The following is a 72,089-nucleotide window of genomic DNA, read 5'->3' as shown; positions in this document are numbered from 1 at the left end:
CATACAGTACTTAGGAGTAGATTTAGTGAATATATTTTGGAAATTACTGTGGTGCAAGAACTTAAACCGGGACATAATTACTTAGGAGTAGATTTAGTGAATAGATTCTGGAAATTACTTTGGTGTAAGAACTTAAATCTCGTGATACAATACTTAGGAGTAGATTTAGTGAATAGATTTTGGAAATTACTGTGGTGCAAGAACTTAAACCGGGACATACAATACTTAGGAGTAGATTTAGTGAATAGATTTTGGAAATTACTGTGGTGCAAGAACTTAAACCGGGACATACAATTCTTAGGAGTAGATTTAGTGAATAGATTTTGGAAATTACTGTGGTGCAAGAACTTAAACCGGGACATACAGTACTTAGGAGTAGATTTAGTGAATATATTTTGGAAATTACTGTGGTGCAAGAACTTAAACCGGGACATACAGTACTTAGGAGTAGATTTAGTGAATATATTTTGGAAATTACTGTGGTGCAAGAACTTAAACCGGGACATACAATACTTAGGAGTAGATTTAGTGAATAGATTTTGGAAATTACTGTGGTGCAAGAACTTAAACCGGGACATACAGTACTTAGGAGTAGATTTAGTGAATATATTTTGGAAATTACTGTGGTGCAAGAACTTAAACCGGGACATACAGTACTTAGGAGTAGATTTAGTGAATAGATTTTGGAAATTACTGTGGTGCAAGAACTTAAACCGGGACATACAATACTTAGGAGTAGATTTAGTGAATAGATTTTGGAAATTACTGTGGTGCAAGAACTTAAACCGGGACATACAGTACTTAGGAGTAGATTTAGTGAATAGATTTTGGAAATTACTGTGGTGCAAGAACTTAAACCGGGACATACAATACTTAGGAGTAGATTTAGTGAATAGATTTTGGAAATTACTGTGGTGCAAGAACTTAAACCGGGACATACAGTACTTAGGAGTAGATTTAGTGAATAGATTTTGGAAATTACTGTGGTGCAAGAACTTAAACCGGGACATACAGTACTTAGGAGTAGATTTAGTGAATATATTTTGGAAATTACTGTGGTGCAAGAACTTAAACCGGGACATACAATACTTAGGAGTAGATTTAGTGAATATATTTTGGAAATTACTGTGGTGCAAGAAATTAAACCGGGACATAATTACTTAGGAGTAGATTTAGTGAATAGATTCTGGAAATTACTTTGGTGTAAGAACTTAAATCTCGTGATACATTACTTAGGAGTAGATTTAGTGCATGAATTTTGGAAATTACTGCAATGCAAAAACTTAAACCGTGTGATCCAGCACTTGGGAGTAGATTTTATGAATGTATTTTGAGTAAAGTACATGAAATAGAAATTGCACGCGCTACCCATATAGTCACTCGACGAACTGTATTATTATCTACTCTGTTGTTATCAATGCCCCAAGATAACTGAAGGCAATTAAAGATAAAATTAAAATGTGTGTATGTATTTATTCACACTGCAAATGGGTAAGTACCCGGTGGCAGTGGTAACTAATTACACTTAATATAGTATTTACAATAATAATAAAATACAGTCATAATATTAATAATAAAATAATAATAGCAATATATAATAATATTAACAAAGAGCATCCTGAATTAAATGAATCACTTAATATAACATAATTAATTAAAGTATATCTAATTTATATCTCAACCCTAAGTTAGAACTTAAAACCACGAGTATATATGATATATGTTCAAACTTGCATAAGTACCTTTCAGCACTACACTCATTTCGCTATCAATTCACTCACTGCACTGGAACTAAGACACATTTTACTGACACTATCCTGATTTCACTAACACTTCTAAAACATTTCACTGTTCAAGTACTTTGCACTACCACTATAATCTATAGAACTTCACTGTCACAAACACACTTCACTACCACAATACATTTCACAGACACAACACACTTCTTCACTGATACAACATTTTAAATGACAGAACATCAATTACATCCTTATTATTCCATAGAATTGTACTTACTATATTAACCTCAAATCGGTAGCCTAGACCCTATTACAAGCAATTTAGGACGTTCACTATAACTCACACCCGTTCACTATAAATCTGACTCATTTCTCTGCCACTATAACTCTCAGAATTTACTTATAAGCTCACTGCACTTTCACTACAACACATTGCACACCCAATATAAATCACTGGAGATTCACTATGTTTCTCTGCTTACTCACTATACTTGTAAAAACCACAAGATAGTCTGCATAATGTATTACCGTCTATTAGTAAAGTCCTAAAGCCTATTTTTAAATACATTTTTGATTATTGATAAAGCCTTTAGTAAGTCTGCAGGTAAAGTATTCCAGTCCCTGATAGTACGATTGAGAAAAGAAAACTTTCAGTGTCCGTCCTCTGTCTTCTTTCCCTCAATTTATATGAGTAGTCATTCCTTGAAGAGTAAGATGATTATGATTTCTTGAATGCTGGAATTATACCCTGCCATACGTTTGGTCTATGAACGTGTTGGTAGTTTTCTCACGTTTTCGATAACCAGATCAATCGTTCATTAAGTCCCTTGTTGTTACTCGAACCACAGTTTTGAAAAGTCTTTGCAATACACCCCCAGACACAGAATATACAATGTAGCGACGGATCATTGGATCAGTGGTTTTTGAAGTCAACAGGATCTGCGTTCCCCGACCATTCTTTGAGCGAAGACCGAGGGCTGGTGAACGGTGCCGGTCCGATGGTCTGTGAAATGAGTTCGCGAGTTCGATTATCAGAGCCACAACACTTGTCACTGCTGTTCCCTCCACCTTCATTCATCTTTATTAACTGTGACGTCAGAATCTAGTAAAAAACTTGCAGCTCTGATCTTGAGGTCAGAGGTTTGATACTTCATGCGCTGATGTGTGGGTACTATGTTTTAAGGGGTTAGGTAGCAGTAACATTTTTGGTAATATTCAACATTTTTTTTTCTTCATTACTGTATCTTGTACAATAATGAGAATTGTTATGTGTAAAACACTGTCCTTCTGCTATGTGAAAAAAATATTTTTACGAATTAACAAAAATTATTTGTATGTTTTTTTTTTTTTTTTTTTTCAAAATTCGAACCGGGCGCAGTCAAATTGAAGTTATAATTGTGATCGAATTTAGTAATTTAATTTAGTTATGTATGACTATCATTAATATTATAATCATTATTATTATTATTATTATTACATAATTATTTTATTGGTGTTGTGAAGATGAAAAGAATTGTCAATGTATTATATTAATTATGTATTATATTGCCTTGTATTGTAGTATTGTATTGCTTTGAATTGTATTGTGTTGTATTGTATTGTATTAATTATGTTATATTCATAGCACTGTAGTAATTTTCTATCACACTAGTTGAGTGGAAGAGAAGGCCGAATGGCCTTAACTCTGCCAGTTAAAATAAACCATTATTATTGTTATTATTATTATTATTATTATTATTATTATTATTATTATTATTATTATTATTATTATTATTATAAAATGTTGGCAGTTCACTGTGCAATGATGAAGCGTTTCCTTTATAACTCATAAACTTCTTAACTTTTTCATGTCTTCTTTCTTTTATTTTATTGCTGAAACTCATGTTTACAATATCATGCTCTTTCAACTACATTCCTTAATAAATAATATATATATTTTTTTTATTTTGTGTTAGAAGAAAGTACTCATATTTGGCCATTTTTTAAAATGAATTTATTTTTATCAGAAAATACGTCAATGGTAGAGAAATGATCTGGCATCGTATTGTAGGTATGACATGCATAAATACACACAGAAAATTTCATCACAGAATATAGGATAGTTTTGAGTTATATGGGAAACGCTTCATCACTGCACACTCAACTAAATTTTGAAAAAAAAAGTAAATATTTTTTTTAAATTGCAAAAATATTTTTAATATAGAAGAAGGACAGTGTTTTACACATACTAATTTTCATTATTGTACAAGATACAGTAATGGAGGAAAATAATGTTGAATATTTCCAAACTTTTACTGTTGTAAGCTGTGCCTAACCCCTTAAAATACTGCTGGGATACCGGCATAGCTCAGTCAGCCGAGGCGTTTGCCTGCTGATCATTGCGTTTGGGCGTGGCTTCGTTTCCCGCTTGGGCGGATTACCTCGTTGGGCTTTTCCGGAAGTTTTCCCCAACCGTAAAGCAAATATCAGGTAATCTACTGCGAATCCTCGGCATCATCTCGTCAAATACCATCTCGCTATCAACAATGCTATCGACACTAAGTAACCTAGTAGCTGATACAACGTCGTAAAATAACCAAATGAACAACAAATTCCACAATTTGGGACATCTGGCCGACATCTACGGCTGACCACTAGGATCCAGAATAGAAAGCAGAGGTTAAATGAAAAATACAATTTGATTTCGGAGAAACATGAGATGAAAGTATATTGAAGAGTAATGAAATGAAGTAAAAAAAAATATTACATAGTATTATACAAGTGATTGTGTAAAATGGATAATGAATCTCTCAATACCATTAAACAAATTTTGTTAATGTCCTCACTAGAAAATTTAAGAGAAAGGAGAATGGTTTTGGTTAACTTAAATGAAGTTCCCCTAGCGCCAAAAAGAAGTCCTTTCACTTCCCATGTATTAATATTCATTTTGTATCTCTCACTGAAGTGAGGAATACATGGGTTGTAAATAGACTTCTTTTCATCGTTAACGTCATTGGCCTGTTGATCAACCTTCTCAAAACGGACAGTGGGGTGAAGAATGAGGCTTCTTTGATTCCGGCGATCAATGGCTATAATGTCTGCTCTTCTCGTTGACCCATTCTCAGCCAAGCAGTCCACTTCTTCGTAAACCTCCCACTTTGCCTTCCGAAGAGTGGTTGCGATGGAGCTTCTCACTTTATGGTGACGATTGTTCCTCAGTAGTTCTCCTTTAGGGCAATAACCCAAAACATACCCAAGAGTTTCTACTTCGCTGCATCCTGGATGACGACAGTTTTGATCGTGGAAGGAACGACCTGGCACAGATCGTACAGCTGCGATGTTTGTGGACATCTTTATGGCACTGGTCCACTCTGAGGATGACATCCCTCTTCTATTACTAACCCAAGAGTTGTTTTTTTTGGATCTGTAATGGAGAACATACTTAGATTTCATTTTCTGTCGAAAGTTGTCTCTTTTAGTGAAAAATATATCATTATAATATACGAAAAAAAAAAAAAAGCTATAAGATTTCAAAATTCGCAAGAAATTGAAAGAAATCTCAATACACGAAACGTCTACAATACTCTAGTTTCTTTAATACTGCAGAATATTTTCTTTGATGTTCATGTATGCCCTATAAATTAGGTAAACCCATATTCCCAATATGGCCATAATATTGTCTGAAGAATTGAAAGTATACTCTACTTGTTTAATACATGCAAGTATTGGCCTGTGATAGCTGAAATAGGTAACATGGCTCATACAAGCAGAGCAATCAACACGTTTAGGAAATTGCAGGAATTACTTCTTGTAGAGCTAATTTTGCTTATAATGTGGCGTTGTTAGCAGAAAAGGAGAAGCTATTGAGGAATAAGTTAATGTAGCTAAATGATAACTGTGAGCAGTATGGAATGAAGATAAATGCTAACAGGACGAAGACTATGGTCATCGGAAGAAAAATACAGAAGGTAAACTTGCGAAATCGTAATGAGGCAGTAGAACAAGTGGACAGCTTCAAATACTTTGGGTGTACTATAAAAAGTAGCATGAGTTGCTGCTAGGAAGCCAAAAGGAGAATAGCTATGGCAAAGGAAGCATCTTCTGCGGACATCTGGAGGAAGAAGTAAGGAAGAGACTAGTGAAGTGCTTTGTGTGGAATGTGGCATTGCATGGAGTAGAAACATGAACATTACGACGAAGAGAAGAGACTAGAAGCATTTGAAATGTGGATAGGAGAAGGATAGAGAGTGTGAAATGAACAGAAAGAATAAGAAATAGAGCTATGTTGAAAAGAGTGAGTGAAGAAAGAATGATGTTGAAACTGATCAGGAAGAGGAAAAGAAATTGCTTGGGTCACTGGCTGAGAAGAAACTGTCTACTGAATGCTGCACTGGAAGGAATGGTGAACGGGAGAAGAGTTCGGGGCAGAAGAAGATATCAGATGATAGACGATATTAGAAAACTATGAATGAATATATGTACAATAGTCTTTGTGCGTAGGGTTCAAGTATGAAGTCTGTCTATAAAGGCGAAATCCAGCATATGTCTAGAAATCGTTTTTAAAAGATCTAAAATGTGTTTTAGAGAGATGGTCGACAGTGCCAATAGTTATTATGTGAGCCAATAAACGACATCTGTAATGTAGCTAACGTATAAGTCGCGAATTTTATTGTCGAAAGGTAAGAATCTGAAACACCGCTAAGCGGGCTACTATTGCCCTTGTCACTCTTCGAACGACGCCGTAATAAGGGAAATTTTCAGGCGAACATCCGTTATAATACTACTACTAATGCTGTTACTACATAGGCCTACTACTACTACTACTACTACTACTACTACTACTACTACTACTACTACTACTACTACTACTACTACTACTACTACTACTACTACTACCACCACCACTACTACTGACAAAATTCTGGAGGCAGTTAATAAAAAATTACAAGTTGGAGGGATTTTCTGTGATTTGTCCAAAGCCTTTGACTGTATAACCCATAAAATGCTGCTAGATAAATTAGATTATTACGGAATTAAAGGTGTTGTACACCACTGGTTTTACTCATATCTCATAGATAGGAAACAGAAAGTCGAAATCAATACAACTATGAAATCTGCCACGGCATGGGGAACTATTAATAATGGAATTCCTCAAGGATCAATATTAGGTCCCCTACTTTTTATAGTGTTCATAAATGATCTTGCCCCCCTAATAAAAGTTGTAGGTCATCCCATATTATTTGCAGATGACACAAGTATAGTAATTACAGCCAATAACTCCAACACATTCCAATCTTCAACAGAGGAAATTTTCTTCAAAATATGTGACTGGTTCTCAGTCAATAAATTAGTATTAAATTGTGACAAAACTAATATAATTCAATTTAAATCCTGTCCAAATTCAACCTCGCAAATTTCTAGCGCAATTATTAACAATAGATCCCTATTAGAAACAACAGCAAGAACCAAATTTCTTGGCTTAAAAATCGATAATGTGTTAAATTGAAAAAATCATACCGTATTAAACAAATTACCCCAAACTAAATTCAGCATGTTTTGCTATTAGATCTATGCAAAAGATAGTAAATATCAATACCTTAAAAACAATATACTTTGCATACTTTCAGTCGGTAATGAGTTTTGGAATAATATTCTGGGGAAATTCCACATATAGTAACAGTATATTCCTATTACAAAAAAGAGTAATTAGAGTAATAATAGGTGCCAAATCTAGGGAATCTTGTAGGACTATTTAAAAAAAAACTACAAATAATGCCCATGGTTTGTCAGTATATCTTTTCATTAATAATCTTCCTCTTATGTAATCGTGAAAACTTTGTAAATAATTCAACAGTTCATAGCATAAATACACGTCAAAAAATGACTTTCATACTCCATCGGCAAGTCTATCGTGCTATCAAAAAGGAGTGCGTTATGTGGCAGTAAAAAGTTTTAATAGCCTCCCTATCGATATAAAAAATGAAACTCAAAACGTAAGATTATTTAGGGCCAAATTAAATAAGTACGTAATTTCTCACGCCTTCTGTTCTGTAGGTGAATTCGTGACATTCAATAACGCTCCATGAAATTGACACTAAAACTATGTGTTGTACTAATAGACTATATTGTAAATCTCGTCTGTATATATTTCATCTAGACTGTGACTATAAATTAAGACTTATAGTAGTATTAAGTTTTTTTACTTGTTCCATATTCTAGCTGTGAAGCAATGTATGAATACCATGGAATGTTAATAAATACAATACAATTACTACCACTACCACTACCTGAATGATAGGAGGCAAAACAATAGTCTCTCGTTGAAACTTATCCCAATAGTAATAGGTCTCTTATCAAATTCCACTTTGGCTTACCGGGATTTGTGCCCGGACGTCCGGCATGGAAAGCTGAAGTTGTAGCCGTCTGTAAATGAACCAGCATCGCAACACGCGCGGACTTACTTGATGGACGGTAATGGCCGCTGATCGCGGAAGACTTCCCTCGCTGCATGCAATTCTGTAAATCACCTCTCCGAGTTTAGAGACCAGCAGACCACAGGACTGGTTGTCCGTAATTAAGACGGGAAAACTGCTTGATTGTCTGGGACTAGCTGTGGCTATGCACCTCACCATAAACGTCACTGTTTGTTCATATTCTACTTTATTTTAACCTTTGAATACTCGTTACATACTTTTCTCACTTACTCTTATATTCACTATCAAACAGTAACTTACATAATTTATTTTTTTGTATATGTAGAAAAGTATTCTCATTAATCCACTCGTTTAGGCGATTGAAGAATTTTCTACCCTTTTCCATGAAAAAAATGTTAGTGCAAACACTCGTGATGTCCCACTTCGATTACTGTGATATTCTGCTTACTGACCTAAGCGTTACTTCGGCGCAGAGACTACAACGTGTTCATAATATGTGCGTCCGTTTCGTCTGCAATATTCGCCGGGCTGATCACGTAACACCATCCCTCGAAATGTTGTCCTGGCTCAGTCTAGAAGATCGTAGGAAAATCCACTGTCTTTCCCTTCTCTTTCACATATTGCATTTCTCCACTCCTGTCTATCTTGCCTCTCGTTTTCAAAATTTATCCACCCATCATAACCTAGACACACGATCACAACACTCCTCAATATTATCCATTACCTCCCACCGAACATCATCTTCTCTCACTGTGGCTGTTCCTCGACTTTGGAATTCCCTACCGAGTAATGTCAGGGACTGTCAGACATCAAACCAATTTAAGAATAGGCTAACGAAATATTTTTCTAAGAATTCTTGTTAACAATAATAGCTGTTTCAGGTTTCTCAATGTTTAATGGTTATATATATCACAGATAAATATCTAAATTATCTCATTATTATTATTACTATTATTATTATTATTATTATTGCTGCTATTATTATTATTATTATTATTATTATTATTTCTTACCAATGTTTATTATTGTCACACTAACATTACTTATCCAACTTTCATTATTTACTTTCATGTTGTTTTATGGTCTAGATATTAATGTAATAACTATGTAAGCAATTGTATTCAATTAGAATTAGAGTCTGGCTGGGCGTGAGAGAAGGCCTACTGGCCTTAGCTCTACCAGATTAAATAAATAAATTATTATTATTATTATATAAATAATTAATATATGAGGGATTTCATTAAGATAAAAAAATGAACGAATCAATAGGAAGAAGCAAGAAACAAAATAGTGAAGTGGTGAAGTAAAGGTGATTGAATGAAGGAATGTATTAATTAATGACTTCATTCATTTTATTAATGATAGAATAAGTTGGTCAATGAATTGTTGGTTGATTTAGTGAATGATTTGTAGGCTGTACTAGTGAATGAAAGGTTGACTGAACTAGTAGTAAATTATTGGCTGACCTGATGAAAGAATTGAAGAGTCCACTGCAACAATGATGGATGTCATTTGGAATACATTTTGCAGGAGAAGCAATTGAAAGTTTGAAATGCTTAGCGCTTAAAGCTTAACTGTGATTTTCCGATCATTACTGGACTATGACTATAATGTTAATGCCATATAACTCTCTATGTACATTCTATATGTCTTAAGCTATGCATTGACAGTCATGGTTCATTTTCGACAAGAAAGTGACATCCATCATTCTTGCAGTGGACTCTTCAATTGTTAACTGAATTGGTGAATGAGTAATTGGCTGAATTTGTGAAATAATACTTGGCTGATTTGTGAAAGAGTGGTTGACTAGCGTTGTCAGTGAGTGATTGGTTGAATTTTTGAATGAATTGTTAGCTTAATTTGTGAGTCAGTGGTTGACTTAATTGGTTAATGAGTGGTTGGTTGAATTGGTGAATAAATGAGTGGCCAAATTTGTGAATGAGTGAAAGATTAATGAACACATGATTTATTGAATGAATAATTTAATGAAATATTGAAGACATTTCATGATATATTTTGTGAATCAATGGTTGCCTTAATTGGTTAATGAGTGGTTGGTTGAATTGGTGAATAAATGAGTGGCCAAATTTGCGAATGAATGAATGAATGATTAATGAATACATGATTTATTGAATGAATAATTTAATGAAATATTGAAGACGCATTTAATGATGTAATAAGACACTAAGTGATTAACGGAGTTTAGGGTTGAAATTTCCAACTTTTATATTTTTTAAGGAATCTTTTTCAGATTTCTATCATATTTTTTAAATTATCTATTTGAATTATTCCTGCGTTCTTATATCAATACCAATAATATCACATTTATTTATTTATTTATTTATTTATTTATTTATTTATTTATTTATTTATTTATTTATTTATTTATTTATTTATTTATTTATTTATTTATTTATTTATTTATTTATTTAACAGGGCAAAGCCACAATTACAATAAACAGTACAGATTTGTTAAAAAAAATACAGAATTGCATATAGCATGAAAAAAGAGATAAAACAGAAACAAATGCAAGATACAAGTGTAATTACAAATTAAAAATTAAAAATAAAAAAAAACAAATAGATACTACCTAAATAAAAGACACAGATCTAGATATAAATGAAAAATACCAAAAAATAAATAAATTAAAAAGATTTAAGTATAGGTATCATAGCCAAAAATGTAAAATGTAGGTATAATTGACAAATTACAGAGTGAATATAAGTTAATGAATTCAGTATACAGTATTATATAGTAGGACTAATAGGCTTAATTTATTTATTTAAGAAATTCACCACTACAGAACACGTGTTCCAACCACCATGATACCTGACTACAACTACAAACAACATGCATCTAGAATCCAACATATCATGAAACCATTGCCGTATATAACTTTTTCTTGTACATATTGTACGATAACCAGAAATCTAAATCCTGTTTATTTGATAGATGATGATACCTAATGTTCTCTTCCTATTCTGAGTCTTACCATATAAAATAAATAATTCTGTGCATTAACATAATACACTCACCACTGTATTCAATAGGGGAGACCGGGACTGATTGACACAATTTTTGTGTTTAATTTTTTTGAGGTCAAGAAAACAACCTGACTTTAATAAGTGAAGTGAATAAACGTCACTCAATAGGCTATTCGTGTTATGTTAGCGTATTTTTTTTAATTGTATAACATTCACCTGCATTAAGATATGGCTTTTCTACGATGAAAGAGTAATGGAACGGAGAAAAATTCTCTCCGGCGCCGGGATTTGAACCCGGGTTTTCAGCTCTACGTGCTGACGCTTTATCCACTAAGCCACTCTTTCATCGTATGATGATGCAGAATATCTGCATGGAAATATCATATGTACTTCGGTACATTATAATCATATTTATATGATATGCGTAAATCACTTCGTGATTTAAGACGGCGCTTATTCCGTCAGATCCCGGCCAACTAGTCACTCATTACGAGTGCACCTCAGCACATGTGTGGACTTCGGTCCTAGGTTCATAGATATCTATGACGTAGTGCAGAGGGCGGCCACCACAGGGAACCCAAGAGTTGGAACTTAAAACTGAGACGATTCTTCCGACGCCGGTGTAGAATCCGGTGTGGCTTAGTGGATAAAGCGTCAGCACGTAGAGCTGAAAACCCGGGTTCAAATCCCGGCGCCGGAGAGAATTTTTCTCCGTTCCATTACTCTTTCATCGTATGATGATGCAGAATATCTGCATGGAAATATCATATGTACTTTGGTACATTATAATCATATATATGGCTTTTCTTCTTAGTAGGTGAAATTATGCCAACCAATCCCGCAAGTTAGGTAGGTTGGCACAGGATATGGGATATGTTGGCAGTCATAAAAGTTATGTTAATAAAGGAGTTTATGTGCTCAAAAATATTTATGGTAATTTTAAACGCAAATTTCATTGAAACATAAGAAAGACACTAATAGGCTACAAATAAAAACGATGAAACCGTGGTTTTATTCTGAATCAAGATCTGAATCACAGTTTCGGCATACGTAATATGCAGCATTCTTTATAAATGCTACAGAAGAACATACATAAATAATTAACCAATAAATAAATAGACAAACAAGTAAATAAATAAATAAATAAATAAATAAATAAATAAATTCAGGAATGAATTATTTTATTAAACACTTGTTGATTTAATGACTGGAAGAGTGAATCAATAATGGAATATACTTACTTACTTACTTACTGGCTTTTAAGGAACCCGGAGGTTCATTGCCGCCCTCTCATAAGCCCGCCATTGGTCCCTATCCTGTGCAAGATTAATCTAGTCTCTATCATCATATCCCGCCTCCCTCAAATCCATTTTAATATTATCTTCCCATCTACGTCTCGGCCTCCCTAATGGTCTTTTTCCCTCCGGCCTCCCAACTAACACTCTATATGCATTTCTGAATTCGCCCATACGTGCTACATGCCCTGCCCATCTCAAACGTCTGGATTTAATGTTCCTAATTATGTCAGGTGAAGAATACAATGCGTGCAGTTCTGTGTTGTGTAACTTTCTCCATTCCCCTGTAACTTCATCCCTCTTAGCCCCAAATATTTTCCTAAGCACCTTATTCTCAAACACCCTTAACCTATGTTCCTCTCTCAAAATGAGAGTCCAAGTTTCACAACCATAAAGAACAACCGGTAATATAACTGTTTTATAAATTCTAACTTTCAGATTTTTTGACAGACTGGATGATAAAAGCTTCTCAACCAACATAATAATTATAGGTATTTCTCATAATAATGGAATATATTAATGAATAACATTAATCAAATAATGTAATTAGGTATATACATTATTAATGAAAAGATTAGTGATTACATGAAAGGTTAAAGAAAAGAGAGAGAAAAAAAAAGAAAATGAACAAATGGAAATGTATGAAAACTGAAGAATTCTAAATAGTGTACATATGTCCTTGTTGCATTCTTGTACGTAACCGTAGTGGCATCTAAAGGTATTGTTCTGCTTCCTTCGGTGTACGAAAGCGAACACAATGTCTAGGTTTAGGGAAGGCAAAAATTGAATCTTATAATGTGTACATAGTCCACAATAATTGCCATAGCAACCATTTCTTGTTTTCCCTCGTGGAGATCTCCTTTTTTTTTTTTTTTTCTTTTTACATTAATTGCTTTACTCAAAGCGTTTCGACTAATTAAAAAAAGAAACCTTTTTGTTTAACGATGTTCTTCTGTTTTAATTCAGCTAATATGGAGCTTCTTTTTTTTTAATAAAGGGAGAAAGAGAGGCGCTGAGGCCCCTGTACAATAATAGGTGGTGATATTGTATGGAAAGTTCATTTTAAAAACTAAAGGCTTAGAGCTTGAAAAGGGTTATTGTATTTTTTATGCAATCATTGTGTATTAGGGCATGGAACTGGTTTGAATGGGGGGCAAATGGCATCAGTTGCGTGTCTTTTCCATAGACCACGTTAAAATCATGTACTAGCATAACCAGAACTGCTATCTGGTCTCTCTAACGTTGTACAGTGTTGTGTTCCATTTATTTGAAAATCAGTTTATGTAGACAGAGAGAGAGAAAAAAAGTTGTTCATTCAGCGCGTAACCAGGGTTGGCGTGTATATTGGGCCCCTACAGGCGAAACGTGTAGACACAGTGTATGAAAATTCTAAAAACGGGCTGCCTTGTATAAACACAAGGCATTTTAAAAAAATTCTGTTTTATCGATGAAAACACCGGGCCTTTTGTTAACACGGTGGACCATTTTGTTGGAAAAATAAAAGAAGCGAGCGGCAATATTGTAGGAATAGCTATTGTCGTATCTGCGTCCATCCGTCCGTCCGTCCGTCCGTCCGTCCGTCACAAGTTCATGAAAGCAACGAAAATAATTCCAGCTAAAAAGGTAGAGCATTTCCAGAGCGACATTGTAGGTGCAAATTGTAATAAAATGGACGGTAATAGTAGTGCAATAATAATAATAATAATAATAATAATAATAATAATAATAATTAATAGTAATAGTAGTAGTAATAGTAATATTAATAAGAATAAGTAATAATAATAATAATGACGATATAATAATAATAATAATAATAATAATAATAATTAATAGTAATAGTAGTAGTAATAGGAATATTAATAAGAATAAGTAATAATCATAATAAAAATAATAATGATGTATGTATGTATTTATTAACACTACAATTGGGTATACACCCGGTGGCAGTGATATATAATATACAATAATTACAATTACATGAAATAAAATAAAATAAACGTAAATCTATAAATAGTAGATGCAATAAACCTAGGACTATAATTAAAAACTATTCTATAATAACGCCTACGATAAGCAAAAGTAAATCTAACTTATAAGTACTTCTATTTCCCCCAACTATTACTAATTTAAATAATTACATATCACCTTAATTAATTTACATACCAACTTAATTACATATCACCTTAATTTATTTACATATCAACTAAATTACATATCATCTTAATTAATTACCTATCAAATTAATTATTTTGCATATGTATGTATGTATGTATGTATGTATGTATGTATGTAGGTATGTATTTATTAACACTACAATTGGGTATACACCCGGTGGCAGTGATATATAATATGCAATAATTACAATTAATGAAATAAAATAAAACAAACCTAAATGAAATAAAATAAAATAAACATAAATCTATAAATAGTAGATGCAATAAACCTAGGACTATAAATAAAAACTATTCTATAATAACGCCTACGATAAGCAAACGTAAATCTAACTTATAAGTACTTCTATTTCCCTCAACTATTACCAATTTAAATAATTACATATCACCTTAATTAATTACATACCAACTTAATTACATATCATCTTAATTAATTACATATCACCTTAATTTATTTACATATCAACTAAATTACATATCATCTTAATTAATTACCTATCAACTTAATTATTTACATATCAACTTAATTACATATCAACTTAATTAATTATATATCAATTCAATTAAGTACATGACATGATAATAATAATAATAATAATAATAATAACAATAATAATAATAATAATTAATAGTAGTAGTAATAGGAATATTAATAAGAATAAGTAATAATAATAATAATAATAATAATAATAATAATAATAATGATGATGATGATGATGATGATGATGATGATGATGATAATAATAATAATAATAATAATAATAATAATAATAATAATAATAATAATAAATAGTAATAGTAGTAGTAATAGTAATATTAATAACAATAAGTAATAATGATAATGATTCAATTCAATTCAATTTATTAAGCCATTAAACATACAGTGATAGGCTTCGTCACAATACATTTGAAAATACACATATAATTGAAAACAGTAAAGTTTAATTTGAATGAAAACACAAAACATTTTGAAACTCTAAAATTAATGAAAACACTTCACCCTTAATGTAATATTTGTAACTAAATGTAAATAACTCTATTTATTAAAAAAGAATTTCGTATGAATTTATGTTAAGGAACTCATCTACAGAGTAGAAAGGATAAATTAAAAGCCAATTATAAAATCTAGCTTTGAAACTATTGGTTGGTAACTTATAATATTGACTGGGAAGCTTATTATATAATTTCATCCCCAAGACACAAAAATTTGTACTAGTTTTATGTAATCTACAGTATGGAGTATTAATTTATTCACTATTTCTAATTTCATGATCATGTATATTGGCTATTGGCTATTAATGAGTAATTGATGATGATGATGATGATGATGATGATGATAATAATAATAATAATAATAATAATAATAATAATAATGATAATTAATAGTAATAGTAGTAGTAATAGTAATATTAATAAGAATAAGTAATAATAATAATAATAATAATAATAATAATAATAATAATAATAATAATAATAATGATAATGCGTATGAGCGAACCCAGAAATGCATGTAGAGTGTTAGTTGGGAGGCCGGAGGGAGAAAGACCTTTGGGGAGGCCGAGACGTAGATGGGAAGATAATATTAAAATGGATTTGAGGGTTGTGGGATATGGTGCTAGAGAGTTGCTCAGGTTAGGAACCGGTGACGGTTTTTTTGAGGGCGGCAATGAACCTCTGGGTTCTGTAAAAGCCGTAAGTAAGTAAATAATAATTAATTAATAATGCAATATGTGTAAAAGATTTATTTACATTGCATAAAATTACATAAGAATTTGGTACGAAAATATAATCTAACAAAACTAAATTAATATCATCCAGAGGCACAGATCCAAAACGAACCAAAATAGTAGGCCTAATCTATAATCTATTTATAGTCCTACTTCTTATTTATAGTCCCAGATTTATTGCATTTATTTATTTATAGTTAGATTTAAATTTACATTTATTTTACTTTTATTGCTGTAATTTATTATTATAATTTTATTACTTATAATTATTGTAATGTTATTATTGTATATTATATATCACTGCCACCGGATGTATACACAGTTGCAGTGTTAATAAATACATACATACACATACAGTATTATAGAACAAGTAAACAATTTCCCATACTTAGAATGAAATATTTCTTATGAAGGAGAGAATGACATAAATAAGAACATGCAAAACTTTAACAAATATTGGGACTATTAAAATCTACATTAAAACATCAACTAGGACAGAAATATACCAGACTAAAATTAGGTCTATAATACACATAACATACTTTTCCTCAAGCTGTCCATCACAAATGGCTGACGATTATCGCGGAACACTGCCTTGTACTGGGAAAAAGAGCGCCCTAGCCATTGAGAAATAACATGCACTCCATAGAAATATATTTGTGATTGGAAACGAAAACAGAGGCAGCTGATGGTTATGAAATTATAATTTACAAGGCACTCCTAAATGACACATCATTGTTTATGTGTGTTACTTACAGTATAATTTTTTAGTGGTGACAACTCTTATCGCTTGTGGTGAGAGATCAGACTGCAGTTCCACAGATAAGCAATTCAGAGAAACAGTTGCCAGCTGTCACGTCTAAGCAACTGCACTGAACATTCGGGTGATGATTAATCTGAAATGGGGCTTTTGTCGAAAATTATATGATGAAAACTTAATTTTTATGTGAATATTTGAAAATACGAGTATGTATTTACATAAAAATTTGAAAATAGCTTTCTCTTAGTTCCATTATGCCTGTTAACACTAAAGGTTACACTTTTCACTACATCCTATTTTATCCATCTCTACTGTTTGCTCTAGCACCAATCTTCATGTACATAAAATTACATACGAATTTGGTACGAAAATATAATCTAACAAAACTAAATTAATATCATTCAGAGGCACAGATCCCTGCCCATCTCAAACATCTGGATTTAATGTTATATTATATTTATAATTTACTACTTCTGTATCGTAAAATTTTCACATTTTCTTCTCTCTCTTCCTCCCAGTACCACTTTATTTCTCTTTCTATGCCTATTTTTATATTTATCACTGACCACTGCTTCCACAGGTTCACTTTACTTGCATTACTATCATTTACACTATAATTCGTAGTTCAATTAATTCACTCTCCGCACATTTGCTTTTCTCTGTTTACACTTCCTAATCTCACTCCACATTTTTCACTCGCATACCAAGTCTAGTTACACTATTCACCTTCACTCCTTCCTCTTATTTACCTAAATAATTCTCCTTCTGTCCTACTTTCCTCTTCTATTACCCAGTTACTCTGGGCATTTCTATTTTAGAATTCTAAACTCTCTCACTGTACACATTCATTTTAGTCTATCTACAAGTGGACATAAAGTCTCGATCCATAAACTGTATATAGGACTCTTGTTATGGTGTGTACATATGAAATTCATCGTAATTTAACATTACTGCCATCCATTTCACAGCATTGTGTCCAACGTTTGAATGAAGCCTTAAGTGGAGACTCTACTGAAAATCATGAACATTTCCCCCCCCCCCAAAAAAAAGTTGGCTATTTCTCTTCTTTAGCATACATATTTTCATAATCCAAATGGATTTAGTTAAATTCTGATTACAATTATGTTTATTTTTTTTAATTAAAGCTATTTAAAGAAGTGTCAAAATTATTTTTTTCATCAAAGAATTCTTTTTTACAAATTTCTTATTACAAATCCAGTAATTTTTTGTTCTGACGTTGGCTCCCTGATGTTACTAGATGAATGTAGCGGAGGAGAATTTTAATAGGTATGTGTTACATAAACATCCATTTTTTCGTAAGTTTATTTTTCTAGATTCAACACCAACTTTTTAATGCTAAATATTAATCAATCTGGATGAAATTTTTATTGCAAGTATATATGACATAGCTGCGTGTTTCTATGCATTTAGTTTGTAAGAAATGCTGATACTTTATTTAATTAATATTTTTTTTTAATTAGAGAAAAAATAACTTTCTCAAAATTTAAAAAAGTGAATAAATGAGGTACCTATTTCATAAAATGAATGCATAGAAATGTTTCTCTATGTCTTGTGAATGTAATAAAAAAAGAATCTTAAACATTTACATCTTCTACAAAAAACTTGGGTTTGAATATATTTCTAAAAAAAAAAACAGAAAATAAAAAATAAAAAAATCAGAAGCTAAAAACATTTGGGAGTTTAAAATTTGGATTTTGTTAGTCCTTTATATAATAAGCATGCTCTCAAAATTTAGTTAAAAAAATGATTAGTAAAAAAGTTGTCAATTTTAGTGGAGTGTCCCCTTAAGCATATCATATAAAACTTCTCTCTTAACCGAGTCATGTGCCTTTTTGAAATCTATGAATAACTGATGCACTGAACCTTATACTTACTTACCTACTTACTTACTTACTTACTTACTTACTGGCTTTTAAGGAACCCGGAGGTTCATTGCCGCCCTCACATAAGCCCGCCATTGGTCCCTATCCTGAGCAACATTAATCCATTTTCTATCATCATATCCCATCTCCCTCAAATCCATTTTAATATTACCTTCCCATCTACGTCTCGGCCTCCCTAAAGGTCTTTTTCCCTCCGGCCTCCCAACTAACACTCTATATGCATTTCTGTATTTTCCCATACGTGCTACATGCCCTGCCCATCTCAAACATCTGGATTTAATGTTCCTAATTATGTCAGGTGAAGAATACAATGCGTGCAGTTTTGTGTTGTGTAACTTTCTCCATTCTCGTGTAACTTCATCCCTCTTAGCCCAAAATATTTTCCTAAGCACCTTATTCTCGAACACCCTTAACCTTTGTTCTTCTCTCAAAGTGAGAGTCCAAGTTTCACAACCATAAACAACAACCGATAATATAACTGTTTTATAAATTCTGACTTTCAGATTTTTTGACAGCAGACTGGATGATAAAAGCTTTTCAACCGAATAATAACACGCATTTCCCATATTTATTCTGTGTTTAATTTCCTCCCGAATATCATTTATATTTGTTACTGTTGCTCCCAGGTATTTGAATTTTTCCACCTCTTCAAAAGATATATTTCCATTTCGTATAATATTCTGGTCACGAGACATAATCATATACTTTGTCTTTTCGGAATTTACTTCCAAACCTATCTCTTTACTTGCTTCAAGTAAAATTCCCGTGTTTTCCCTAATCGTTTGAGGATTTTCTCCTAATATATTCACGTCATCCGCATAGACAAGAAGCTGTTGTAACCCGTTCAATTCCAAACCCCCTCTGTTATCCTGGACTTTCCTAATGGCATACTCTAGAGCAAAGTTATAATGTAAATGTGATAGTGTATCTCCTTGCTTTAGCCCACAGCGAATTGGAAACGCATCTAACAGAAATTGACCTATACGGACTCTGCTGTACGTTTCACTGAGACACATTTTAATTAATCGAACTAGTTTCTTGTGAATACCAAATTCATTAAGCATATCATACAAAACTTCTCTCTTAACCGAGTCATATGCTTTTTTGAAATCCATGAATAACTGATGCACTGTACCTTTATACTCCCATTTTGTCTCCATTGTCTCTCGAATACAAAATATCTGATGAACTGTTGATCTATTACGCCTAAACCCACATTGATGATACCGAATAATTTCATTGTGAAACTGTTACAAACAATAAAATAATAAATACTTCGTTGCTAGGGAAACGTGGATAGAAGATGAGCGATAATTTCAGTGTCGTTTGTTTTGGCGCACACCGTAAATCTCCACATCCCTGTCCGTAAATCGAACCCGGCGCACTAGATCGTCAGGCGGGAGTGCTATGATACATTGATCAGTATATGCCATTTATACGACAACGGCTTTATATACATGAGACATTCGTTAACAAGCCATTAGAACAACAACACACATCCCCTGAGAATGGATGTGTCAGAATACTGGAAGTACCCCAGGGGTTTGGCTGCAGGCATCGTCTGTGAGGGGTTCAAACCGAACGGTTACACCACATAGACAAAAAGCTGAACGCACACACACTATCCAAAAACAGCATTGTGTGTGGGATGGAATTTCCGCAGGGGAAAGAAAATATATAATATAAAAAAAATATTTTGCACCCTTCTCATACTGGTGCGATGCGCTATACAATACGATTTCATGTTACATTCATATTCTGTGATGTTACAGTTTTGGGGGAAGTGAGAGTCAAATGGTCACTGACCTCGATAAATGGATTAAAAAAAAAAAGAGACGGGCGGTACAATGGCTTGACGGCCACTTAAGGGACTGGACCACATCTCCTGTCTGACAATGCGAGATGTCAGTTGACTGACGTGTTTTTCACTCAACACCCCGCTGCAATGTATGTTACTCAATACTTCATCCCCCTTTCTACTTGCCGTTGTTACACGGGGGTCAAAAGCTGGTTCACAGCCTGTGGTTCTCGGATCGCTGGGATTCAATGATTTTTCTTTTTTTTTTTTTTTCTTCTTATTTGCCAAAATACGAAATTTATTTTAGAAAAATAAGAGAATCTGAAACAAATATTTCAATACTAAAATATATTTGTTGCTTAAGGGATTAGGTACACCTTACAGCAGTAAAATGTTTGGAAATATTCAACATATTTTTACTCCATTACTGTATCTTGTACAATAATGAAAATTGGTACGTGTGAAACACTGTCCTTCTGCTATATGAAAAAAAATATTTTTACGATTAAAAATATATATTCATACTTACTTTTTCAAAATTCAAAATGGTGGTAGTTCACTGTGCAATGATGAAGATTTTCCCAAAATTTGTTTGTAAATAGAATTTATTTGTTTACTATGTATTGTATATGTTTGTATAGTTTGGCTGATGAATTGTACAGGCTTTTAAAATGAATAGTCTGTATAGCTCAATTGATGAATTGTATATGCTGTAAATTGCATAGTAGTCTGTATAGCTCAACTGATGAATTGTTTATGATTATAAATTAAATTAATCTACTTGATATGAATTGTACAAATTTGTATAGCTTAATGAAAGTATGCTTGAAAATTATTTATATATACTTGTATATATTTTTTTCAAAATTAAAAATGGTAGCATTTCACTGTGCAGTGATGAAGCGTTTCCTTCATAACTCATAAACTTGTTAACTTTTTCATGTTCTCTCTCTTTTATTTTATTGCTGAAACTCATGTTTACAATATCATGCTCTTTGAACTACATTCCTTAATAAATAATATATTTTTTTTTATTTTGTGTTAGAAGAAAATACAGAAATTTGACAATTGTTTAAATTAATTTATTTTTCATCTGACAATCTATCAAAGGTAGAGAAGTGGTTTTGAGTCATATTGTAGGTATGACATGCATAAATACACACAAAACATTTCATGACAGGATGTTGGATAATTTTTGAGTTATGAGGGAAACGCATCATCACTGCACAGTGAACTGCCACCATTTTGAATTTTGAGAAAAAATATATAAATAATTTTTTAATGGTAAAAATATTCTTTTTTCATATAGCAGAAGGACAGAGTTTTACACATACCAGTTGTTCAATATTGTACAAGATACAGTAATGAAGGGAAAAAAAATGTTGAATATTTCCAAAATTTTACTGCTGTAAGCTGTACCTAACCCCTTAAGAATTTTGAGCAGGTTTACATAGTTATTAGAAGATAAGCCATTAAGATTAATAGTTATCTCTATTACAAGGTTACGCTGAAAAACTTGTTCCGATTCAAATAATGTCCTTCCATTTAGTCATAAACGATACTACGTCCCCTAGGTTTATATTGTAATATTTGTTTGACCAATCTTCCTGAGGCCATCCAATTTCCAGGGTGAAGTAATGTCATTAATTTCAGCTGGTTATTCTTTGAGATATTTCAAACAGAAAAGTTTAATACAATTTTGCTCGTTTTTGCTTCCTTTTCGAGATAGAAATTGTTTTACATGAAACATTTAATTGAACGTTTTGGGAAAGCCATTGATTTAATTCCCAATATGGTTAGTCAGTTTAAGAGAGCAGAATATTGTGATAATAAGTGATTGAAAGAATTTCAATTTTGACCTTTAATAATGCAGAAATTTGATCCGAAGAAATGTAACATTGTAAAATTCCTTTGCTAAATGAAAAGTTATATTTGAAGCAAGTAATGAGATAGGTTTAGAAATAAATCCTGAAAAAACATGCTTATGATTATATTTCGTGACCAGAGTATAATATCAAATAAAAATATACAAATTGATACAAAATTGAAAATTTATCCTTTAAAAATGTAGAAAAATTGAAATTCCTTATAGCAACAGTAACAAATATAAATGACACTCGAGACGAAATTAAACGCAGAATAAATATGAAAAATTTTTGTTATTTTTCGGTTGAGCTTTTGTTTTCTAGTCTGCTTTCAAAAAAACTGAAAATCAGAATTTATAAAACAGTTAATTATATTACCGGTTGTTTTCTATGGTTGTAAAACTTGGACTCTCACTTTGAGAGAGGAACATAGGTTAAGAGTGTTCGAAAATAAGATGGTTCGGAAAATAATTGGAGGTAAGAGGGATGAAGTTACAGGAGAATGGAGGAAGTTACACAACGCAGAACTGCACGCATTGTATTCTTACCTAATATAATTAGGAACATTAAATCCAGACGTTTGAGATGGACAGGGTATGTAGCACTCATGAGGTAAATCCAGAAATTCATATAGAGTGTTAGTTGAAGACCTGAGGGAAAAATACCTTTGGGGAGTCCGAGAGGTAGGTGGGAGGATAATATTAAAATGGATTTCAGGGAAGTGGGATATGATGGTAGAGACTGGGTTAATTTTGCTCAGGATAGGGACCAATGGTGAGCTTATGTGAGGGCGGCAATGAACATGCCGACCTGGATGACTCAAACGGTAGGGGCACGGCATATCTCTATCGCTTGGTCCGAAAGGTTGTGGATTCGAGTGCCGCCTTGGGCATGGGTGTTGTGCACGTACTAGTTTAAGAACACGGGACAAACAGAAAACAGAAAAACAGAAAAATAGAAAAAAAACATCCGGGTTCTCTAAAAGCCATTTGTAAATCTATACTAATAATAAATCTGTAGCCAAAATTTTTCTGGTAATTTTCGATTTTCAAAAAAAATAATTGCTCCTAACATATATAATTAACCACCCTGAAACCGAAAATCGCTTTTTTGAAATTTTTGTTTGTATGTCTGCCTGTCTGGATGTTTGTTACTCTTTTACGCGATAATGGCTGAACTAATTTATATAAAAATTTGAATATAATTTAAGTTAGTCGTAACTTAGAATTTAGGCTATATGGCATTCAAAATATTTTATTTATAACGGGGGTTATAAGGGGGCTCAAATGAAATAAATCGAAATATCTCCCTTATTATTAATTCTCATGAAAAATGTTACATAACAAAAGTTTCTTTAAATATTATTTCCGATAAGTTTTATTCTATACAAAATTTTGATAGGACTGATGCTTAATGAGATAAATGAGTTTTAAAATTACAATAACAACGCCATCTAAGGCGGTGTAATGAAATAAAAAACAAATGACTTTGTCTATAAGGGGCCTTGGACAACAACAATCGAAAGCTATGAAATATAGCCTACCGAGAATGTTTCTGTGTTTGTATGAAGTAATATCGGAAGCTAAATTAACAGATTTATATAATTAATATTCTTTCACCATTGGAAAGTGTAGTTTTTTAGATGGACATAATGCTATAATGTTATTACAGTAACTTCTGAGTGAATCGAGAACAGGTAAGATTAAAATAGTTTCTAATGCACAGAAAACTTCATAGGCTATTCTGTACATTCGTTTCCTGTATTTCCTAAAATAATGTTTATGTCTCTGGATCAAAATGATCGCATTTTAATTTTTTAAAATGCAATTTAAATTAAGTAACATACTAAACGATTTATTCTTCTATCAAACACGAATTTTACCTGGATCAAATGTCCTATTTTAATTATGTAATTAGTTTATATTTATTTCTAACGGGTGCAGCGGAGCGCACGGGTACGGCTAGTAAATAATACAATTTAAATAAACATCTCATTTAATTTATGAGTAGAAAGCTTATGAATTGACATTTGGGAACAGAATGCGAGTAGTTGAAAAAGAAAAATCCGAATTGTGACTTGAACGTTTTTGTGTGTCAGGTATTCCGGAAACGTTTATTTTCGTCAAAAGTCTGTAACATAAGGCTTACGTTTTTCATCTTTATAGTATTTTGTATAAAAATAAAGTAAAAAAAAGTTAACCATATAGTTGTCCGCTGTTGACTGCAATATACACCGGTAGTGTTTACGCAATCACCCATTCCCACAATTCTTTGCAACATACAACTCTATTGTCATGAGCGTCTCAATACAAGTTGCTCGCTATTCTCTATTTAAAACTCGTGCCTGCATTATTGTCTAGGCAGATTTCTTTTCTTGAAACGTCAGCGGCCTCTCGTCTCCTAGCGACGGATACAATAGCGTCGAAACGTCACGGCTGAATATCGAAATGTATATAATGTTGTTGACATGCTTAAACATTGTAAAGCAGGATGCCTACACAATGGCGTAGCAACGACACAACATCGCCTCAGATTGACAGCGAATATCATGCTTCGCTTGTTCGAGGGGTGTACCAACACTCCCGTGACGTCACTCTTGTTTTTGGCCCGGTCTGTTATAGTTTAAAATTAATAACAAAGCCATTCATACATTCACTGTCTCTTCTGTTTAGAATCATGCATACTAAGACACTGGAAAAGATTCAAAAACGGGCTCTTAAGTGTTGTCGGAAAAATTCACCATTAAAATGGGACACACTCACGGACAGGAGAACGCGAATTCGATTATGCGCACTGTTCAAAACATACAGAGGTGAGCCTGCCTGGAAAGAAATAAAAAATAGGTTGCAGCCGCCAAATTACTCTTCAAGGAACGACCACTCATATAAATTGAGGGAAAGAAGGCAGAGGACGGACACTGGAAAGTTTTCTTTTCTCAATCGTACTATCAGGGACTGGAATGCTTTACCTGCAGACTTACTAAAGGCTTTACCAACAACCAAAAATGTATTTAAAAATAGGCTTAAGGACCTTACTAATAGACGGTAATTATACACAGTACTTAAAGGGTGTAAATGATATGTTGTTATTGAAGTGTTGTATCAGTGAAGAATTATTTGTGTCAGTGAAGTGTGTTGTATCAGTGAAGAAGTATGTTGTGTCAGTGAAGTGTGTTGTATCAGTGAAGAAGTATGTCGTGTCAGTGAAGTGTGTTGTGTAAGTGAAACGTGTTCCTGTCAGTGAAGCTTTATAGTTTATAGTGGCAGTGCAAAGAATTTGAACAGTGAAATGTTTTTGAAGTGTTAGTGAAATTAGGATAGAATCAGTGAAATGTGTCGTAGTTCCAGTGCAGTGAGTGAGTTGACAGCGAAATGAGTGTAATGTTGAAAGGTACTTGTGCAGATATGAACATATACTCGTGGGTTTTAGTTCGATTTTAGTTTTAAGATACAAATTAGAATATTTCAAATGTTATTTTAAGTGATCGTTTCATTTAATTTAGTATATTCCCTGTTGTTGTTGTTATTATTATTATTATTATTATTATTATTAATTATTAGTATTATCATTAATTGTATTTTTAATTAATAAGTTTATTATTGTCATTATTGAGTGCAATTAGTTACCACTGCCACCGGGTATATACCCATTGCAGTGTGAATAAATACATACATACTTCTACTCCGAATTATCTGTTATAGCGCTATCAATTTCTTACAACTCTTCGAAAACAACATCAATCACTTCTTTCTATCCCTTATCATAGAACGTCTTTATACTCATCTTCCTATACTTACTTACTGGCTTTTAAGGAACCCGGAGGTTCATTGCCGCCCTCACATAAGCCAGCCATTGGTCCCTATTCTGAGCAAGATTAATCCAATCTCTATCATCATATCCCACCTCCCTCAAATACATTTTAATATTATACTCCCATCTACGTCTCGGCCTCCCCAAAGGTCTTTTCCCCTCTGGCCTACCAACTAACACTCTATATGCATTTCTGGATTCGCCCATACGTGCTACATGCCCTGCCCATCTCAAACGTCTGAATTTAATGTTCCTAATTATGTCAAGTGAAGGATACAATGCGTGCAGCTCTGCGTTGTGTAACTTTCTCCATTCTCCTGTAACTTCATCCCTTTTAGCCCCAAATATTTTCCTAAGAACCTTATTCTCAAAAACCCTCAATCTCTGTTCCTCTCTCAAAGTGAGAGTCCAAGTTTCACAGCCATACAGAACAACCGGTAATATAACTGTTTTATAAATTCTAACTTTCAGATTTTTTGACAGCAGACTAGATGACAAAAGCTTCTCAACCGAATAATAACCGGCATTTTCCATATTTATTCTGCTTTTAATTTCCTCCCGAGTGTCATTTATATTTGTTACTGTTGCTCCAAGACACTTGAATTTTTCCACCTCTTCGAAGTATAAAGCTCCAACTTCTATAGTTCCATTTCGTACAATATTCTTCCTATACTGTAGAAATACCTCGCCTCTGGAATTCGTCACCTAATGACGTCAGGGACTGCCGGACTTTATCACAATTCAAAATTAAATTGGAAAATTTTGTCTTAATGCTTTTAGGTAAGTTATTACTAGAAGTATTGATTTGTGTTTTTTTTTTCTTTTTCTCTTTTAATCTAGATTAAAATTGCAAGTTTCTTGTTTATGTTAATTAGTTAGGATACAATTAATTATGATACTTAATCACTCATTTAAAGTTTGTGTGACTGCAACCTGTGTATATTTTTGTGTGGCTTTACTTTGTTTATAATGTTTTTTTCTCTCTCTCTTTATTTCTTGTGTAGCTTTACTTTGCATATAGTGTATTTTTCTCTGTTTATTTCTATTATTGTATTTGCATTCCTGGTGTTGTGGAAGAGAAGGCCTGATGGCCTTAACTATACCAGAATAAATAAATAAATAAATAAATAAATAAATAAATAAATAAATAAATAAATAAATAAATAAATAAATAAATAAATAAATAAATAAATAAGTAAAATAAATAAATTCTTACCATGACGTACCTTCTTCACATACTAAAAATCAGATATTTTTTATTTAGATTTAGTAATTTTTTTAGTTGGTTATTTAACAACGTTGTATCAACTTCTCTGTTATTTAGCGTTACTGGGGTTGGTGATAGCGAGGTAGTATTTGGCGAGATGAGGCCGAGGATTAACCGTAGATTACCTCACATTCGACTTACGGTTAGGGGAACCTCGGAATAAAACAATCTGGTACTCAGACCAAGCGGGAATCGAACCCACGCCCGAACGCGACTCCGGATCGGCGGTCATGCGCCTCAGAAGACTAAGCTACGCTAGTTACTAGATTTAGTATTAATAGGTCCTAAATTAAAGAAGATTGGTAGGAATAAATTAGGCCTACTAAAGTAATTGTAGAATATAGACTCTTCAAAAAACAGGAAACGTTTATTGGGCGCTGTATAGACATGCATTTTTTACTTGTAACGACTATATTCAAACTGTGCTAAATTAATGAAAATGTTAAAATATTTTATGGAACGCAAATTCTACTTCTCGAGTTAAATCATAGACGTAACTGTGAGAAATGTCACATCCTATGTAAATAATTAAAATTATTAACAAATAAATGGTGATAAATTATCATAATTTATTTGTTATTAGGCCTATTGACTTGTCGGCCCAATATGTTTTATAAATAAAAATAATAATAAAATGATTAAGATGTTTTATAGTTTCGTTACGTATTAACACTTTTATGTTTTTTTTCATTTTTGTTTTAGGGGACATTTTCCTATAAATGTCATAACTTTGAACTTAGTTCTATTATCTGAAAATTAAATTTAGAAGTTCTTTCATATAGGCAGATAATTTTTTTTTAATAATCTGTGTTTATTTTGCCAATAATTGTAACAAAATATAATATAAACAGAAAAACTTTAGCTCTCCCCTGAAAGAGTAGAACTCGTGCTCAGGGGCGGATTCCTGAATTGAAATTAAGAAGTATATAATACAATTTGTTTTATGTCTACTACGCAATAAGAATATATACATTTAAATTTACATTTTTTCATTATTTATAAAATCCATACATAACTTTTTAAATTTAATACCAGAACTATTAGAATTGAAAAGATTTGGATATTTAAATATAATTTTGTTATATATCCTTGTTATATATAAAATCCATACATAACTTTTGAAATTTAATAACAGAACTATTAGAATTGAAAAGATTTGGATATTTAAGTATAATTTTGTTATATAATCTTGGGCCTAAATTACTACTATGATTAAATACTGTAACAATGTTGCATTTTGGTTCAAACAATCTTAAAGAATTCATACCTTTTGTTTCATAACTATGAGAATACAATTCAAAATTATTTCGATTGTTATGTATGAATTATATTAATACAATATAATAAATTTGTCTTAAAAGCAAAAATTGAAGCAAAGGTAGCACGAAATCAAGCCATATTCATTCATTTTTAATTTTCTGCCCAAGAGCAAATATTTCACTGCAAACCCAGCTTTCTCCAATATTTCCTATTTCCTGCCTTCCTCTTTGTCTCCGCACAACTGTCAGTCAATTTGTCCACTGCTAAATGCCCATTGCAAAAATGTCCATTATCAAAAGTGTCTCCAGTCATCAAATGTCCAGTGTAAAATGTGTCCCACATTGAATAAATGGCCATTATCTTGAATGTCCACACTCATTAAATAAAAAATATCCACAGCCATCAAAAATATGACAGGAGTTATTACATATAAGTATGGTATAGTATGGTATCATGAATATTCAGAACAATGTTTATCAAGTTTAAATAAATTATTTAACAATAAAATGACAGCTAAAGTTACAATATTCTGTACGGGTACCTAATTCTATTTTTTAATTTCATCTGCACTGGGGTCAGCATACAGTTTCATAATATAATATGAAAGTGCCCGCAAATATTGTTTCACATTACTATTGTCCTTATATTGATTGTATCGGTATACATTCCCTTCAATTCGCCGTTGATTTGTAACATATTTCTTGTTTACTCACTACTCACTCACTCACTCACTCACTCACTCACTCACTCACTCACTCACTCACTTACTTATTTATTTATTTATTTATTTATTTATTTATTTATTTATTTACTAGCCGTACCCGTGCGCTCCGCTGCACCCATTAGAAATAAATATAAAGTAATTATATAATTAAAATAAGACAATTGATCCAGGGAACATTCGTGTTTGATAGAAGGATAAATCGTTTATTATGTTACTTAATTTAAATTTAATTAAAAAATTAAAATGCAATCATTTTGATCCAGAGACCACTCATTTGGTCATAAAAATTAGTTTAGGAAATACAGGAAACGAATATACAGAATAGCCTATCAAGTTTTCGGTGCATAAGAATCTATTTTAATCTTACCTGTCCTCGATTCACTCAGAAGTTACTGTGATAACATTATAGCATTATGTCCATCTAGAGAAACTATACTTTCCAATGGTGAATTAATAATTAATTATACAAATCGGTTAATTTAGCTTCAGATATTACTTCGTAGAAACGCAGAAAAGTTATCTGTAGGCTATCTTTCATAGCTTTCGATTGTTGCTGTCCAAAGCCCCTTATAGACGAAGTCATTTGGTTTTTAATTCATTATTCGGCCTTAGATGGCAGATATTTTATTTTTAAAACTCATTTATCTCATTAAATATCAGTCCTATTAAAATTTTTCAAAGAATAAAACTTATCGGAAATGAGTTTTAAAGAAATATTTGTTATGTAACATTTTTCATATAAATCAATAATAAGCGAGATATTTCGATATATTTAATTCAGGCCCCCTTATAACCCCCCTTTTAAATAATGTATTTTGAATGCCATATAGCCTATAATCTAAGTTACAACGAACTTAATTTATATTCCAATTTTCATCGAAATCCGTTCAGTCATTATCGCGTGAAAAGGTAACAAACATACAGACATACAGACAGACAGACAGACAGACATACAAACAAAAATTTCAAAAAAGCGATTTTCGGTTTCAGGGTGGGTAATTATATATGTTAGGACCAATTATTTTTGGAAAATCGAAAATTACCAGAAAAATTTCGGCCACAGATTTATTATTAGTATAGATTTATTTATTTATTTAACCTGATAGAGATAAGGCCATCAGGCCTTCTCTTCCCCTCTACCAGGGGATTACAACTACAATATTAAGAATACAATTACAATTATAATAACAATTAATATTAAATTTACAAATACAATAAAAATCAAAGTAGGCCTACTAAAAGATTAACTCATTAATAAAAGCTAGACAGTTGGTTGTCTTACGTTTATGTGAACATAGCGAATTTGGATTAGGCTAAGTTATGGTATTCTATGTTTGATTCAGTTATTGTATTATCTTTTCTATAAATTTCCAAATGGGCCTATTGATATGATGCTGAATCAACTTACTTCTTTAATTTATCCTGAAATAATGCAATAATAAAATATTCATTTCTATCGTGAGACAATTTCCGACATCTTAAATTAAATTATAGAACTTGGACATCCCTGCCACTGTATTTGAATGCAGAAAGCGAGAAACACGCTATCTGCATTGTTACAACAAGCATGCAGTGTCAGATGTCGAATGTTGACATGTAGGGGATATCGGCCAGCCATAAGAAGGACCCCGCAACCCACCTTCGTTGTAACTTCAGATCTAAGATTTTCGTGTGAATAAATAATATATTTTGCTCACCACGTGACAATGTTACATAAGAAGTCTAAATCAACGGACCGATTTCCGAAGATCACCCATTTTAAGAGAGGAGATGGGTAAAATTTTAAACATTTTTCAAGAAAAAAAACCCATTTTCGTTTTTTTTTTGTAAAAAAAGTGACCATTTATATGTTAGCCATATTTTATCAACAGTAATCTCACTAGAGGTTTTGATTTATCTAGAGAAAATCAAAACTCGAGTGGGATTTCATTGACTATTACACAATTAGAAGAAAATATATGAAGATTAGAATAAGTAAAGTACTCTAATACAATAATAGTACATTATGCAACGAGCCTATAATGGTAGTAATTAAGACGCGAGTATGTTTGTTTATGAAACAAGCGCAAGCGAGTTTCATAATTTTCATACGAGCGTTTTAATTACCATTATAGGCAAGTTTCCTACGACTTTTTATGCTCGACCATATTTCTAACTTGAAATTATTCAAAAGTAATCATGTTATGGTTATGTAAGTGAGGAGCGAACTGACCTGAATTGTGAGATGTGCGCAGACGCGAAAGTATTGATTTTTTCCGAGGCCGAATGTCATTGATCTTGATATAACGTAGAGAAGTCTTGATATAACCTGGAAATTGAAAAAACGAGATGACAAATTGAATTTATTTGAATATTATTTACAATTAACGCTAATTATTATAACCTTCTGCGACAGTATTGGATTTCCAGCCTCCTTGACTTTTCGCTAATCGTCTTTCGATTGCATATCCGAGAATAATCGATACTTGCAGTTTTATAATGGTACAATGGTGATTTGTCATTGGCTGAACAACTGAATTATAATGAATAGGTGTACTTTAATGAGGTGCATTAAAGGGCTACTACTAGGTGTATAATTACTACATTTCGGCATGGTCGAGTATAAAATATTGATTGACTTACTAAAATACTAAATTGTCTTCAAAATGAAGATATTATTACAAAAACAACCGTTGGCAAAATTGCTATTTTTCAAGAGAACAATAAACATAAATAGAACACATGTCGGCTTTTTCCGTACAACTGGTGTTTATCCTTGTGGCTAGGCTTCGTGGAATTGCCACGAGAATCATAAGGTTTACTACGCACGCGGTATAGACTGTATGAGAAGGGGACGTGCGACGGACGGAGTATGCCTCTGATGTAAACACTGAGCAGTATACTGCGGTTACAATAAAACTTGTAGTCTGCATTCAAGAAATATAATGAATGATCATTGAAATAGGAAATGTCTAAACATGTAAATACACAATTATTTTGTAGTGAGATATATTAACTCTTAAAATTTAATGTAATATACTCACATCATCCTTGAATATGTGTAGTGAAGAGTTACGTACATTTTGAGCGACTGCCAAAGTGAACCTCCTCCGATGGTCACTCAAACAGTTTTTATATTGGGAAAATGTACGTTCAACATCGCACGATGTAATACGTACATATTTGAAGAACGGAAAGTCACTACTTTTTAATGCACCAATTTCAGACGTCTTGTCGTGACCTGATAGTACATCATTTATAGTACGAAGTTGTAAATAGGCAGAGTTTTTAGCAATAATGTTTCTCAACTTACATTTCACTTTTTCTGAAATTAGTTAATTGCTATTTTGGATAACGGTTTTGATATTTTATACACTATATTAAGGGCTTCTGAGAGTTGCAGTTTAGACGATTCTAATAGGATGATGCTTTTGGACACGATTTTAAAATTAGAATCAATGAACAGAATATCTTCCAATAGCTGTTCAGAAGGCAATGATTTTACAGCTGCAACAGCGGAACTGTCTGCGCTATCCAATGCATCGATTACCTGCATTATTTTGTCGTAATATTCTGCATAATAATTAACAGCATCCAACCACGTTTTCCAACGGGTCAAGACTGGCTGCGGGGGTAAGTGTATTCCAGGAGAAAATATTATTTGGAACAGCGACACTCTCATTGTGGCATGTTTGATTGAATTTTTGTCTGCACTGAACAAATGTTAAGCTTTGACTGTTTCAACCACAGTAATGCAGAAACAAGTGCTTACATAGGTATACATTAGCTTTAGCTGCTCTATCTATTTGGACCGGTCACAACTCTTTAACATGAACTGCTTATACTACGAGACCGGGAGGTCGCTCACCTCTTCTATACTACCGTACATCGGCAACCTGATTGCATGTTGCGTGTGGCAATTAAACGAAGTCTACTTGTGGCTATTGCACCTGACATGTGTCATTTTTGGAGTCTATAAACATTTTAAATAGTAGCAAATGTGTCCTTAACTCAATTTCATTAAAACTTACTATGGCTGTTTTTGTAATAATGTCTTCAAATGTATTATTATACCATCTCATCATTACGAATAATCCGCTAGATGGCAGTAGTTTGTTATGATAGCTGTTCTCTTGTTACCAATTATGCCAACTATACAATCTTCATTCAACTCTATGAACGATTACTATTCAAGAAGGCTTTGTTGGTTCAGTTTCATTTTTATTAAAACAGTTTCATTCCACTTTAATTATCAATATATATATATATAACAATCTATGATATGTGACTATCCATAACCTCATACGCAGAAGCTATATCATAACCTAAATAATACAAATAAGATAAATGATGATAATAATAATAATAATAATAATAATAATAATAATAATAATAATATGTAAAGGTAAAAGGTAAAGGTATCCCCGTAACATGCCATGAAGGCACTTGGGGGGCATGGAGGTAGAGCCCCATGCTTTCCATGAGGTGGTGTGGTCGGCACCACGCTCTGACCGCCTTTTACCCCCGGGAAAGACCCGGTGCTCAATTTTATAGACGGCTGAGTGAACCTTGGGGTCGTTCTGAAAGTTTGGCAACGAGAAAAAATCCTGTCACCACCTGGGATCGAACCCCGGACCTTCCAGTCCATAGCCAGCTGCTCTACCAACTGAGCTACCCGGCCGCCTAATAATAATAATAATAATAATAATAATAATAATAATAATAATAATAATAATAATAATAATAATAATAATGTTTTATTTTCGCTGACAGAGTTAAGGCCATAAGGCCTTCTCTTCCACTCAACCAGCCTTAATCAATACAATACATAAATTTAAATTACAAATATTTTCACTACACTTAAAAGGTTCTCCAGCAATAATCTTCACTACACATTTATTTAAATTTAGATAAATCTATAAGGTAAAGTAGTAACTTAATTTATGAGCTAATTTAATTCAATGAATTATAATTAATTTAATATTTGAGATAGCTAGTTAAATGATGAAAATTAATTTAATATAAGCTTACTAGGAAAAGTTTTAATTAAGGATGATGAAATATGCATTAATCATTGAAAGAGACATAATTATTGAAAGTAGGGTACAATCTTGGATAAAAAGAAACAAATGCTAGGCAGGAGATAAAAACAAACAAATGCTAGGGAGGCGATAAAAAGAAATGCTAGGGAGGTGATAAATGATGGAAAAGTTTTAATTAAGGATGATGAAATAAGCATTAATCACTTTAAAAGATACAATTATTGAAAGTACATTCTTGACAAAAAATAAGTTAAACAAATGCTAGGAAGGTGATAAAAACAAACAAATGCTAGGGAGGTGATAAAAAGAAATGCTAGGGAGGTGATAAATGATGGAAAAGTTTTAATTAAGGATGATGAAATAACCATTAACCATTTTAAAAGATACAATTATTGAAAGTACAATCTTGGCATTAAAAGAAACTAATGCTAGGGAGGTAATAAAAACAAACAAATGCTAGGGAGGTGATGAAAATAAATGCTAGGGAGGTGATAAATGATGGAAAAGTTTTAATTAAGGATGATTAAATAAGCGTTAATCATTTTAAAAGACACAATTATTGAAAGTACAATCTTGGCAAAAAATAAACAAATGCTAGGAAGGTGATAAAAACAAACAAATGCTAGAGAGGCGATAAAAAGAAATGCTAGGGAGGTGATAAATAATGGAAAAGTTTTAATTAAGGATGATGAAATAAGCATTAATCATTTTAAAAGATATAATTATTGAAAGTACAATCTTGGCAAAAAAACAAATGCTAGGAAGGTGATAAAAACAAATAAATGCTAGGGAGGTGATAAAAATAAATGTTAAAATTAAGGATGATGAAATAAACATTAATCATTTTAAAAGATACAATTATTGAAAGTACAATCTTGGCATAAAAAGAAACAAATGCTAGGAAGGTGATAAAAATATACAAATGCTAGGGAGGTGATAAATGATGGAAAAGTTTTAATTAAGGGTGATGAAATAAACATTAATCATTTTAAAAGATACAATTATTGAAAGTACAATCTTGGCATAAAAAGAAACAAATGCTAGGCAGATGATAAAAACAAACAAATGCTAGGGAGGTGATAAAAATAAATGCTAGGAAAGTGATAAAAATTGTAGGATAAGCAGCCATGATTGGTCGAAATACGTCGTTCCGTACCGTTTTATTTGTCAAAAGTAGTATGACGTAGTAAAAGTGTGACAGTCAACATAATCATCCTCAAAATGCTTGTTCTTCTTCTTCTTCTTCTTCGGTTTCTCTACTCTTAGCAGTTGCCTCTAGTTTCGGAATTTTCTTTTCTACTCTAAAATCAATGTTTCCTCTTAATTTATTATGTTTCTTGCTTCTGCTGTCATCTGAAGGTGTTATATCTCACTTTTGTGCTAACATTTCGGATGTTCTATGACCGCAAATATTATTCATAACTAAGACAAGAATTAAAACGTCATCCACTTGCAGAAATAGCCTAAAGGGGTATTAAAAACCGTAGGATATTTAAAAAAAATGAAGGTAGTAAAACAAGTGAAGGTGATGCAAATCGAGCCTCCTTGTTTGACAGTTGCTGCCACGTGATTGCAACTTCCAGTAGTGCGAAAGCAAACACCTGAAGTGAGGAACATTGCCAACATGGAGTACATTCTGTTTACGTAGCAGACTTCGTTCAACTGTGAATTCCAGTAGACTTTACACGTTGAGTTCTTGATGCCTGTGGAAATAAATGTTTTCAGACAAGTGTTCTACAAACTTAAACGCCCAAATCCTAAGTTTGTTTATTGAAAATGACACACTTACTTGGCTCTATCATAGTATACGGGTCTAAGCTAATATTCTGTATTTCTCTCTAGGCCTACTTTTCTGTTTTCAGTCATAATTAGACCGCGGAACTTAATGCAACTGCATGTTTTTATTGATTTTGCATATTGAAAAAGTTTAAGTGGATCTTTACCGATCATGGTTTTTACGTTCGAATGAAGCCAACTTTATTTGAATAAATGTCGAGATTTTTCCCTTTTAAATGCATATATATTTTTATTTTGCGTGTTTAAATGCATATATAAACATATTTCCTTATTTTGTCCGATTTATTGCCTATTTCAAAGTTTTTTTCTGGCTATTACACTTTTAATACGTCATACTACAGAGACATCATTTTATTTTTACTTCAATTTATTGTACCTGAGTTTTTGAATGTACTTCACTCCCACCCCCTCTACTAGTGAACTTCCAACTGTTCTCCTCACAGAACCAAGCGTATACAAAGTCGCCTTAAGGTCGTAGTAAACACAAACAGTGTTGAGTTAGTGAGTATAGTATGTTCCAGAAATATGTTATCGTTTTCCAGTGACGAAAGAGCTTTCAATATTGATTCATATTTTCGCACAGGTACTGTCGTCCGTTTGCCTACGTCGCATCCCGATTTCCCTCAACCGCAACTGTTTAAAATAACTTAAATAAAAGTAATTAACTGTCACGTGATTTCCCCCCTTTCTACGATCCTGCGACATAACCACTTAGAAGGACAGTAGATAGCATGTCTGAGTAATTTTATCTGTGCGGGTCGGGCAGAAGTGAAGATTGAATTTACAGTACGTAAGCTACTCTTTTATATAATAGGTATAGAATTATTTCAACATGAGTTACTAGTACGAAGGACGAAACTGGTAATTGGAATTAGATGCAATAGTCTATAGTGCGATAATATGCACAAAAGAACTGAAGCCTGTATCTAAATGAACGGCCACCATTTTAAAAAATGTGTTTAAATATCCATATTATGATTATTTTTCAATTTAACTTCATTCTCTATATTGTACGGTAATGTGCTGTAGACAGTATAACATACACTGCATAATGAATACGTCCGCATGGATAACTTTACTCAGTACGTGAATAAAAACACTTATTGTAAATGCTGTACTGTATTTTGATTAAACAAAAACCTAATGAAAATTATCAAATTCAAAATTACGATATCTCCTAGTTTACGTAAATGGATGAACTACTTTCCTTCCCTCCTATACTTAGTAAAGTGATTTGTTTGTATTTTACGCCAGAATCATCGAACTTCAATCGTGGAAGGGGGTAGCAAACGGTGTTTCCGGCTCTGAACCATTAATCCAAAGGTATAGCCAGGTTAATATTAAAAACGTTAGTAAAAATAAAATGATGTCCCTGTACTTTTGACCAGTAAAACGGTACGAAAGAACGTCTTTCAACCAATCATGGCTGATTATCGCACAATTTTATCGCTTCCTTAGAATTTGTTTAATTTTATCGCTTCCCTAGCATTTGTTTGTTTTTATCACTACCCTAGGATTTGTTTCTTTGTTTGCCAACATTTCAAACTGCAAATTGTTTACGGTAGGATAAAACATGCTTTGCGATCGTAATTTGTTTCCTTCATAGATAGTCGACTGAAAATGGCGTCTCCGTTCAAACATTTTGGTGAAGGTAACATTAGTGAAATAGAATTTTAGTAATCAATTAATATTTTATTGTATTAGAGTACTTTATTTCTTCTAATCTTTATATACTTTCTCCTGCTTTTATTACCTTCCTACCATTTATTTTGTTGTTTGAAAACATTTCAAACTGTAAATTCTTTACGGTACTGTAATAGTACATTGCGCAACGAGCCTATAATGATAGTAATTAAGACGCAAGTATGTTTGTTTATGAAACGAGCGCAAGCGAGTTTCCTAATTTTCATACGAGCGTCTTAATTACCATTATAGGCAAGTTTCATACGACTTTTTATGCTTGACCATATTTCTAACTTGAAATTATTCAGAAGTATTCATTTTATTTGTATCTGACAGAAGATCGGAAGTGACCTTGTTCATAGCTCGTGAATTGTGAGATGTGAGCAGACGCGAAAGTATTTATTTTTCCCGAGGAACAATAACGTCATTGACCTTGATGTAATGCAGAGAATGTATAATCTGGAAATTGATTTAGAATTGAAAAACGAGATAACAAATTGAATTTATTTGAATATTATTTACAATTAATGCTAATTATTATAGTAACAGAACATAATCTTCTGCGGCAGTATTGGATTTCCAGCCTCCGTGACGTTTCCTTCGTCTTTCGATTGCATATCCGAGAATAATCGAAAACCTGAACTTTAATGAATAGGTGTACTTTAATGACATGCATTAAAGGACTGCTACCAGGTGTATAATTACTACATTTCGGCATGGTCCAGCATAAAACATGCTTTGCGATCGTCAAATTTACGAGTATTGCAGATGAATCGTATGCACACATTATGAACACGCTGTAGACTCTCAGTTAATAATGAACTTACATTAGTTAGCAAGGAAATGCAACAATCAAAATGGGGCATTACAAGCGTGTGAACAAGATTCTTTTTTAGACTAAGTGGTAGAAATTCTTTCACATAAAACAAGGAGTGAAGTAGAGAAAATATTTGTTTGCAAATGTGTGTTCCCATTTAGATCATTGTCTATAAAAATGCCAAGGTTTTTAACTGTTCCACTGTATTTAAGAATAATACCATTTAATATTATATGTGGTATACTACTACTAGTCGGCCTTGGTGGACCAGTGGGTAGAGTGCTGGCCTGTTGTGCCCGAGGTTGCGGGTTTGATCCCGGTGCAGGTCGATGGCATTTAAGGGGAGAGAATGGTATTTTTGATGAAAAATGATTAAATTAAAAAAAATAATTTTTTAAAATACTCTGTGATATGTGTGGATCGCCACTTTTAAACTTCCTGCGTTATGGATTTTTAAATCACTCGCCCACTTTTATTGTTGTTTCCGGTTAATTAAATTTTCAAAAATTTTTATTTCTTTAAAATACCCTTTGATATGTGTGGAATGCATTCCATAACATTTTGTGGGTATTTGTGCCCTTATCGGATGTTGAGACGTCATTTTTAAACTTCCTGCGCTATGGATTTTTAAATCACACTCCCGCTTTTATCGGTTTCCAGTAACTTCATTTTTTTTTTGCTACATTGCCAGACAAAATGGATATAATTTCTGAACTATTAAAGATACATACATGAAATTTACAACACACATTCTTTAGACTATTAGGAAACTTTTCTCTGTAACAGAATTTTGTTAATTGATTTCATTTTAAAAATACGTCCATTTGTTTGCAAGAAAGGAAATCAGAAAATTGTTACTAAATTTTAATTGTTTATTTTACAAACGTAGGGACTAATATCAAAATTCTGTTACAGTCAGTTTGTAGAACATACTTTTGCAAATACATTGCAAAAACTGCTTGGATATATCTTTAAAAACGGTTTAGATATATCGGTTTTAGTACAATCCTGCATTGGGTATATTTTTTTCAAATTTGGGCCCCAAATAATTTTTTTTCGAAATATTTTTATTTGGTTGAGTTTCCACAGCTATGAGCTCTCTACATACAAGAAATTAATAATTTACACCAAATAGGAAAAAAGTTTAAAAAAAAAAAATACCATCCTCTCCCCATAAGAGGTTTAATTTCGGCAGTTCCAAGCGCCGTTAAGTAAAACCTAATTTACATTTTAGTACTACTATAAAATGGGAGAACCCTGAGAAAAACTCCAACTGCGACCTTGTCCGCCACAGTGTCATTATGGATTTTTATTAAAAATCCCAGACCTGAGCGGAACTCGAACCATGGCCGCCTGTGAGACAGGCCGGAGGTCTGGCCACTCAGCCACTGCAAGGACTGTGTCACGAATATTATTCCAACTCAAAGGATTTCGTAAGATTCGCCAATTGCAACGGAGCTAATTGATGCAGGCGAGTCTATGTTCAGACGGTCCCGGTCAGTCAGATATGAGCGCGCCTCCCAGCTCGCATTGTGCCGACCTTGGCGGCAGGACACATGTTTTTGCAGCATCCGTCAATCTGTTATAAGTTACGACCAGGCCAGACAGTCGACTAGGATATCCCGGTGGCCAGGAATTCTTGTACCGTTTTTGTAAAGGGCACGCGTTCCGATCCCGTTCGCCAGACAACTCTGTACTGCTCTGCACTCGAAAGAGTCGACATATATTTTTATACTGTCTTATTCAATAACTGTTCACCCAGCACACTCCAGTATTGCAGCCATTACTGTGTGTATGTCCTGAAACGGTTCTTTGGTTTCTAATGAGGATTTTCTATCAGCGATGAAGATGTAAGCGATCTTGCTTTCCAATATTTCTGGTTGGTGATACCTAATGTTCATAGGATTTTATATATTTATAGGCCTACCAGCTTTTTCAAAAAATAGTTTCACTTCGATTTTTCAAATTTAAACTAATAACACTGAACCACAAATTTTTACTTTTTATCCTGCTCCGAAATAAAAATAGATGAATGTTACTAATATGTGTGCCCTAAATCTGAATTTAAAATTCAAATTTCTCCATCGCGTACCATTTTCCGGGGAAATGCCTTGAATGTTTAATGGAAAAGCTTTTATCTTTTAATTTTTAATTCCTACTGGTAAAATTACAACCACTAGGGATTCAAAATCCTTCATAATACTTGAAAAATGTGTACTCGATACAAAAATGATGTTACATAGTTTAAAACACAACAATAAAAACATTTCATTCGTATAATGACAAAAATCTCGGAATTTGAACTTACATTTAAAAGAATTTTCTGGACGACTTCCGTTTATAACTAGACCCGGGACTGTATTTTACAAGGAACCAACAATAGTCTGCAAGCATGCTGGATGATGATCTTCCTTTATAACACCTTTCCATTTCAGATATTTCTTGATGAAATCTTTCCCCATGGTCGTTGCTTACCTCTCCAAGGTTAGGAGGAAAGAAATCCAAATGACAATGTAAAAAGTGTATTTTGAGAGAGATATTACACCCCATTTTCTCATATGTACTTGAAATGGTTTCCATAACAAGCTCTATGTAGTTGTCTGCCCTAGAATTTCCAAGTAAATTTGAGAAAACGTCTTTGAAAGCGGTTCATGCCATTTTTTTCTGTAACGGAAAATTTTTCCTCAAATGAAGAGTCAGCCATAATTTTGTGAATTTGTGGACCGATGAAAATGCCTTCTTTTAATTTGCCTTCACTCAAAATGGTAAATGTTTCTTTTAAATACTGAAAACCACACCCTTGTTTGTTAATTGCGTAGACCTCATTTTGAACTGTTACGAAAGAAGGGACGAATATCTGTTTGTTTATTTATTAGAAGTACAAAAGAACATGTCAACAACCATAAGAAACCGGAAATAAGTCATAAACTCATAAACTGCATTAGCCTTTTTTTTACAACCCCCAATCCGTGCCAGATGTTTCCTGGGGGAGCGTTGATCGAAAAGTGAAATAATAGTAGGCTATATCTTAAAAGACTTACGTGATACGAAGAAAAGAGATGCATTTTCGGATTCAGCGCACATCAAACCATAAGGGGCATATTGTCTTTCACGTGTTAAATTTTATGTTACCTTTTTGACATGTTTCGGCCTGCTATTGGCCATCATCAGAATTGGTTGTTGCTGGTCTTGGCGGCTTTTGTTTTGTTTCCTTGGGAGCGTGTTTGTGTAGTGTAATGCGGAGTCAAAGAGTATGTGTGTTCTGAAATTGAGTTGTGTGTTGAGAATTTCATTTGGATGTATTCTTGTGTGTTTGTATCCACACGTCCAATTCAATATTGAAAGCTCTTTTGTCACTGGAAAACGCGAACACGTTTCTGGAACGTACTATACTCACTAACTCAGTACTGTTTACTATGACCGGGCGACTTTGACTGCATACGCGGCCTTGGTTCTGTGTGGAGAACGGTTTGAAGATTACTAGTAGAGGGAGTGGGAGTGAAGTACATTAATAAACTCAGGTACAATAAAAATTGAAGTAAAAATAAAATGATGTGCCTGTATCTTTGATTATTCAGATGGTTCTGTTAGTAAATATATGCCCATCCTATTCCTTTCTTTTGTTCTCCTGAAACATGAATTATAGTTTTGTAGGCTACATCTTTATTCCGGGGAGATAATTGTGAGGTTCAGACTTGTCTACGGACAGTTGACTAAACAATAACTTCAGTTAGAAAGCATATCTCACCTTCGTGACACATTTTTTATGACGATTGCTATTTGAATTGGTCCTCCATATTTCAATGCTTTGTTAACCTCAAATTACCATTGGTAGCTGACCAGTTTTGTTTAATAATGCAATTAAGTGGAAAGATGCCTGCCAACAAGACAAACGCTCTTGCCCACCGCTGGCCAAGGTGCACGATTCTGGGTGTAAGGGGTGAGGAAGTCCTTAAATTCCGTAATAATGAGGTCGATTTATTTCGATTTAGATATAATCTACCAATGTGTTTACTCACTCACTATCAAGATATTAGTATTGAGGGACGTTTTCTTGCAGCGGATGCCCACGAACATGCTCGCCTTCAAATCGCGCCCATCGAGTGTAGGGACACAAGTGGGTGAGTTAATTTAAAAAATGTTTATAGAATGCAATGCTAGTAGGCCTACTGACAAATGGTAAATAAATTAGGTATACATTTTTGTTCGCAATTAAAACGCACAAAGATTATCATATGTAATGCCACGAGCGATTGATTTAGAGAAGTTAAAAATTACGAGTTGTATTTTTTAGAACTATTTCTCGAATAAAACTGACAGAAGATTAATTAAATACCTATAATTGTGTGAAACATTTATGCTGATAATGATAGATATTGTTCGGTACAGTCAGCGCAGTAGATAATATAAAAAGAGCACCGATGGTAACATGGTTAGGTGTCGATTTTTAGTCTCATTGAAACAGTTTTTGGCAACGTGTATAGTCTCCTGAGCCCTGAGACATTTGTTGTTTTATTTTTAAAGTTCAATATAATTCTACACTTCAAAAAAAAAAGTCACTGACAGGAGAAAAATTGCTGAAAACTTCTACAGGTTACAGTTAGGGCACAAATGCAGGTATATTATACAGTACTATACTTCGAGTCTCTGCATATACATCTTATATCATAATCATGTATGAATATGAATATCATTTAATTATATTACAGTCAAATGACTTATCATACAAGTGTAATTAACATATTATTAATTATTGTTATTACATCACATTTATTTGGTTGTTAACGTTTTCGCCATTTCGTCATCATCAGACAACAAATTATTACGATATCAAATTTGAGTAAAGTCTTACATTATTACACAAATACAACATATGATTAACCTACATATTTTAACATAAATTAAACAGAAGTTGTATAATCAAACGTCAAAAATATATATAGGTAATATTGTTAACAAATTGTGATCATTGTGTTCATCTTCTGTCAGCTTGAAAAATTTAAAATCCAATAATATATAAATGTAACTTATTTACAATTGTTAAAATTGCACTTAATTTATTTAAAATTGAAGTTGAAAACAAGATTATAATGTGTCATTTGTAATCATTGATTTACATTGGTTTTCTACATGTGCTGTATATTTGGTAACTTTCGTGAAAAATTGAATTTCATGTTACATTCGTTGTTATTTGCGTTGTGATGATATACTAGAGACATACGAATATATATATATATATATATATATATATATATATATATATGTATATGTACGAGGCGCGTCCATAAAGTAACTTTCCCACTCGTCCCACAGCTAGCAAACCATATGTTGCGTGAAGCGACTGCGTGTACGTGATAGAGAAATGTCATAGCATGGCGCATACGCTAGCGGAACTTCCCGAGTGCTCTCAGTAGCTTCGTTACATTGGTTGATGGAGGACGCTCCTATTCCAGCTCCCGCCGCCTGTAAAGTGCGATCAGTGATAAAGTTTTTGAATGCACAGGGCATAGCGCAGATTGAAATTTATCGTCAGCTGTACCAGGTCTATGGGCCTAACATCATGAGGAAGCAGATGGTGCGTTGCTCCACAAGGTCGTCTGTGATGATGGTTGGCCTCCCACTGCACTCCTCGTTAAGCACATTTTGGCGTCCTACTGATAATTTGTACAGCAGTAACGCATCATCTACTTGCCCATAGACCTAGCAATCAATTTCAATCGGCGCTATGCCCTGTGGATTCAAAAACTTTATCACTGACCGCACTTCACACTCGGTGGGAGCTGGAATAGGAGCGTCCATCTTCAGCCAATGCAACGAAGCTACTGAGGGCACTCGGGAAGTTCTGTGGTGTAGTCACATAAACTGTAAATGTTAGGGTTCGTTCGGAATCTAAGTCCCGAAATGATGACTCGAAGAAATTGTAGAGTATATTTATTATAATATATACAAAATACAAATACTGAGCTCAACTGTAGAGCTCCCAGTAGCAAAAGGCCCCTCTGGTAATGAATTCCATGCTTATATTATCCGAGGAAATGAAAAACTCCACCCTATGAGGTCATCGGCAGCCAATTAGATTCAGAACCATATGGTCATTACCTCCCCATGAGGTCATTAGCATCCAATTAGGGGTAGATGTATTTTTAACCATGAGGTCATCAATAGCCAATAGTAGGCATGTATGGATAACATCTTTTAAGTTTATCACATGAGTGCTGCTTACTCTGACCATCTTACTTGTGATGAGAGAGTTAATGTTATTGTGGCCCTCTGCGCGTGATTTAAGATTGTTTATACACGTGCACTACAGACTACTCATGCGGGCGACTTCATTTCCTCGTGATATTGATACAACTAGACTCAGCTTGTTCCATGAGCATAATACAGATTAATAATATATAATATTAATTCTAAATACAATATTAATTCGATAGATAGGTAATCATATCTGGTTATGCCTCTATATATGACAGTTCTGCTAGTGCATGCGCCATGCCAGGACATTACTCTACCACGTACACGCGTCGTTTCGCTCAACATATGGTTTGTTAGCTGTGGGACGAGTGGGAAAGTTATTTTATGGACGCGCCTCGTATAATATGTGTGCAGAATTTATCTTATGCTTGTTACTAACTTTATTTTAAGTTAGTTGTGCTGTAGAATATTACATAGAAGAGTTGTTCGAATGGTGTGTCTCGTTGTAATCAATGTACAGACGAATTGAGCCGAAAATATTTTAAGTCATGTTGTTACCGGTAATCTTATGCCATGTGTCAAGCTTTGTGTGGGTGTACGTGTTTTGTATTGTATGGTATTTTCAAGTTAATAACAATGATACATTGTTTACTTGATAATATGCCATAAATGGACGTCACATTGAGCACCTCCTATGAACAAGTGCTCAGATCTCAGAAAAGTATGTGTTGTAGGACCTATGTTTATTAGACATTGTTTTCTTTTTTTTGATCCATACTATCACCTCATAAAATATTTGATACTTTTTTAACACCCTGTAGTATGTTGATAAATCTTCTTTCCTACGGCTAATTACAAATTATTGTTCATCACAATGACACGAGTGTTAAGAAAACTGTAAAACATTTCTGTTATTGTTAAATGACAATTCATTACTACATAGAGAATTAAGGGTAAGATTCCAGGCCAGATCGATAACTTTGAGGACATGAGTGACTTATTCGTATTTTGGTTTATATAATCTCATCCATCGTAAATGTTGGTAGTCATAAATCAAGTAAGTGAAAGTAATGAAAAGCAAGTTTGTATGAACGGCAGTATTCGAACTCTTAGCAGAACGTTATAAAGCACAGAAAGGAAATAAATAAAAACGAACTCAACCCGCTCTTGTAGCTGCCATGTAGATAAGGTTGGAAGGATCCATAATTCAACTAAAATGACTAGCAAGTCATTTCCACGGTAACATGACACGATTATTTACTGCTTAACTTTTACTCACGACATCAAATATTTACGTCATGTCTGTATGTTCGTCTGTCTGTCCATCCGTCCGTAAAAAGGGTCTGACCCTATCTTACACAAGACATTAAATATTTTTTTCCCTGTTTTATTTTTGTCCGTAAGTAATTAGATCCATTTAAATGTGTTTCGTGTCACTTGTGAAGTCATATTACAACTATTTTACAATTAGATTTAGATTTATTGCAATTCAAATAATACAAATACAAATATAACATACAGCACAAAAACACAACAAAATAATAATTAAAATGAAAGAAAGAAAATACATATTCCTTTCCGTTAAGGTTCAAAATCATACTTAAACTAGATATATTCAGAATTTCTTACAATATACACAGACTTCGAGACTTCGGACCCAATAGAGCAGTTCAGTGGGAAATCCGCATAACGGCGTACTGAGTATAGTGGTAAAGCGTACAGTGGGTGGGGGTACTGTAGAATGAAGGCCAACAAATACGCAAAGGAAAACGTTCTGGATTGAAAGGTTCTGACGAATAATTTGGTTTTCCTACAAACTGTGTCTGAAACTATTACACGGTTAGAGAAGTCAGAGCAAGAGATGCCGGAAGCCCTCAAATTAGTTTAGAAAATGATTCAGAGAATTAATGAGACATCAAGTACACCGGTTACTGAACGTGTAAAACAGAAGTGTAAATCAATTTTATGTAAAAATAACGATATGGAACATTGTGTAATATAAACAGCAAATTAGTGGACATAGAGTCACCCGAGAATAAAGGACTGTCTCTTAGAGACTGCAATGATGTTAGGTTTTTTCGTTTTGCTCCTATCACGTCATGCGACGTAGAGCGCAGCTTTCTACAGTACAAACTTTGGCAGATAATCGAAAATGATTTACGTTTGAGACACTGAAAATGTATCTTGTAGTAGGTACATTGCAATTCGGTACTGAAACTGCACTTCCTAAAGACGACCAATAGGATAAATGAAAAAAAAAAATAAAATTGCTGCATGCTTATTTCCACCATTAACTCTGTGTATAATTAAACACAAATGCTTATAAAAGACAGAATAAATGCTTTTCACATTCTTTTGACATTATCATTGTGTAATGTATATTTACTTTCAGAATCTACATATGTGTGTTTCCTCATACTACCGTACTCTACTCTAAATAGCAACGTTGTTACCTCAACACATCTCTATCTACCTGCGGCGAGTCAACATCCTATAGTGCTTGCACAGTAAACTTATTGTATCGGGTCCAAAGTCTCGAAGCCTGAATATACATATTACAATTGAAGGGCTCCCTGCAAAAACGAGATAGCTCCACTTTCACAAAGTTGTGGAAAACTTAAAAAACATTATAAAAATTCAATTTTAACTGAGATTCTTTCCTTTTCCACGGTACGTCCTAGGATTTAATTTTATCGCTCAATCATTTATTATAATCGGCAATTTAGAGGGACTATTTTGTTTATATGACGTCATTCCATTTTCGGCCAATGAAGTGTAATGAAATTTTGAATTCCAACCAATCACAATCATACATCGTGATAATTTCTGCAGCTCGATTTATCACTATCAATTTATCGCATGGTCGTTCTTTTGTTTAGTCAGTGTCGCCAACTGTTTCCACGTAAATCGATGAGCATGAATCCATTGTACTAAATAAAATGCGAAATCCTACTTCCACATCTACATCTTCATCTTCTAATTCTATGTCCATTGTATCTAAAGAAAATTACACTCTTTCATAACAATTGTTAATTTAACTAATATATTAATCAGGTTATTTGTAATTATACTATAACACGTTTAAATTAAATTATCTCAGCAGATAATGAAAACGTATTTCTGTTATAATAACAAGAGAAAAGCGTAGTACATGTAATTAACATTTTAAAATCTGTACTTCGTTTTTTCTCAATTGGCATTACTGAATAACATTCAATTTCTTTATTACAGTAATCGTTATTCATATGTTTCGACTTCACAATGTCTGAATAGGTTAAGTATTCATAAATAGCCTATACAATTGTTAACATTTTGTGAGCGAATTTTAGGGATATATTATTTACATTTTTATTTTATTCACGAAATAGTCCTAATAAATGTCACTCGAGGTCTGAGATTTCCCAAATAAATCTGACGAGCGAAAAATCTCAGACCTGTTGTGACATTACTATACATAAATTATAAACAAATAATGGAGCTATTCCCTTTTTGGAATAAAATAGGACATAATTAGCCATGTTTTGCACGAACACAAAATTACTGCGGCCTTTTTCATTCTGATGCGCCCCCGTTGAAAGAACTTGGATACTTTTGACTCAACAAAAGAAACATAATGAAATGAAAATCTTTTCACTAAATTTTCTTCAAAATACGGCTTCCTATGCCTCTTTCCACCATTGCTCCATGATCCACATATCTGAATATTTCGTGCAGTTGAAAATGAACGCAGAATGTGGAATTTCCATTACCATAAAAAGATGGAGAAGGGTAGCTAGAGGTCGATACACTGCTGAGAGATCTAATTATTGGGTTCCGAAACGCCATTGATCAAGTGTCCAGTTTCTGGGTGAATTCCGGCATATCTCCAAAGACCAATTTGTAAGAAATTCGTTTGGAGTAGAACTAAAAGAAGACCTGTCACACCGCCGCACAAAAACCTCACTACAAACATGTTTTTAACGAAACACTCCCTTTTTTGCCTCCGCCAAGATCAGATACATGAACTCCTGGATGTTTTCACAAGCTCTGGCTAATTTATTAAATCTCAAAATGCTCTCCCTTCCTTTGCGGTGCGGTGGCATTTATCTTCTCAGAAGGATTGCTAGAGTCGTACGAGCCTTGCATAAAAAACATTTTCATTCTGAGATGCCCTCCAGGTTCTATGAGGCCCAGTGTCAGAAAAACCTTCGGATACAACGTCTGGACTCCAGGAATTTTCTAGATTTTTGACACCAGTGCTCTGTGATAACATCTTCCACATTAGTTCTATCGTTTTTCTTAGCAACAGACGCACAATCAGAAAAAGGAAATTAATTTCTAGAATTCAATGGAATGTAGATTATGTACGTACGTATGTATGTGTGTATGTATGTATGTATGTATGTATTTTTTTTTGTATTTATTAAAAACGGCATGTTCCATTACACTGAGTAATACTACATGCACTGAGCTCTCTTGTAATATTACAGTTATTTACAATCATCTATAACAATTCAAAGTTTACAATCTAATTTGAAGATCAGTTGATTTTGTTTTTGCCATTCACTTATTTCTCTCGAAATATATGCTGCATTTATATTGATTTTCTGCAATTTAAAATTTACGATCTGATTTGGATTATTTTCTTTTCCACAATTTTCTCTTATTTTTTCTCTGTAAAATGTTCTAAGGTCACAATTAATTATAGCTATCTACCGTTTATAGTTTACCATCTACTGTTAGACTGTGATGTTATTGCAGATTCTAAAATTATTGTTTTTTTATGATACTCTAGTTTTACAATTATTTACAATTTCTACCATTTACATTTAACATTATTTACAATTTTTTTTTTCTACAAGTGGCTAATTTTCTCAAAAGGTATATTATTTACAAATTGTATAAGTTTCCTAGTATATTTTTTTATGAGGTCGTCTTTGTTAGGTGGCCAATTTTCAGTTCAGTATGTATGTATGTATGTATGTATGTATGTATGTATGTATGTATGTATGTATGTATGTATGTATGTATGTATGTATGTATGTATGTATGTATGTAGGGGAGAGTTGGGTAGTATCGGACATCGGGTAATATCGGACAGTGAGTTTCTTTCACCTACCACACGATGATAGTACCTGATTAACATGGTTACGTTTCTGTGATGTCGCACACAGAAACGTAACCATGTCATTCAGGTATTATCATATGGTGGTAGATGAAAGAAAAGCACTGTCCAATATTACCCGATGTCCGATACTACCCAACTCTCCCCTATGTATGTATGTATGTATGTATGTATGTATGTATGTATGTATGTATGTATGTATGTATGTATGTACCGTGTGACACGAAAGTTACTCGTCAAGAGGGGAAAAAAATATTATTTTGAAAAGAAATAGATCCTAGTAACCGCATTTTACCATGAAATATCGTACGGAACAACATTATTACATTGAATTTCTCTCAGAGAAGCGTGACAAGGTTTGCATGTAAAGATTATTTTCTCAGTTCAGCTGCACAGTGCACTATGCCTACTCGATCCTGAGATTCGCCTGTAACAGTAACCCTTAAAGGTGTTGTTTGTGAAGTGTCTTGGATAACATGCGCAATCATTTGTTGTAATTCATCTGTAGATGCAGCTGTTGTTGCACATATCCCCATATAAAAGTCTAGAAGTTTAGGGTCTGGTGACAGTGGAGGCAATAATGGACGTCCACCTCATCCATCGAACATGTTTTTTAATTTCTCACGAACTTTCATAGCATAATGTCCGGTGGTCTCGTCTGCAATAGCTGAAACCACATTCTCTACTACTACTGTTAGGGACCACCACCACCACCACACCACCACCACCACCACCACCACCACCACCACCACCACCACCACCACCACCACCACCACCACCACCACAGAATCTTTTCCGATAGTTATTCTCCTGGACTAGCGTTAACTAGCGTGCAAACACTCGTGGTGCCTCACTTCGATTACTGTGATATTCTGCTTACTGACCTAAGCGTTACTTCGGCGCAGAGACTACAACGTGTTCATAATATGTGCGTCCGTTTCGTCTGCAATATTCGCCGGGCTGATCACGTAACACCATCCCTCGAAATGTTGTCCTGGCTCCGTCTAGAAGATCGTAGGAAAATCCACTGTCTTTCCCTTCTCTTTCACATATTGCTTTTCTCCACTCCTGTCCATCTTGCGTCTCGTTTTCAAAATTTATCCCCCCATCATAACCTAGACAGACGATCACAACACTCCTCAATATTATCCATTCCCTCCCACCGAACATCCTCATATTCATCTTCTTTCACTGTGGCTGTTCCTCGGCTTTGGAATTCCCTACCGAGTAATGTCAGGGACTGTCAGACATCAAACTAACGAAATAGGCCTATTTTTGTAACAATTATTGTTAACAATGATAGCTGTTTCAGGTTTCTCAATGTTTAATGATTATATATATATCACAGATAAATATCTAAATTATCTCATTATTATTATTATTATTATTATTATTATTATTATTATTATTATTATTGTTATAACTATTTCTTACCAATGTTTATTATTGTCACACTAACATTACTTATCCAACTTTCATTATTTACTTTCATGTTGTTTTATGGTCTAGATATTAATGTAATAACTATGTAAGCAATTGTATTCAATTAGAATTAGAGTCTGGCTGGGCGGTAGAGAAGGCCTACTGGCCTTAGCTCTGCCAGATTAAATAAATAAATAAATTAAAATTATAAATTAACAGATCCAAAAAAATTCTGAGATTTTTCTTACAATTCTCATACGATTTTCATTGTGTATCAATAATCTAAAAGTAAAAGTGTGGTTGATGATTCTGTAAAATATTTACGAGCTATAAAATTCTCGTAATACGAAATGTGCCCATTTGATCCACGTTTACTGTGTTGCTTTGTTCTTTACTGATACGAGATTAAAATTGTGGGAATTTAAAAAAATAAAGATTAGGGTACTGGCATTTGAGAAATGGGTTGAATTGTGTGGAATGAACACTTTCTCGCGTGCCCGGGAGTGATAATAAAGGGCGACAGTTTGGTACTTGTTCTACATTGTTTCGTGCAGTAACCCACTATATTCAGCTAATATCTGTTTGTATTTAAAACTGGATAAAATGTTCGAGAAACTTAAAAAAAAAAAGCACAAATATGCAGCTCTCATAGACTTTAACACAGATCTCTTACAATTGGGTGATGAAATAAAATACATTCAAAGGGTGAAAGTCGAATCTGGGTCTGTTACATTTCGTTAGTTTTCTTTATAATAATAATAATAATAATAATAATAATAATAATAATAATAATTATTATTATTATAATAATTCTTTATTTATAGGCCTACTGGCAAAGTTAAGGCCATAGGGCCTTCTCTTACACTCTACCAGGTCACAAAGTATACAAGCAGTTAATATTTAACAAAAAGTTAAAGAACAGAATACTAACATATTACAAAAAAAATAATAATAGCCTAATAAAATCGACACTAAACAACATGAAAATAATATCATAATAGAAAAAAAAAGAAAGTAAAATACATTGGAAAATAATGAAAGCAACTCCTTTAGTACAAATAGTTAATATGGAAAAACGTAAGGAAGAATATATCAAAATGGAATGTAATAAAATAATAATAAAAAAGAAAAGAAATACGAAAATTAAATAAAATTCACGATAAAAAAAGCTATGATAATAAATTCATCGGCTGATAAAGAGGACAAAAAGAGGAAAGAAAGGAAAAAGAAATATATAGCCTATATTTTTACAAAACTATGGCAGAGAAAAGGGCTTATAACTGAAAGGAATCTAAATTCAAAAAGTGCTATTTTAATTTATTTTTGAAACTAGACAATGTCCGACAGTCTCTGACATGTTGTGGTAGAGAGTTCCAGAGATGAGCTGCAGAGACGGTGAAAGATGAAGAGTAGAAGGATGTTTCGATGTAAGCAAAAGTAAATAACCACGATTTTGTACGTGTCCCTTATTTATTATCTCATTAGGGAAAATATTGTGGCTCTGGAAAAAAATATATTCCTAGACTTTCGGGGAAATATGCGTTTGAAACTGGAAAAATGGAGGACATTAACTCATCTGAAACATCCGTGACAAAATGTGTGTAACATCCGTGACACGGAAGAAACAGCTATAAAATATTTACCGATTATGTTTTGGGAACTAATTGGATGCCATGAGATTTGCATAGCTTTCACATGAATACTATGGGAATAAATATATTTTTGTTTGAGGCAGAGACCTGAGTTTTACACTATTTGTTGATAAGGTGTGAAGTCAGTTCACAAATCTTGTAACATCAGTGACGGAACCTTTCCTTCATTTTCTGCAATAATAACAAATTTTATTCAAACAGCTTTTTTTTCTATTGAATGATATTCTACATTGATTCTACCAATAGAAGTTGACAAAAGTCATTTCATTTTCAATATATAGAGTTTGAAAATAATAAAAATGTAACATCCATGTCAAGTGGAAAGGCTGTATAACAGTTGGAGTGTTATTTAAACAACAAAAAACTCATTCCTTTCTGAGTCACTCTGTACGTAGGCAGATATACAGACACATAAAAGACTTAACCTAAAACTATCTTTTCCATATTAGGGGTGCAAAAATTAAATAATATAATAATAATAATAATAATAATAATAATAATAATAATAATAATAATAATAATAATAATAATAATAGTAATGATAATAATAATAATCTGTGGCGCTACAGCCCATGAACGTCCCAGACCGACCAGCCGGCTGCTGGCCTCACGTCCACATACCGAAGCAGAGGTGGATGATCGTCCAGCCAGAATGGAGGTATCGTGTGGTTAGCACGATGATCCCCCCAGCCGTTATAGCTGGCTTTCGCAACCGGAGGTGCAAAAAATAAAAACGAGAAATTCTGCAAAAAACATTTTCGAATTCGATTTTTTGGTGTACGTAATCACCGTGCCATACTTTCACCTTACACTTTGTAGATCTTACTTACTTACTGGCTTTTAAGGAACCCGGAGGTTCATTGCCGCCCTCACATAAGCCCGCCATAGGACCCTATCCTGAGCAAGATCAATCAAGTCTCTATCATCATATTCCACCTCCCTCAAATCCATTTTAATATTATCTTCCCAACTACGTCTCGGCCTCCCCAAAGGTCTTTTTCCCTCCGGCTTCCCAACTAACACTCTATATGCATTTCTGGATTTCCCCATACGTGCTACATGCCCTATCCATCTCAAACGTCTGGATTTAATGTTCCTAATTATGTCAGGTGAAGAATACAATGCGTGCAGTTCTGCGTTGTGTAACTTTCTCCATTCTCCTGTAACTTCATCCCTTTTAGCCCCAAATATTTTCCTAAGCACCTTATTCTCAAACACCCTTAACCTATGTTTATCTCTCAAAGTGAGAGTCCAAGTTTCACAACCATAAACAACAACCGGTAACATAACTGTTTTATCAATTCTAACTTTCAGATTTTTTGACAGCAGACTGGATAATAAAAGCTTCTCAACCGAATAATAACAGGCATTTCCCATATTTATTCTGTGTCTTTGTAGATCTATAAGATGAAAAAGTAAATTGCTTCTCTTTAAAAAAATATTTATTTTCACCTTTCTGAATCACACTTCCAGTTAAAATTTCTGCAGATGAAAATTTCAGAAGTTACAAATGTACTTTAATAGGTCTATCTGTTGTTAAGAAGAGACAAAAAAAGACAAAAACAGAAATGTGGGTATGAAAGGTAAATAGGCCTATAATTATCAAAATCCGCGAGTCCAGTTCCGGACTCTGTGTTTGATGTTAGTCCTTGAGCCCTAAACATTCTCTGAAGAAGCAATGTTAGGGATGTTTTTCTGTGTGAATCTTATGCATAAAAATTCCGTCGTTATAGCAGCTTCATTTCGCAAATGGTTGGTGGCCCCGTGTTTTGTTTTTATCGTGTTGGACGTATCAATTGACGATCGACTCCGCTAATGAAACAGGTGGTGGATAGCGCAGTGAGCCGCTGTGCAGCCGAGAATTTGCGGATGTAATTTATGTCTCTATTGCTCCTATTATGTCCAGGCTCCGGTCAGGAAGAATGCTTGAGTGAAGGAACCAGCCATCTATCAAACCAGAAGCAACTCTTAAAAATTCATACACAGAGTACAATATCAGGGGTGTCAACTGGCAGAATTTGGTGGCACATGGAAAACAAACAGTTCACTGTCTTCATTGTATGCTGTTACATTTAGTTATAACCAGGGAACGGATTTATATGGACTAAAAATATATGAAATATGTAAATATATATGTAGTTATTTTTACCAAAATATGGAATTAAATATGGATTTTTACCAAAATATGGAATTAAATATGGACTTAAAATTATAAAAAAATGACTATGTACGTTAAATATTGGTACATTTTAATCAAACTAAACAAAAAATATAATGGACGTACCTTATCTTCCAATGTAGTTTCAACAAAACACAATTTTTATTGTCTGTTACCATAACAATAGGTTACAAACATTTCTTTCAAGTGCTGAAAAGTGAATCTTCTTCTATTGTCTCTGAGGATAGATTTATACTGACTAAAAGAGCGTTCGACGTCACAAGAAGTAACTGGTACATAATTCAATTTCACAATGTCTGCTGGGGATAAGTCCAAGTTAATCTTCACTGTTGATTCACCACTCATCACAGCAACAACCTTTTGTAGTTCTTCATATCCAGGGTTTTTTGAAAGTACAGTGTCCACCTTAGCTCTTACTGCATCTGCAACTTTACCTCTACCACGATTCAGTTGTTCCACAGTACTATTTATAATTTCAAAACTTTCAGATAGTGAAAGGTGCCTATTTTGGAGACTTTTGAGCGTTTTTATGATGCATGAAAATGTATGCTGAATGTGAGCTAAGTCATTCTTCACACTTATGCCACAGGTAACTGTTTTCGCAGTATCAATTGAGACTGCATCTTCAGAGTCCAATGCAAGGAGAACATTGTTAATAGAGTCTATATGTTCGGCATAATATTCAACTGCTTCTAGCCATGTACCCCATCTAGTTAAAATTGGCTTTGGTGGCAATGGAATTTCAGGGTACATTTCTTTCAACACGTTAACTCTACTGGGAGCTTTGAGAAATACTTTTTTCACTGATGAAATCAACAAATCTACTTTAGGGAAATTGTCTCTGACCACTTCTGCCACACGATGAAATGCATGCGCCACACAAGTAAAATGAGTCAATTTAGGATATACAACAGATAATGCTTGTCCAGCTTTGACCATATAAGGGGCAGCATCGCTAATAAAGAATAACACATTATCGTACATAATACCCTTTGGCCACAGGATACCCATAGCTTCGTTGAACAGTTTAACTATAGTTTTGTTATTGCACTTTTCTAGAACATCACAATGTAAAAGAATTCGTTCAGAATATTGTTCACTTAACAAACCGATAACTACATTACCAACAAGTCTACCTTCTTTGTCGGGAGTCTCATCAATGGAAACCCAAATTGAACTATCTTTAATTTCATCTCTTATCTTCTGTATTGTCTCATCGTAGATGGATGGAGCATACGTCTTCCTAAGTGTTGACTCATCCGGGATTGTATGTTGAGTATATTTTTCAAGGAATTCCCTGAAGACCTTATTCTTTAGTTTGTAGAGAGGAATATCAGCAGAGATGAGAGAACGGCACAGGTCGATGTTAAACTCAGATCTTACATTCGATGTTGTTGGTTGTGTTAAAAACAATTGTCTCTGCTTGGAATTTAGTTGTTTGTTGGCCTGATGTTTACTAGTTGTAATGTGTTGTTGCACCAGGAACTTTTGTGTAGATGATACTGCACACTGACACAAATTACAAAATAATATTTTATTGTCAGTTGATAAACCATCTTCTTTAAATTCTGAAATGTAACTTGTTAGTTTTGATTTTAAATTGACTGAATGACGTACTTTTGGCATATTTACCGTCTTTATAGTATGATTTACAAAACTGAACCTATGTGTACTCTGACTGGCATTTAACTGTTGAGCTGCACAACTGAAGTCTGTTAAAAATTTTAAATTAAATTAATACAGTTTTGTAACTTACTTTCCCATTGTTGATAGGACTGCTAATTTTCAAATAACTCTGATGTTAAAGGGATTACTGAACATGTGTTTAAATCTCTATTGTTGAAATGTATTTTTAAAAGTTAATGGAATTTTGTTTTGTTTTATTGTTAAACCTAATATAATATGGACTGTTTTATATGAAATATGGAAAATATATGGAAATTAACGAAAATATGTACTAAACTCTAAAATATGGAAAAATATGGAAAATAAAAGTAGGATTTTTCAACCCTACACATTGTGAAACATAAAGATAATGCAAAATATAAATTATATTAGCTTTATAAGTAAATATGTATTTACATATAAATCCTTTCCCTGGTTATAACTATGGATGGTTATTTATTTATTTATTTATTATCAAGTTTCGTGATTATTTCGTTCTTCGGGTTTATATATTTTTATTTAGTTATTATTTAGATCACTCATAAAATGATTTACTTTGTCAATTAATTGGTTAACGGTCAGATACTTGTTTGGTTATTTAATTGTTTGGCTAGTTACTCATAATTTTCGGTTATTTCATTGGTTATTAAGTCCTATACTCGGTAATTTGTCTATTTATTCACTTAACATTTACCCATTGTTAACAAATTCAAACTTTGCTTACTTGTTAAGTTACTTATTTGAATTACTTTAGTAATTATATTTATTTATTCGTACAGTTATCCAGTTATTTAGCCTAATTATTGTTCATATATATATTGGATTTATAAAATAAAACCATCTGTTCTTCAATAAGAGTGACCACAAGGATTCAGAAAACAAGTACATGTATAGAAGTTTAAAATGAAACAATGAAAATACATAGAATAAATTTCAAAAGAAAATTAAAGTGAAGGTGAAATTATATTACATGAAATAGAGATGAAATTGAAAAATTTGAATTGAATAAGGTAATAGGTGTAATTGGAGATTTTACCACGAACTCCAAAAAGAGTACTGACCAACGAGTAGTCATGATGTTATACTGCTTGCTGAAATACGGAATGCAAGGTTCATAGATGATTCTCTTTTCAACATCAGTCAGTTTTGGCTGTTGTGTATTCTTTCAAACCTAATAGTCGGGTATAGTATATTATTCCTGTGTTTAGTCATTTACTTGTGTAGTTACTCGCTGATTTATTTACCTGCTTAGTCATTTAATTGTTTAATTACTTTTTAATTTGTTTAATTTTCAATCATTTACTCGTTTAGTTGTTTACCCATTTAGCCATTTAATTGTTTAGTTACTTTTTAATTTGTTTACTTTTTAGTCATTTACTCGTTTAGTTAATTCTTGTTAAGTTATTTACCCGTTCAGTCATTTACTTGTTTAGTTATTTTGAAGTTTGATTACTCTTTTAGTTATTTACTCATTTAGTTAACAAACCAATCAGTAAAAGAATGAAGTAAGATCCTCATTAAAACATACGTCTGATCTATTGTCCTTTTTGGAGTAGAGGGTTGAACGATAAACAAGCAAGACTTAAATCAGAAATGTGGTGCTGACGGAGAATGGAACAAATCAACTGTGTACAGAGGAAGTCTAATCAGGAGATTTTGCAGACTGTAGCCTAAATGAAGAACGATGTATTATCCAAACGATTACAAACAGGAACTAAGAGGGCTTGGGCTCTTATTTGTTTATTCAATAAGTTACTTAGTTGGTTACTCATTAGTTACTTCATTACTTTCACATTTGACACTGATTTTTCATTCTTAGCTTATAATTTCTTCAGTGAGTTGCTTGACTGACTTGTTTGTCTAACTTGTTACTTAATTTTATATGAATTATTTTGAACATTTCTAAATTTTTCTTATGATTTAAAAATAGACAAACTAACACGAATAGGTGTAATATTTTGGTAGTTGAGGAATCTCTGCGTATGGGCGGATGGATAGATAAACAACATATATGTGCGAGATCGTGCATATTTGCTTGGTTTCCGCACAAAACCAATCCGCGGAAAGTCTAAAATTCCACATTCAGTATTCCCAACCTAACACACATATCAATTTCCCTCTTCTTACCGCTTAAGTGACATATTGATATTATATTTAGAGACGTTCATTATAGTAATAATTATAAATTGGAAACTTACCACTGCAGTTTCACCTAAATTGCAATGTTAATTATTGTTTTTAAATATTTGCAAACATTAAGTGAACTCTACAACTCCACTAAAGTTACTGCATTCGTGATGCAAGTAACATTAAGGAAGCCGTGAAAAAATCAACAAGATTCCAGAGTCATCATAGTCTGGGGGGAAAAAAAGACAGACGTATATCACGGCCTGCTGGAGTATAGTAAACACAGAAACATTTTAAAGCAACAACGTTGAAGATGATAGATATTTTTGTTTTGCAAATTTGCCGTCATTGAACAGAAACCAAGATGGAGATTTCATTGCAACTAATTAGAAATTCCTCTTTCAGGTATGTAATAAACGATCTTCGCACAAAATAATGTACGATACACGAGCGGTATGTTTTCTTCCTATTCTCGGAAATTAAAAAAGCTCAACTACGTTTCGCTTTTTCAAACTTTTCCTCGAACATGAAAACTTTAACATACCGCTATTGTAACGCATATTACTATTTTTGTTATTGCTTATCCTGAAAACGTATATTTCTATAAAAATCTCTGTCCACTGTAGATTTATTATAGCGTTACAATCTTTTAACAATAAGCCGTAGTAATTTGTCCAGCCCTGTGTAACGTGTCCCGACAGCGCGGTCAGTCCATTTGCTATATATATCTTATATAGGCTGCAGTTGTATTGTGTGTCCATTTGTTTTGTTTTTGCATTGAAATCACATCCATCTTGTTGAAAAGTGAAGTCTGGCATTTCGGTGCCATACATAGGGAACAGAAGGACCACCAAACCAGGCCAGGGGACGTGGAGACGTGGGAGGTCGACAGTAAAATTGCCCTTCATGTGCGGTTTTAAAACAGGCACAAGTTTCTGCATTCGATATAGTCATTGTTCTCAGCCCACGAACAAGTATGCTACCTCAGCGAGACGTCATGTGACCAAAGAAATTTAAGGTTCATTTCCCTGCAGACAGTATGAGATTTTTGTGAAATGAAAAAACCGCAGATTAAGTTTTCCTCAAGTACTAAGTTTTATAAAATACAAATAAGTTACTGGCGTAGATCAGGCGGTAAGGGCGTTTGTCTGTTGATCAGGAGCTGCAGTCGGGCGTGGGTTCATTTCCCGCTTGGTTGATTATCTGGATGTACTTTTTTTGCGAAGTTTTTCCAAACTGTAAGCCGAAAGTCATGTAATTCTCTGGAACATCCTCGGTCTCATTTTGATATCGCCAATTACATCGATCCTAAGTAACTTATTTAAAATTAATAATCCACAACTAATTTTGTAAACTCTCTACAACCTGTAAGTGCCCTTGCCTGAAAGAATCTGTAGATGTGAAATATCTGGGAATTATTGTTGATCAGCACTTGAAATGGGATAGACAAATCACCTTTTTATGTAACAGGAAACGTAAAACAATTTACAAATTTGTAAACCTTCACCATTACTTACCTACTCATGTATTACGTTTGGTTTATTTGGATATAGTTGAATCTGTTATCCAATATGGTATAACTGGATGGGGAGGCATTACACAAACTGCTCTTCTTCCTCTAATTATGTTGCAAAAGTATAATCAAAATTTGTTTGAAAAGGCGACTGGATTATCCAACAAATTTGATCCATTCCGAATTGAATGTTTTTAGAATCGACCAAGTTTATAAATACTCTTTAATGAAATTCTATCATAAAAATAGAATGAAATTTATAGCTCAGCCACATGCTCATAATACAAGACGAAATGAAATTCTTAAATTAGTTGAACCTAAATGTTTCACATCTGCTGCTTTACTTCACAGTACAAATTATGGTCCACGTCTATATAATTCGATAATAAAATTTCATCCAGAATTGACTACTTTAAGCAATGAAATTTTCAGATGAAGAATTAAAAAATGTATACGACAGACTTCCCTGTATTTATATTATGTACCATGTATTGTAAAACAAGTTTATTTCTATCCTAAGTATATTTTTTCTATCTTATCTTGATTACTATATCAACATGACCTGTACTAATTATCCTACTAATAATAATTTTATATTAAATCACCAATCTCAACATCGTCTCTTTTTTCACTCAGTTATTACTAGTATTATTACTTACTAAATTTATTATCATCTTTATGTGACCATTTTCTTAAGTATTTTGTCTACAAAGTATGTATATCTATGTAACGGAACTGTCCCCGAACACGAGCTTTGCTCTTTCGGGGTATTTTAATGTAACGTTTTTATGTATATGTTATTGTTAAATAAGTAAGTAAGTAAATAAAATAAGTAAATTGAAGTAGCGTCGTTAAATAGTCGACTAAAGTACAAATATTGTCATAGCGGTATATGTATCCAAATGCTCAATAATTCCAATTGAGTACCGGGTCTTTCCCGGGGGTAAAAGGCGGTCGAAGCGTGGTGCCGACCACATCACCTCATTCCAGTGCCGAGATCAAGAAGGCACAGAGCTCTACCTCCATGCTGAGGTGATCACTACGCCCTAGAATGCCTCGTCACTGATGATGTCTACCGCCCGGAAAACTCTCACACTATTGACGCCAGCCATGAAAGCCTACGTTTGTTGATTACACAGGATTGCGAAATTAAATTCTGATTCAATGCTTTTAATATCGAAGGTTGATTTTGATTAATTTATTGTTGGCTTCTGTTAAAGAATCTGAAGTCAGATTTTGCCTATCACGTATGACACAGATTTTTATAATTATTTGAAGAATTGCCATATTTATAGCTCCATTCATGCATTATTAACACATTTAAATACATAAATCAAGTAATTTTTTAAATGCCTATAGGGTAAACATAGGTAATTTCGTGATAATTTCATGAAAACTAATTTAAAATGCAAATGTGTAAATATATCCTTATACCGATTTTTTCATCTAAAAGACGATAACTTGCTGTACAGATCTGGAGACATAAAAGATTGGATACGTTCTTGAATATGTGCCAAAAACCACTTTTACAACGTAAGCTGAAAGGTTGGTTATTTCGTGATAACCTTGGCAATTTCGTGATATTACATTGATAATTTCGTGAGAGGTAGAAGAATTGTGGAAAAATTCATTAAATTCAAATGAAAATCTCATTTATTGTTACAAGACTTCAAACATGTAATTCCGTCTAATATTCATAGCAAGAAAACATAGAAATACATATCAACACATGATAAGAATGAAATCAAAGTAAAAATTGAAATTGAAAAGGGATCTTCTTTGCCCTGAAAGGGTGAACACTTTTATTACGGACTTTACTATAGCCTATATTACTAGGGTAACTCTAAAAGTAATGCATAACATTTGTTTAAAAATTATATTTTTATCCTACAGCTTTGCTATTTTCACAGAAAGTAGATGCATCCTTAAGGAATAAAATGTCACTTTTCCACATAATCCCCGTCCCTTTCAACTGCCTTACGTAACCTAGGAACGAGGGCCTGTAGACCAGCACGGTAAAAGTCTGAACCAACACGTCAGAGCCACTCTTTAGCAGCGTGCACAAGGGAGTCATCTTCTAACTTCGTTCCGCGAAGGGATCCTTCAGTTTACCAAAGAGATGGTAATCGCACGGTGCCAGTTCAGGACTGTAAGGCGGCTGTTTCAGTGTTGTCTATCCGAATTTTCTGATCTGGTCTGTGGTCTTGTGACTGACATATGGCTGTGCATTGTCGTGCAATAGCAGAACATCCTGCTTCTCCCGATGTCGTCTAACACGACTCAGTCGAGCTTGAAGTTTCTTGAGAGTTGCAACATATCCGTCAGAATTAATGGTGATTCCGTGTGGCATGATGTCCACAAGCAAGAGTCCTTCTGAATCGAAAAACACAGTAGCCATAACGTTTCCAGCCGAAGGTGTACTTTTGAATTTCTATTTCTTTGGTGAATTTGCATGATGCCACTCCATTGTCTGCCTCTGTCTCCGGTCCAAAATGGTGGAGCCATGTTCCATCTTCTGTCACAATTCTTGCAAGTAAGTCATCTAGCACTTATCATTGACACTAAGCATGATAACAAATCAAACAGAAGCTACACTGAACCCATTGCGTCTCCGTTTTCTTTTTTTGTTATCACATCTTGTCTTCAGATTTCTAAAATTCCTATTGTAATACATTTTATACTATTTTAAAAATTGTAACACTTAATGCTCAACAAAATTTCGCCTCAAACAGCTAAGATTTCTATCAGTAAAGCTAAGCCTATATGGCGACTACAGATGTATCTAAAATTCCAAAAACATTTCCTAAAATTTCAAGAAGATACAATAAATCTTTGTACCAAATATCATATGCTTACCTTTAGTATTAAGCCTGTAATATAATTACAAAGATCCACAAATTTTGTATGCCTGAGAAGTCGACGCAAACTTGCTCTCTCCAAACATAAAAGCTCACTGAAGCAACCACAATAGTCACACAAAGCTTAGCTGTATGTTTCTGGAAACTGGACAACATATGCAATCCCTTGGCGGAAATTTGGATCTCGTAACACCATTGGTTATTTCACAAAAGAGCAAAGAAAAAGTATCACGAAATAACCACTGCCACGAAATTACCAATGTTTACCCTACAGAAAACAAAATCAAACAGCACTACCTTGTTCATACTCACAATTTAGGTTCTACTCATTCCAAGTCTCATGAATACACTTCATTTTGCAATACCTCTTTTTCTTCAAGTGGAAGTCCTGTCTTCGAGATTGTCTTCTATGTTGCAGCTCCACATTGTCTCTTTTCATAGACCAACAGTAGTCAGCCATCATCACTTCATCCCACCTGCCTTGATAACGCTTTTCTATTTCTTTCATATCTTGGTGAACCCTTTCTCCGTGTTCTTCGGTGTAATCTCCAAGACAACCAGGGAAGAAGTCAAGATGGTTATGATGGAAATGGATTTTAATGCTCATATTACATCCTAAATTTTTCATAGCTACCAACATATTTCTAATGTTTCTGAAATCAGTGTGTTTCCTATTCCCTAAGAAATTGTCAACCACATTCTTGAATCCTGTCCAAAGTAGTCGTTCTTCATGGGTCATTATATGAACCGCTCAGAGCAGAAGTGGTGTAAGTCAAAATGGGTAATGAGGGTTAAAGTAAACATTCTGTAAAATACAGCGCAAAGAAGCAATTAATGTTCAATTTATTTAAACTATTAGTAGTCAGTGGATAGCACGAAGGACATATTAATTGTTACTTTGCTCTGTATTTTACAGAATTTTTACTTTAAACCTCATTACCCAATTTTGACTTGCACCACTTCTGCTGTCAACGGCTCATATTTTCAAATTATTCCTCTTTCATCAAACCTCTTATGTTGGGTCCCACAAATATTCCTTCTTCGAGTTTATCCCCAGAGAGAAAGGAAAATTTAGAACCTAAGTACATTTTTAATATTAACTTGGCTATACCTTTCTATTAACGATTGAAACAGGAAACACCGTTTGCTACCCTTTCCACGACGGAGTTCGATGATACTGGCGTAAAATACAAATCACTTTACTAGGTATAGGAGGGAAGAAAAGTGGTTCATCCATTTATGTAAACTAGGAAATATCGCAATTTTGAGTTTGGTAATTTTCATTAGGTTTTTGTTTAATCAAAATACAGTACTGTATTAACACTTAGTGTTTTACACACGAATTGAGCTATCCATTCGGAAGTATTAATTATGCAGTGTATATTGTACTGTTACAACACATTAGCGTACTATATAGAGAATGAAGTTAAATTGAAAAATAATTATAATATGGATATTTAAACACAGTTTATAAAATGGTGGCCGTTCATTTCGATACGGCTTCAGTTCTTTTGTCCATATTATCGCACTATAGACTATTGTACCTAATTCCAATTACCAGTTTCGTCCTTCGTACGAGTAACTCATGTTGAAATAATTCTGTACCTACTCTATGAAAGAGTACCTTACGTACTGTAAATTCAATCTTCACTTCTGCCCGATCCGAAAAGATAAAATCACTCAGAAATGCTATCTCCTGTCCGTTCAAGTGGTTTTGTCGCAGGGTTGTAGAAGGGGGGGGGGAAATCACGTGACAGTTAATTACTTAAGGAGGTCCTATTATTTAAGTTATTTTAAACACTTGAATAATATTACGTAGACGTCCAATTCCTAACAGAAATTAATGTTTTCAGAAAAGAGCTAAGATAGCCCAGCTACTAGACTTTACAAAGGGGCGAACAGAAGCAGGTGGGGGAAACCGGGATGCGATATAGGGAAACGGACGACAGTACCCGTACGAAAATATGATTCAATATTGAAAGCTCTTTCGTCACTGGAAAACGCGAACATATTTCTGAAACGTACTATACTCGGTAACTGCTTACGCGCCCTCGGCTCTGTGTCGTGAACGGTTGGAAGTTTACTAGTAGAAGGGGTGGGAGTGAAGTACATTCCAAAACTCAGGTACAATAAAAATTGAAGTAAAAATAAAATGATGTCCCTGTATTTAAAAGAATCACCATCTTTATGCAATGTTTTCACAAACTGTTTCATTATTCCCAGTTTAATGTGGAGAGGCAGCAAGATGATCTTCTCTCGTTTCACCAGACATTATCTAATGATATTTTTCTCCCTGGGATTCATTGTTGTTCTAGCAAGCCATTCTTTTCTAACCCGATCGTGTTCAGTCACTTTACGATAGATTATATCGATTGCAGTATAAGATTACGCACTAAATTTCAGTATAGCGAACTTAAAAGGAATTACATAAAAACTTTGGGTGTTTGACGAAAACGGATTTCATTTTTGCAGAGGACATGAAAATGGCTTTCAAAATTACCCTTCGCCATGTAAAGCGCCAAAATATGGCAACCCTGTGTTATTAATATTCAGTTGGTAATCTTTGCTGTTATGTGGAAAATTATACGAAACATTGACTTGCATTTCCACACATTTTTTAGTTTTTCGCATATAGTGATCATGCTGCAACTGTACAAGTTCTTTGCATTAGTTACACTTTTTTCTTTTTGTGTAATGGGTATAAATTCAGTTTTTATACAAAACAACAAAGAAACTTGGAGAGTCCCGGTTCCTTGTTAAAACCCTCTGCGCGTACTTCCAAGAGGGGTACTGAATCATTTGCCCATTCTGTAAGTAGACATTTTCAGCAATTTGTGCAGGTAATGAAGACAGGAAATATATAGCACTATTTAGCGTATACTGTCCACGGGAAAAACAAGAAATTATCATCATTTTCTGCAGCTGAAGTTTTCCATTAGCTATACGCCGGCGGAATCCAGAACGAAGCCTTTGCTTCTTGTATTCAAGAGTCTCAGCGACAAGGATCGAAACACAATACCTTACTACGATGCAAATCCGACCCGGACTATTACGTAGGCTTAAAACAACAGTGGCGGATTTCAACTAAATGTTTCAAGTACTAAATCTAACGTTAATTTTGAAGTGGAATTTTTCAGTGATAGTTCGAAAAATAATTAAAAAGTTATGTATGGCAAATCCTCTCAGACTCATCGAGCTGGAAGGAGCTTGACAGGTCCCGCTGCTTGACTGTTGTGAGTTGACTGTACGGTAATGCTACCCCCTCCAAGATCGGGACTAAACCTTCGGACTCCACTTATAGGCTAACGAAGTGCTTAAAACTGTATCAGCATTTATTAAAATTTTGCTACTAAATTGTTTTCTCCATTTCGTTACTAAGTCTTCTATGTAGACGTTAAAAACTATAGATGACAAACCTTGTCGGGTACCTTGGTGTGTATTAATTTAATTTGGCACACACGATCCTCTTTGAATATAGATATTGATTTTAAAATATTAACTCTTTATATCATTAATGTGGTGTATTGGAAAACTATTTATTTTTCTTCTAAAATTTCCAATAATAATGATATTTTGACTTTATCGAAGATTTTCAAAGGCATGTTGGGTCCGATAAGTATACTATAAGTATAAAATATATATGAGTTTATTTCCGTCTGATTACTTATCAATAATCATGTTTTAACCATTAGGGTGTTACATGAAATCTATGTTAATAATAAATCTGTAGCCGAAATTTTTCTGGTAATTTTCGATTTTCCAAAAATAATTGGTCCTAACATATATAATTAACCACACTGAAACCGAAAATCGCTTTTTTGAAATTTTTGTTTGTATGTCTGTCTGTCTGTCTGTCTGTCTGTATGTTTGTTACCTTTTCACGCGATAATGGCTGAATGGATTTTGATGAAAATTGGAATATAAATTAAGTTCGTTGTAACTTAGATTTTAGGCTATACAGCATTCAAAATACATTATTTAAAAGGGGGGTTATAAGGGGGCCTGAATTAAATAAATCTGAATATCTCGCTTATTATTGATTTTTGTGAAAAATGTTACATAACAAACGTTTCTTTAAAAATAATTTGCGATACGTTTTATTCCTTGAAAAATTTTGATAGGATTGATATTTAATGAGATAAATGAGTTTTAAAATTAAAATAACTGCCATCTAAGGCCGTGTAATGAATTATAAAACAAATGACTTCGTCTATAAGGGGCCTTGAACAACAACAATCGAAAGCTATTAAAAGATAGCCTACAGAGAATGTTTCTGTGTTTGTATGAAGTAATATCGGAAGCTAAATTAACCGATTTGTATAATTAATTATTATTTCACAATTGGAAAGTATAGTTTCTCTAGATGGACATAATGCTATAATGTTATTACAGTAACTTCTGATATAATATAATATAATATAATATAATATAATATAATATAATATAATATAATATAATATAATATAATATAATATAATATAATACAACACAACACACAACACACTATAATATAATATAATATAATATAATACCCTTTTAGCTCTCATCATCTATTTGTTCTTGTATTTTTTTTGTATGCTTTGTCTAATGGCAGCCTCTAATTTGAGGAAGCTCTGATAGATAAATAAAATTAATAAATACCATAATTTAAGTTATTTAAAGGGTTCAGAACCATAGTGGTCCAAGCGCCATTTACTGAATACGTAGAAAACAAGGGTTAAAATTAAGTTATTATCATAATTCAATGGAAACTTATAACAAGTAAAACAAAATATACACATTAAATCTAAATGATGTCAATCTTCATTAAACTATGGTTTCATGTAATAAAAATTAAGAAACATGTTAAAAGAATTGTCATTGCACCAAATGAGTGTCTCTGGACCAAAATGATAGCATTTCAATTATTTGGATGCAATTTAAATTAAGTAACATATTAAACGATTTATCCTTCTACCAAACACAAATGTTCCCTGGATCAAATGTCGTATTTTATTTATGTAATTACTTTATATTTATTTCTAACGGGTGCAGCGGAGTGCACGGGTACGGCTAGTGGTACATAAAAGCTGACAAACGTTTTCGCCATGATCACACATTTTCAGATCACATCGAAACGATAACACATGATGAACACTTAAAATTATCTGATTTAAGACAATCGTTAAAATGTGTTAAAAAATGATATGATAGGCAGTTCAAACATATGCCATTTAAAAGTATACATCTATACTATTAATAAATCTGTAGCCGAAATTTTTCTGGTAATTTTCGATTTTCCAAAAATAATTGGTCCTAACATATATAATTAACCACCCTGAAACCGAAAATCGCTTTTTTGAAATTTTTGTTTGTATGTCTGTCTGTCTGTATGTTTGTTACCTTTTCACGCGATAATGGCTGAACGGATTTCAATGAAAATTGGAATATAAATTCAGTTCGTTGTAACTTAGATTTTAGGCTATATGGCATTCAAAATACATTATTTAAAAGAGGGATTATAAGGGGGCCTGAATTAAATAAATCGAAATATCTCGCTTATTATTGATTTTTGTGAAAAATGTTACATAACAAAAGTTTCTTTAAAAATAATTTGCGATAAGTTTTATTCCATGAAACATTTTGATAGGACTTATATTTAATGAGATAAATGAGTTTTAAAATTAAAATAACTGCCATCTAAGGCCGTGTAATGAATTAAAAAACAAATGACTTCGTCTGTAAGGGGCCTTGGACAGCAACAATCGAAAGCTATGAAAGATAGCCTACAGAGAATGTTTCTATGTTTGTATGAAGTAATATCGGAAGCTAAATTAACCGATTTGTATAATTAATTATTATTTCACCATTGGAAAGTGTAGTTTCTCTAGACGGACATAATGCTGTAATGTTATTACAGTAACTTCTGATATATAATATAATATGATATAATGTAATATAATATAATATAATATAATATAATATAATATAATATAATATAATATAATATAATATAATATAATATAATATAATATAATATAATATGTAATATTATATAATATAATATAATATAATATAATATAATATAATATAATATAATATGTAATATTATATAATATATAATTTAAGTTATTTGAAGGGTTCAGAACCATATTGGGCCAAACGCCATTTACTGAATAGGTAGAAAACAAGGGTTAAAATTAAGTTATTACCATAATTCAATGGAAACATATAGCAAGTAAAATAAAATATACACATTAAATCTAAATGATATCAATCTTCATTACACTATGGTTGCATGTAATAAAAATTAAGAAACATGTTAAAGGAATTGTCATTGCACCAAATGAGTGTCTCTGGACCGAAATGATCGCATTTTAATTATTTAAACACAATTTAAATTAAGTAACATATTAAACGATTTATCCTTCTATCAAACACGAATGTTCCCTGGATCAAATGTCCTATTTTAATTATGTAATTACTTTATATTTATTTCTAACGGGTGCAGCGGAGCGCACGGGTACGGCTAGTATAAGATAAAATTTAAAAACATAGAAAATCGATCAATATGTTCAAAGATGAGTGTACAAATAAATACCATAATAATTTGGCAATCTTCAGATACAGGCGGGCATGATTCACAAAATAGCTGAACATGCTACGGTATGTAGTTCACCCGTGCTGATGTTTAAGGGGCGTGCGAAATCAGAGCCCTGTAAAAATATAATGGGACAGTATAAACATTTTTGAATTGAAAGCTAAGATGAATGTTAAATCTAGAGTTACGAGTTTTAGTACTTACAAATTTGATAGAGGAGAAGCTGACCTGACCACAGTGATGCAGCAACACGACTGAGCTTTACAGAAGTGCGTAGCATATAAAGAAAGCTATGTACCATTTCATGTAATACCCTAATGGTTAAAACATGATTATTGATAAGTAATCAGACGGAAATAAACTCTATATATATATATATATATATATATATATATATATATATACATATATGATGCTTATCGAAGATTTTTTAGATATCTAGAAAACCAATTTGGATTTCTAAGTTAAATTGCCATCTTTTTTTTATAACTTATTTCAATATAGGCCTAAAACATCATCAGTACATGAAAGATATTTCCTAAAATCATAATACTTCTCTAGTTTATGTTATCCGATATGATTTGCAGCATTTTTTTTTTTCGCAGAGAAATTTTCGTATTACAATTTTTGACGATATTATTTAATTGATATTCTTTCTTCTGTAAGTCCTCTTTTGATGTAGAGAAAATAACCAGATCATCTGCATGTAACAATATTTGGAATATGTTGGTGTGTAAAATTTTTATTCCGTGTTGGCGTATTGAATTCATTGTACAGTTCATGTAGGGTAGAATTAGTAAATATGTTACTGTTGTTTTCTCATATGTATTATATACAGTCTGGTAGGTATTATGGTGATGGTGTTACTGTCCAAGAATAATGTATATTTGTGTTACTTACTTACGATGGCTTTTAAGGAAGCAGGTTCATTGCCGCCCTCACATAAGTCCGCCACCGGTCCCTATCCTGTGCAAGATTAATCTATTCTCTATCATCATATCCCACCTCCCTCAAATCCTTTTTAATATTATCCTCTCATCTACGTCTCGGCCTCCCCAAAGGTATTTTTCCCCTCAAGTCTCCCAACTAACACTCTACAGGTTGTTTCCGAGGTGGTGTTAAAAACTTTCAGGGATGATGGGGAAGGGCACATATATAAATTTCAGATAAGGAATCCTGGTCCGGAAATGACCGAGTCGAAAGTTACAAGCAAAAATAGTTGTGTGGAAATGAAATAATTTTATTCCTCTGTACACCTTATTTATGTGTATTTATCTGTACATCTTACACATACTGTATTCATCTGACGTTGTTTACGTTGTCTACTTAGTATTCCATTCAGTGCGCTGTCTGAGGGATGGGGACAGGAAACTTCACTAAAGCAATGCAGATAGCGTAATGTGTAACGGACATGGTCGGTCCTGATATGCATGTCTGTAGACACCAGTGTATGTGTACAAGTTGCAGTGTCCAGTCGATCAGTCCTAGTGAAATGGAGGAGTGCACGAGAGCGGAATAAGCAGACCTGATTTTCGAATACGGGTGAGCCAATGGGAACAGTAGACAAGCTCACAGATAGTATCGGCAGAAGTACCCACGTAGGATACATCCGGCCCATACCATTTTTCCACGACTGTTCCAAAGGTTAAGGGAAGGAGGGCACGTGTTGCCGAATTAGAATTCCATTTCCACACAACTATTTTTGCTTATAACTTTCGACTCAGTCATTTCCGGACCATGGATCCTTATCTCAAATTG

This window comes from Periplaneta americana, chromosome 14 (genome assembly GCF_040183065.1).
Source record: "Periplaneta americana isolate PAMFEO1 chromosome 14, P.americana_PAMFEO1_priV1, whole genome shotgun sequence".
NCBI classification, from domain to species: Eukaryota; Metazoa; Arthropoda; class Insecta; order Blattodea; family Blattidae; genus Periplaneta; species Periplaneta americana.
Note: the sequence above shows the minus strand (reverse complement) of the source record.